This window comes from Macaca nemestrina, chromosome X, assembly GCF_043159975.1.
Source record: "Macaca nemestrina isolate mMacNem1 chromosome X, mMacNem.hap1, whole genome shotgun sequence".
Classification (NCBI taxonomy): domain Eukaryota; kingdom Metazoa; phylum Chordata; class Mammalia; order Primates; family Cercopithecidae; genus Macaca; species Macaca nemestrina.
This window is the reverse complement of record NC_092145.1, coordinates 56,733,664-56,805,752: the sequence shown is the minus strand read 5'-3', so window position 1 is coordinate 56,805,752 and position 72,089 is coordinate 56,733,664. Positions and strand designations below refer to the sequence as shown.

At 37.5% G+C, this 72,089-nt stretch overlaps 2 pseudogenes; both read left to right on the top strand.

Annotated features, from left to right (window-relative positions):
- Window positions 1-43,728: 43,728 nt before the first annotated feature.
- Window positions 43,729-54,515, top strand: LOC105497500 (elongation factor 1-alpha 1-like; annotated as a pseudogene).
- Window positions 54,516-67,237: 12,722 nt separating this feature from the next.
- LOC139360673 (high mobility group protein B1 pseudogene) lies at window positions 67,238-71,166 on the top strand (annotated as a pseudogene).
- The last annotated feature ends 923 nt before the right edge of the window (window positions 71,167-72,089 follow it).

Here is a 72,089-nt window from a genome sequence, read left to right as displayed (position 1 = left end):
ATAACCATTAATGCAAAAATAAAAGAAAATGAATAATTAGGGAAAAATTAAATGAAATTCATATGTGCTAATAGCTATAAGCACAATTGCTTCAGAGAAAAAGGGGGATCACTGGGCTAGAGTGGCCAGAGAAGCCTTTATGGTAGAGGTCGAATTAAATTTGGCCTTGAAATCAGAAATACAAGCTTCAAAAATATTCACATCCTTGGTCTCAGTAAATCCAATAAGAATCCAGTCAAAGAAATGAAAAACGCAGCCAAATACATCTTAGCACACCTTGTGAAAAATCCTGAATGCCTCTCAAATGGAGGAATGGTCAAATAAATTATAGTAGAGGAATACATGGGAATAGTATACGGCTATTGAAATGATGTTTTTGAAGAATTACTCATGATTGAAAAATGCTTATGTTATATTGTTAAGCCAATAAAAAGGATAATACACAACTTTCTACTGTATTTGTAAAGATTTATTATTTCAACAAAGACTCTTTAAAAGTCAATAAAATGTATTATATTTCTAGTAGAAAGAGAGTAATACAGACACTTGCCTCAGAGACCAGAAAAGTTACAGCAGAGGTTGTCTTATTTCCAAGAAAGCATATACAGAAGCTGCTGGCTCTCCGAGTTCCTCCATCCTCTCCTTAGGACTCCTTAAATCAAAGAGAGCCTGTAGGAAGATACCTTAAGAGTCTTATCACCACCCACTCCATGAAATGGCAAGCTCAGCTAATCTAAGATAGATAATGTTGAGTCAAGGCAGGAAAAATATCAAATAGGTGAAAATGCAACTGACTAAAATAAGTGCAAGGTGAGATTCTGGAGAACTCTTACTTGGATGCCCAGGGGAAACAAAGTAGGAAAAAAGAGAAACTGTAGAAGGGATATAGACAGGTGGAGGGGGAGGTAACTGAGAACCTGATATGGATGAGAAAGCATCAATCTATTATTTGAACCATTTTCTGAGATCAGTCTGAAGCTATTATTGGTCCTAGTCAGATAGGCATAAAAGCAGCCTCAGGCCCAACAAATGAAATCCTAGTTATCTACCCAACAGAAACAAAAAGATGTGCCCGCATAAAAGCTTGCACACCACTGTTCATAGTGGCTTTATTCATAAAAGCCAAAAAGTCAAAAAAAAAAATCACAGATATTCGACTTCTGAGTGAATTTTAAAAATGCAATATAGCCATAAAATGGAATATTATTCAGCAATAAAAAGAAGCAATGATACATGCTACAGCATGCATGAACCTGTACAACATTATGGTAAGTGAAAGAAGCCACACGCAATAGGTTTTAATGGATAAATCCATTTATATGATATGTCCATAATAGACTAATCTATAGAGACAGAAAATGATTACTTAGAGGTGGGGATGGGATGGTGGTTTTAGTGGGTGGTATCAGGAATGTGAATAACTGCTTATGGGTATGGGGTTTCTATTTGAGGTGATGGAATGTTCTAAAATTAGATCATAGTAATGGCTATACAACTCTGTACATTTTCTAAAAATTATTGAATTGCACACTTAAAATGAGTAAATTATTCAGTCGGTAAATTATACTTTTATAAAGCCATGAAAAAATAAAAACAGCTTATTAAGATCTCTCCCTGAGTCTGCATAAGCTCATGTCTATATGTCCACTTGGCCTTCCACAAAGAAAATTTGAACCCTGATAATAAGTTTTTATGTCTAGTAGAATCCTCTTTGTTCCAGAAAGCCTCAGAATACAAGGGTCCCATTGGAGTGGAATTTTCCCGGGATATGACATATTTTCTGATGGTGTGGAAGGAAATTGGCTCTGGCCTTTGGCATCATTGTAGCGTTGAGCCAGAATACCTGTACGAGGTGACCTAGGCCCAACTCAAAAGGGCACGAGGAAGGAGAGAGAATATGATCATTTAAGGCCCACTAGCCACAAAAGGCTTGTGGGTTACTTGGGGAGATCATCCCAAGCCAGCTACTGTTAGGATGGCTCTTTCTGAAGCTAGCTCTGGCCAGGTGTCCTCCATGCATAGGTCTCTGTGTGGGTGGTGGTGAGCAGGAGGCAGTGATGTGCTAAAGCTGGCTCCTACTTCCTTGCAATAACCTATTCAGCACAAATCTCTTCCCAACTCCATGTTCAGTAACACCATGGTAGTAGCTTAAAATCAACCATGGTGAGAATATTTATATCATGAAATCTGGCAGATGCTACAAATAAAATCAAGTATTTACGAATTTTTGTTTTAATAGAGTCATTCGTTAAACATTGAACCACCAATGAAGGCCAGGCATGCATTTTATGTATGTGTTCATCTGTTGGCAATGTGCCACTGGCTCCTGTATTTGAGGTTAGTGGTCTCTCCAGCTTTATGACTGTTGGATTGCCCATTGAAAGTCTTAAAGATGTGGGTGTAGGAAAGCTATTGGCCCATGGTATCTTTAAGATTCTGGATCTAAGATTAAAGAACATGGCATTGACTAGCAGTCTGCACCCTAAGGAAAGAAAGACACACTAGGCATAGTGCAGGACTTTGAGCATCAGCAACAGCCTTGTGTAAAACCCCTGGAATATCTCATCCTCCATTTACCTGCTGTTCCCAAACCAAAGCAAATGGAGAAAAACTGGTTCAGTGTTCTCAATTTCCTGAATGCCTTTGATGGCCTTTATGTAGAAGCTCAGCTGCAGTTTCATAAAGAAGCATGTGGGAATGCCACTGATGTGTGGCTATAGAAGAACAAGGAGTATTCTTCTTTGTTAGGATAGAGCACAAGGACTAAGTTTGCATTGCAGAAATATTGCTGAAAGTTTAAAAAGAGCACAATGAGTTGGCAGGTGTCAACTTTCTGAAATCAAGGCCAAAGTCAAGGGTGGAATCTTCATTTGGTAGGTGGGTAGAACCGTTGGCAAATTCGATATTGAGAGCTATGGAATATTAGGTGAAAATGCCTCCAAACTTCTTTGACAATTAATAGTGTCAAAAGATAAAATTTTAATAAAATTAGTTAAATGAGCTAATTTGTTTTTATTTGTAATTCATGAATTGGCTAGCATCTCAGCTAAAAGTAGAGAGGCACAATGCTGGGCATGAAATAACAGTCAGTTTTCATAAGGTAGCTCGAGCAGGAGCAAGGAAACAGCAAAATACAAAAAGGGGATTGGTTAACAAGATTACTTCAGGTTACTTTTCTTGTAAGGGTTAAAGCAGAGAGGACTCCCTTTTCATGCTGGCTAAAACAGATCTGTTCGGGATTTGGCCATTCTCTCTCCAGATTTCTTGGAATGTAAACAGATAAACAATTTAGTTTCAGTTTGGTGACCTGGAATTTTAGCATGAGTGACTTCATTTTGGTCTGTTGGAGACTAGTGTAGGAGCTCAGTCCAAATCTATGGTCTCCTATAAATTTTATTTAACAATCGTTTTGGTGTATCTCCTCCTCCAGATGTGGTAGAATTATTAATCATTTTCATTGTCTTTAAATGTTTTTCTGTATTTTGCTAAATTCCCGAATGTGTGAAATTATTGATTTTATAATCAAATTAAAGTTAGCTAAAAATAGGATTTTAAAAATTGGAAGTCAGAAAAGAGAACATGATAAATCAAGGGAATGGCATAAAGTAAACAACTTCAGGACAGGCTTGAAAGTCAAGCACAGAAGTTCGAATCTAATAGCAATAGGGAGTTATTATATACTCTTCATTAGTGTAGGGAAAAGTTTGTGCTTTAGTGAAAACGATGCATTGTTTAGAGCACACCCTTTTAGGTTATCTGGTTCTAACCTTTTATTGCCCTTGAGTCATTGTATATAACTCTAAATTTTAAGGAACTGATGGCAATAATGCAAATGATTCTTGTCTATGGATGTGGAAGTGAATTCTGTCCAGAAGAGGGAGGCCACCTCTGCTCCCCTACCAAACAAACAAACAAAAAAAAAAACAGTTTACCCCCATTTGCAAGTTCATTTCAATATTCAAGATCTATAAATGTGTCTTTGTACCCACTGTAAAACTGTAAAAGTTGTCAGATTCTCTCATTAATAATGACTTGAAATCACTAACACATGGTCACTTTATATCTGTGAAAGAGTCATAGTTTTTATTTTTGAAAATTATCTTTTAACAGTAGGCAAGTGTACTGGATGAGAATAATGTTTTTAATGCAGATATATCATACAGGCAAATTTCCCCAACTGTGCTGCCTGATAATTAAAAGGAAGATAACACAAACAGAAGTCAGAAAAAAGATTTAAATTATATAAGTAGTTCTATGGTAAAAGCAGTCTGAATTTGGCTAAGAACAATAGCAACCTGTTTTCATCAGCAGTCTGGTTGCTGCGACCTTTCTGCTTTTGCACTGACAGAGTTTTTCTCATTTTCTTTTTTTCATTGCTAAACTGTATAAGATACAAACAAATCTTCTGTTAGACAAGAATCCCATCTTACTTTTTTGCTTCGGGCCTTTTGTGTTCTATTATGATAATTTACAAAAGTTAATAAATGAACTCAATTATCTGTACTGACTTAAGGTTGAGTATCAGCACACAAAAGCATTGCTAACCAGCCCAGAACTTTCTCTTCTACCACAACAGTAGTTAACAGGGGATGTAGGAGGCAGGCACCAGTGAGTTCCTAAATGTCTGCCCATGGACAATCAAGTCTACCTGGAACACTTTGAAAAGAATCAGATACATAAGGCACCACTTTATAGATTCTGATTCTGGGGTTATTAATATGCTTCTGAATGATTCTCATCCCAACCCAAGCCCAGTTTGGGAATAGTGCGGGTGAAAGAGTGAATTCAAATGGATCTTTCTTTGATGACTGCCCTCTAAATGGACCTCTTTAAAATGCTTTCTGTTGTTTCAGCCTGCAACAAGATAGTGCTAGAAAGGCAAACACATACTATTCTAACTTGTCCATAAAGAAGGGAGAGAGAGCAGGGATTTCCAATGAGGCTATTACTGGTAAAACTAGTCAGGGGTTGGGTGGGGAGGGGGTTAGAGAAAGGCTTAAGAAAAAATCTTTGTGTTCCCTGTCCTTTACATTCCCAATTAACTTGCTTCTTCAGTAATTGGCTTGGACAAAGGAGGTGTTAAAGGCTTTAGCAGAGAAAGCAATAAAATGTGGGCTTTGTGATGGCACAGAAGGGAGGCATTAAAAAGTAGCAGGGAAAGCCCATGCAAAGAGTGAGGTGGGTGGAAAAGGGGACTATAAGATCAGCCAAGTGATGAGTGGGAGGTGACTCCCAGAGAACATGCAAAACCAAGATCTTTAGTCATGGCTCGACAGGAGATGAGAAATGTTTGAAACAAAGCAGTCTTTTATATATCTCACAAAATGGTTTCTTGGGAGGCTATTCAGAACACGCTACTTTGAATTACCTGATCTTTAAATGTATTTTGATTGTGAGGGTTTAATTATTTTTAAATTACTAAATTACAATCTACTCTATAACATGGTTATTTTCCTTTGGTTTTTGATCTGTTTTACTGGAAGCCCAGTGGACTTATCCAATCCAGGCTCAAAGAACTTGACTCTTTACAAAGGTTTACCCGTCAAAACCATAACAACACATGATCCTTCTTCCTAGTCAGATATGCTACTGTGTAAATTTATATACTCTAGAGTGAAAAATACACATCCTGTCAAAAATCACTGACCTCAACAAGAAATGATGGCCATAACACACAAGTACAAGATGAACTACTAGCTGGAGGCTTGGAAAACAAGTCAAAGAATGACCATACTGAAAATGTAATCCTTGTCAGAAACACTGAAATTTCTGGTAGATACTCAAACCAAGAAAGTGACATTTAGTCCAAAGTCCTACCTGTCAGGGGTCATCAGTGGACTGAATCTAAAAAGAAAAAAAAATATTTTTGTCATTTCATATTTAGATATTTACTGTAAATAGAGCAGTCTGTTAAATTTTTTTTCCAAAATAGACAACTAGAAATAGACATAGTTTTACTTTTTTGAATACTTGTGAATTCCTTCAGAGTCTCAAGGCCTGATCCATTCCTAGGTCTTCAGTTTTTGCAAGTTCTTTGAGGATTTAGGTTGACTGAACTGGAGAATAAAGAGCACAGGACAAAACTGGGTTTTTCAGGCAGTTCCTGCTATGTCAGAAACATCTCAGATCCCAGGCACTCTAAGTGAGTCTATTAAATATGATGGAACATGGTAGAATATAATTTGAAACAACACAATACAAACAGACGGACTAAAATGTTAGCAAGTCCAGTTCTATTCCCAGGTGCGTGAATAACTCTGTGATGTTGTTGATTATAATATTAACAAACCGATGGCTAAAATTCATTAAGCCTTTGTATAGGTAGCAGTGTTCCAAGTGATTTTATCATATCTTATTTCATCCACACAACACTCCAATAAAGTGGTAACCATTATTGTTCCTATTTTGTAGGTAGAGAAACTGAGGCACCAAACTGTTACATTAGAGGCTTTTGTTTCATTTACTAATTTATTATAGAAAGAAGGAAAGGATACCAGTTCTTTGTACCAAAGTTCTTCTGAGCTATAAATGCTGAGCACTTTCTGAAGTTCTATAATATCTTTTAATATAACATATGAATTCAATAACACATTTCCTGCCTTCTACTAAATTTATCCTAAGAAAATATCACCAGCTGAAATTTATTACTTGACTTGGAATTTATCAATTCTATTTGCACCCTCTACAGAAAGTACACGGTTGCTTATGCAATCTTTGAGGTGTGCTTCTAAAGTAATAAAACTGATTTTCATTTGTGGTCAATGAAAACCCCTCTTTTCATTTAATAGTCATACCTATAAGGCAGAAGCATAAAGTTATTATTTATATGATAAAGGTTAACATTGAGAGAGATAAGACTTTTTACTTCTCAGCACAGTGGCTCTCTATGGCGCCTATAGCAACAAATAAACTAATATTACAGAAACTTACCTCTCTGGTGGGGACTACAACAAGGGCTTCAAGGCCCTCTCTCTGAGAAGAGTCCTTTTGTAATTAAACTGTTGTTTCCCGATATTGCCTGTTATTAAAATCACTGCATGGTTGTTGAATAGAACATTCCAAGATGATGGAAACACATTATAATCTGTGCTATCTAGTATAGTACCCACTAGCCACATGTGACTATTGAGCACTTGAAATGTGACTAATGCCACAGAGAAACAGAATTTAATTTTAATTAACTTAAATTTAAATAGCCACAAGTAGTGACTACTACCGTATAGACAGTGCAGAATGTTTGCCAAAAATTCACATCCCTGGGCCCTATATATATATAGATGTAATGACCTATAGAATCAGAATAACTAGTGCAGTGTCGTTTCAATCTGTATTATTAACATTGTTAGTCAATGCTGACTGAACACTCAGTTTATTTAGACTTCTTCAAATTGCTATTATTCTTCAAGCTCATAATTCTAGGCCACTTCTGTTTCCAAACATAACACTGCATATAAGATATATTCAGTTATTTATGCTCAGCATCTTCTTTAATTATAGAAAAATGAGCTACATTGTTACCAAGAGCCACAAGTATACTATGCTTCCCACACAGGCCTAGAATTGGTACTTAACTTTAAGAAAGTGCCACATATAAAACTTTGCATTTTCAAAAAAGATAAATTAGGGAGTAATTATTCATTTCACAAAAGAATTCACCAAAGGGCTACTTTAAATATATAGCTCTCCTAAATGAATTCTAAATCAGATTCAATTAAAAAAATTCAATTTGCACACAAATGTTCAAGAACACATCTGTTTCCTCAAACCATCTTCACCTGTGGATCATTTGCAAAACCTCTGGAGACTGCAAGAGGTTTTGCCATAAAAGCTATCACGCTGAAGTTGAAAGCACCCTATTCTACACTTTCAGGAGCTAACCTTCACTGTGTAGGCACATAATCTATGCTTTCTGGTGGGTTTTCTTTCCTTGGATGCTAAGTGCTAGCTACAATATCTAGCTCAATTAGGTACATTGCCAAACGGATCAAACAAAAGATTCTATTTGGAAGTTTTTTGAAAATGAAAACAAAAAGTAACACCCAGACTTCCGGTTTCTGGTCTGGCATGTAGGGAACTTAGAGGTCGCCATTTCAGTAGCCATGCCATTCTAACAACAAATAAAAAGAATGAACAAACTAATAAATCAACAACTCTTCTTAGATCCTTCAGAGAAGTGAGGTCACAGAGCAAACCTGGTGTCCCCAAAATTGGAAAGACAGACAAGCAGATATAGACAATAATAATTTAACAGAGGAAAAAAACCATGAACAGAAATCTCTTCAGGAGCCAATGCCTGGGTAGGAAAACCTGAACTGTAATTGATGAATTGCTTGAGACTCAGTGTGTACAAGTCAGAATTTAAAACTCCAGAAGGGCCCAGTCATAGGGAACTCCTACACAATGGAATTTACCTAAAAATCGATTACAAAAAAATAAAATAAAAAGCAAGAAAATCCAAACATATTTGGAGATTAGACAACATACTTATAAAAAAGAAATGGTTCAAAGGAGAAATCTCAAGATATATATATATATATATATATATATATATATATATTTTTTTTTTTTTTTTTTTTTTTGAGACGGAGTCCCGCTCTGTCGCCCAGGCTGGAGTGCAGTGACCGGATCTCAGCTCACTGCAAGCTCCGCCTCCCGGGTTCCCGCCATTCTCCTGCCTCAGCCTCTCGAGTAGCTGGGACTACAGGCGCCCGCCACCTCGCCTGGCTAGTTTTTTTTTGTATTTTTTAGTAGAGACGGGGTTTCACCGTGTTAGCCAGGATGGTCTCGATCTCCTGACCTCATGATCCGCCCGTCTCGGCCTCCCAAAGTGCTGGGATTACAGGCTTGAGCCACCGCGCCCGGCCTAAGATATATTTAAAAGTTGTCTGAACTAAATGAAAAATAAAAATAAAACTTACCAACATTTGTGAGGTGTGGCAAAAGCAGTACTTAGAGGGAAACTGATAGCATTGCATGCCTTTATTAGAAAAGGAGAATAATTAAAATCAATAACCTAGGCTTCCACCTTAGGAAACTAGAAAAATTAAAATTAAAAACTTCTGCTCTACGAAAGACAGTATCAAAAGAATGAGAAGACAAGCCACAGACTGTGAGAAAATATTTGTAAAAAAAATCAGATGAAGGATTGTTATCCAAAATATGCAAAGAATCCTTAAAACTCAACAACAACGAAATTGTTAAACAACCTGATTAAAAAATAGGCAAAAGGTTTGAACAGACATCTCATTAAAGAAAATATACAAATGGTAAGTAAGCATATGTAAAGATGTTCAATATCATATGTCATTAGGGAAATACAAATTAAAACAACAAGACACCACTACACACTTATTAGAAAGGCCAAAATCCAGAACACTGACACCACCAAATACTGATGAGGATGTGAAGCAGCAGGAATTCTTATTCATTGCTGGTAGGAATACAAAATGGTGCAGTCACTTTGGAAGACAGTTTGGCAGTTTCTTACAAAGCTAAACATCTCCTTACCATACAATCCAGCAATCATGCTTCTTGCAATTTACCCACATGAAATGATAACTTATGTCCACAAAAAAACCTATACATGGATGTTTATAGCAGCTTTCTTCATAATTTCTAGAATTTGGAAGCAACTAAAATGTCCTTCTGCAGGTAAACTGATAAACTGTGGTATATATAGACAATAGAATATTACTCGGTGCTAAAAAGATGTGAATGATTAAGTCATAAAAACACAGAACAAACTTAAATGTATATTGCTAAGTGAAAGGAGACAATCTGAAAAGACTACATAGTGTATGGTTTCAATTATATGACATTCTAGAAAAGGCAAAACTATAGAAACAGTAAAAAGATTAGTGATTTCAAGGGTTAGGGAAAAGGGAGAAATGAATGAGTGGAGCACAGAGGATTTTTTATATGATACTATAATGGTGGACATTGTCATTACGTCCAAACCCATAGAATGTATAACACCAAGAGTGAAACCTAATGTAAACTATGGACTTTGGGTGATACAGATAAGTCAGTGTAGGTTCATCGGTTGTAACAAATGTACTACTCTAATGAGAACTGCTGATAGGGAGGTTGAACATGCGTGGGGACAGGGGTCGATGGGAACTCTTTGTACTTTCCAGTCAATTTTGTTTTGAACCTAAAACTGGGCTAAAAAATAAAGTTTATTTTTAAAAAAGTAATATACAACCGTAAAGGTAATATTAGATTGACAAATGATCCCATTTTGCCCAGAACAATCCCATTTATACCTATTTTTCCGGCATAATTGTTAATAGTGTCCCTTTTCTCTCTCGGTGTCCTAGATGGGACAATGAGTTGCATACTTTTCCTCCTCCAATATCACACAGTCTTTTCATGGCACAATCTCATTCGTGCTGTAACAGTGTTTCTGAAACATATTGCTTAAAAATCGAAAAGTTCAGATCCCTTCCTTGGATATTCTGATTTAGTAGGTCTGGGATAAGGCTTGGAAATCTGTAATTTTAACAGCATCCCAGTGGATTTGCATAACAGGGCATTAAACCAAAGATGTGATTTAGGCAATCTTGAATTTCATGCCAAACTAGCATACTTTATTTTTCTGTATTAAGATTGGCTCAGGTCATAGAGGGTTTCTTGCTGCAGTCTATCAACGATTATGAATTATCTTGACAAATTCACATTTTATCTTAATAATTTGGTTTGGAGATGGTTTCCATAAAATTGAGTATGTTTTAGGACCTAAGAATGTGCCATTACTTTAGCAAAGATAACACAGTGGAGGCTCAGAATAACAGTCCACACATCTATAGTTTTCTTTTCCCATTGTGGCAAAAAGACAAGCTGCATTTTCTGAGGTATGTTAACTCTGCTCCCAAGAATATTGATGAAATGTACACACAAGAAATTGCGGAAAGGAATACAGAGTTCTAAGCGGGGGCGAAAAATCTGTTACTAATTTGCAGATTTGGAGGTTGCCATCACAACTGCAAATCAAAATTATTGTTTTCTTTTTTTAAAACAAATAATTTTGCTTGTTATAGTTTTGAATATATTCTTATTCATTGCTGGTAGGAATGCAAAATGGTATAAATGGGAATAAAATACCATAGGAGTTATATTTGAGCAAACCAATTCCTTCAATTCTCTCAAGCTTCTGACAGGACCTAGGTACCTTACCCTATTTTTATGAACCCAAACACAAATGCAAAGCAAAGCTAAACCTTTGGAATACAAACCCTTTCATGGATTTGTGTGCAAAAGCCTTTGTCTGGAGGTGTCTCTGTTAAAAAGCATACACTATATAAAGACATCTCTTTTTCATGTCTACTTCTCTGGGTGGCCAAGCTGAAACAAAGATCACATTTCAAACATGCCATGCTAGCTGTGACATGCTGAGAGCTGTGTACAATTTCATCATTTCCATCCCTTTAACTTAATTCAAAAATGCAAAGAATATAGATCAAAAGCTTTTCATTCTGTTTTAAATTATCTCTTTCTTACCTAAATTGTTATTTTGACATGTTTAGTACTGTTTCCTGTCCAGTAGGAAAAAAAAAAAAAAAAACTATTTGCCAAAAAATTCTACATAATTGTGCTCTGTTATGCAATTTGAATTCAAAGAATAGATAAACCTGGTTAGTAACAGATGCTGCTGCAGTGGTTGGCATTTGGCCAATGCAAAGCAACCTTGAACATGTTCACATGACCAAGTGAGAACTCTAAAAATTCTGTGCACCTTTTGTAGTTAATTACTCTATTATGTTTCAAGTAATCACAATGATGTGTATTTTCTTTCGAGCAGGAGAGAAAATTGAATATGCCTTGTTAGAGTAAATAAAGAAACTAACAACCACCATACTAGGAAAAAAAAAACTGTTAAAGTATGAACAATCTTTATAAATGTTCAATGATCATTTTTCATATCTTGCTTATAAACAAGCAAGTTTACTGGATTCTCTATAAATTATCAAAATATAATTTGATTCTCCAGTTGAATTTGAAAGTGTATATTCCTGACAGAGAAGATAGCTGTTAAATAGAGAAAACCAGAATTATTTGAGGGAGTACTACCGCTACAGTGAGTGTGTGTGTGTCTTTGTCTGTATATGTGTATGAGGAAAGTAAGGGGGAACAATATTAGCCTCTAAGTCATTTCTTAAAAATTATACCTTATTTAATTATTAAAACATTTCAAAATCTTAAATCAAGTTGCTAATTAGAACTGTGAAATTTGGAGCTTAAGTATTATATAATTTGTTTTTGGTATTAAAAAAGCACATTGTAAGATTTAATTTGGTAAATTAGATAGCTTTTAATATAAGTAAAGGTTTTCAATGACCCAAATGCAAATATGTGGCCAGTAATAGAAGCATTTATTCTAGGCCTTTGTCTTATAATTAAGAATGAATTGGCAATGGAAAATATCAGAAATAAAATTATCTACAGTTGACCAGTCTAAAATTGACTTAGCATTCATGCTAAAAACTGGACACTGCACACACCAGTAGTTAAATATGGCCTGCAACATGTTTTGTTTGTTCTATGAAGTATTAAAATTCTCTTAAAATTAATGACAAATTAATCAAGAAATCTTACATAAAAGTCCTGATTTTCAGCAATTGAAAATTAAGGAGACAAGCCATGATGGGCCTGTATCCTGTAGGATAACAATTAACAAGAGCTGAGGGGCAGCTATCTATTCCAGACAGCATACACCACAATCCCCAATATCCCCCCATTGTCTCCATGGCAATGCAGCCAAATGTTGGTTTCTGATGGGCTTCACTCATTTCTGTTACTTGCCTTGACCTTGGAGGCATTTGAGTTTACAATTTGGGCATATCAAGTTTTCAAAAATGTACTCTAATATCTTCAGGTTCTATGGCAGTTTGCTAAGATTGAGAGGAAGTTGAATGACCGGGCTCTGGGAGGCTCCCTATCGCCATAAAAGCTGTATTTTCATCTCTTTTAGATATTAGGGATTCTGTTCATGGTTTTGTTTTTAATATTTCTGTGGCTATAAAAAGACAATTTGAAAAGCCACTGCCTTTGATCAGCGTTTCCAACATTTTGATTCATTTATGTATAATTGAAGCCTTTTCATAGTAATTGATAATTTAAAGTCTTAAGAATATAAAAAATACCACTTTGTGATCTTTGCATATACAGAAATTGTGATAGGCTCGGTGCCATGGCTCATGCCTGTAATCCCAGCACTTTGGTAGTCTAAGGATTGCTTCAGACTGTGAGCTCGAGACCAGCCTAGGCAATGTAGCAAGACCCCATCTTGAGAGAAAAAAAAATTAGCCAAGCATGGTGTTGAGTACTGTAGTCTCCAGCTTCTTGTAAGGCTGAGGCAGGAGGACTGTTAGAGCCCAGAGGTTCCAGGTGAGGTTGCAGTGAGCTGTGATTGCACCACTGCACTCCAGTCTGGGTGAGAGTGAAACCTTCTCTCTTTAAAAAAAAAAAAAAAAAAAAAAAAAAAGTGGTGACAGCTAGTTTTATATGCCAGCTTGCCTAGGCTGTAGCACCCAGATTATTATTGTTTCAACTTTTAAGTTCACGGGTACATTGCAGGATGTGCAGGTTACATAAGTAAACACGTGCCATTGTGGTTTGCTGCACGGATCATCCCATCACATAGGTATTAAGTCCAGCATCCATTAGCTATTCTTCCTGATTCTCTCCCTCCCCCGACCACCCGACAGGCCCCAGTGTGTGTTGTTTCCTTCCATGTGTCAATCTGTTCACATCATTCAGCTCCCACTTATAAGTGAGAACATGAGGTATTGCGGTTTTTGTTCCTGCATTAGTTTTCTGAGGATAATGTCTTCCAACTCCATCCATGTCCCTGCAAAGGACATGATCTCATTCCTTTTTATGGCTGCATAGTATCCCATGGTGTATACGTATCACATTTTCTTCATCTAGTCTATCATTGATGGGCATTTAGGTTGACTCCATGTCTTTCCTATTGCGCATAATGCTGCAATGAACATACATGTGCATGTATCTTTATAATAAAATAATTTATACTCATTTGGGTATATACCCAGTAATGGGATTGATAGGTCAAATGGTATTTCTGGTTCTAGGTCTTTGAAGAATCACCACACTGTCTTCCACAATGTTTGAATTAATTTACACTCCCATCAACAGTGTAAAATCATTTCTTTTTCTCCACAGCCTCACAAGCATGTTGTTTTTTGACCTATTAATAATCGCCATTCTGACTTGTATGAGATGGTATCTCATTGTGCTTTTGACTTGCATTTCGCTAATGAACAGAGGTGTAGAGCTTTTTTTTATATGTTAGCTGCATTAATGTCTCTTTTAAGAAGTGTTTGTTCATGTCTTTTGCCCACTTTTTAATGGGGCTTTTTTTCTTGTAAATTTAAGTTCCTTGTAGACTCTGGATATTAGACCTTTGTCAGACAAATACACTGCAAAAATTTTCTACTCTTCTTTTTTTTTTTTTTTTTTTTTTTTTTGAGACGGAGTCTCACGCTGTTGCCCAGGCTGGAGTGCAGTGGCGCGATCTCGGCTCACTGCAAGCTCCGCCTCCCGGGTTCCCGCCATTCTCCTGCCTCAGCCTCCCGAGTAGCTGGGACTACAGGCGCCCGCCACCGCGCCCGGCTAGTTTTTTGTATTTTTAGTAGAGACGGGGTTTCACCGTGTTAGCCAGGATGGTCTCGATCTCCTGACCTTGTGATCCGCCCGCCTCGGCCTCCCAAAGTGCTGGGATTACAGGCTTGAGCCACCGCGCCCGGCCTTCTACTCTTCTTTATGTTGTTTGTTCACTCTGATAATTTCTTTTGCTGTGCAGAGGTTCTTCAGTTTAATGAGATCCCATTTGTCAATTTTTGCTTTTGTTGCAACTGCTTTTGGTGTTTTCGTTATGAAATCTTTATCCATGTCTGTGTCCTGAATATGGTATCAACTAGATTTTCTTCTAGGGATTTTATAGTTTTGGGTTTTACATTTAAGTTTTTCATTCATCTTGAGGTAATTTTTGTATAAGGTATAAGGAAGGGGTCCAATTTTGATTTTCTGCATATGGCTAGCCAGTTCTCCCAGCACCATTTATTATATAGGGAATCCTTTCCCCATTGCTTTTGTCAGGTTTGTCAAAGATCTCATGGTTGCAGGTGTGCAGCCTTATTCCTGAGTTTTCAATTCTGTTCCATTTGTCTGTGTGTCTCTTCGTGTACCAGCACATGCTGTTTTGGTTACTGTAGCCTTGTAGTATAATCTAAAGTCAGGTAGCATGGTGCCTCCAGCTTTGTTCTTTTTGCTTAGGATTGTCTTGGCTATTCAGGCTCCTTAGATTTTCCAAGTACCCAGTTTCTTAATGAAACACTAACGTAGGTGTTTGTGTGAAGGTATTTTGTAGATGTGATAAGTATCTGTAACCAGTTGACTTTAAGTAAAAGAGATGACCTCAATAATATGAGTTGGTCTAATCCAATCCATTGTAAGTCTTAAGAACAAAAACTGAGGTTCCCTGGAGAAAAAGATATTTTGCCTGAAGACTATCCCCATCAACTCTTGCCTGAGTCTCCAGTCTGCCCACCTGCCTTATGGATTTCAGACTTGCCAGTCCCACAATGGTGTTAGCCAGTTCCTTACAAAAATGTAAAATGTTTCTCTCTTTTTGTGTGTGTGTGTGTGTGTGTGTGTGTGTGACTGTATTCTCTTACTGGTTCTATTTCTCCAGAGAATGCTGACTGATATAGTATGTAATAATAATTTTAAGCAAAAATTATTTTAGATACCTATGTTAAATATTGCATTATACAGTTTATTTTAAATACATTCTATTGTGTATCTTAGCTATTTGTAACATATAGGCCTTTATTTTTACCACTTGAAATGCTAATTTTAATGAGGAAAAAGTATGATTTTCCAATAAATAAAATGGAATATATAATATTTGAATTTGAGGAATAAATGTATATTAAAATGGAAATGTAACTATTATAGAATCAAAACAGATAAAAATGTTTTCATAAAATCAGAGTTTCTGTGTTTTGTTTATAGAAATCAAAGTTTGCTTTTTATAATTATTCCCCAACCATTAAAATATTCAATGGTTTCCATTTGTAAGCACTATTCTCTAAAAGATATATTGTTACTCTATATATTTATTCAAAATAAATAAGAGAAAGTGAATATATCTGTCCCTAAATTTTTTTATACATTGGTTTTTGAAGTACTTGTGATAGCCTCAGCAGATACATAAAATTCTTAAAAGGTTTTAAGATATAATTTGTATACCATAAAATATGCCTGCTGTAATTGTTAAATTATTTTTAATAAACGTATATAATTGTGCAACCTCATCACAATTCCATTTTGAAGCACTTTTATCATCCCAAAAAGTTTTCTCATGTCCATTTGCAGTCACTCCTCACTCCCATCCCCAGCCCCAAACAGCCACTAGTCTTGTTTTTGTCTCTACAGAATACAAACTTTAGTTTTAGCAACTTCTCTACGGAGCTGAGATCATATTGAGGCAAATATATAGAATTATATTTATATCTTTTATTGACTCATCCATTTATTCAACAAATATATACTGATCACCTATTAGATGGCTTATACTGTGGTTGATATACTTTATATATATCATGATATAAACAGTTGACAGAAGAATGCATGAGTTGAAACTACAAATTCCATGAGGCAGGGGAACAAAGTAGATAAGCTCCTTGCCTTATGGAATTTTCATCACGAGTATAAAATGATACATAGCTGAGAGTATAAGCAATATAAATTAGTAAAGTAGTCAAAATCACCACAGCATTGTCTAAACTCAGTGAATGAATCATGCACATGCTCAGATATCTACCAACTCTTACATTTATGAACACAATATGTCATCAGATGTCCTTAAATTATACCATTTTATGAAGAATAATTAAATAATTTCTTTTAAAAAACTTTTTTGGAGAGATAGGGTCTCACTTTGTTGCCCAGCTTGTCTTGAACTCCTGTCCTCAAGCAATCTTCCCACCTCAGCCTCCCAAAGCACTGGGATTTTAGGAGTGAGCCACCATACCCAGCAAATATTTTTTAATTTTTGATTTAAAAACCAGAAAAGGCAACATATACTCAATTACTTAATGACTGCTGTACATAAATCTCTGTAGCACTTCTAACTCTAAGGTTTTGACCCTTAACAGTATATTTGTTAGTCCTGTTACTCATGTTAAACATCATTCATTTATTGGTTAATTCAACAGACATTCTTTTTGCTTTTGCTAAATACAAGGCACTATTCTGGATGCTAGGAAATTATCAGTGAACATAAACAGAGTTTCTGCTACTCTGGAGTTTACACTCTAGTGGGAGAGACAGACAATAACAAACTAGAATAAAAAAATACATGAAGAGAAAAATAAAGCAGGATAAGTGAATAGTGATGGAAGATGAGAAGGTGGCTTATTTAAGTAGGATGGTCAGGAAAATTATTTGTGAGAAGGTAACACTGGAGCAAAATCTGAATGAAATGGTGGTGTCTGAAGGAAGAACAATCTAGGCAAAAGATTTTCTACAAAGTCCCTGAAGCAAGAACTTACCTGACCAGTTTGAGGGACAGCAGGAAGCCAATAAGTCTGACACTGAGTGAGAAAGGAAGGGAATATTAGATATGAGATAAGACAGGAAGCCAAGGACTAGCTCGAGTCCCTTGTATACCATGCCAAGAAATTGGGTTTTATTCTGAGTGACATGAGAAACCACTGAAGTGTTTGGAGGAGGAGAGTGACATGATCTAATTTACGTGTTAAAAGATTCACTCTATTGTGTAGAGAATTAACGGCTCTAGAGGAGGGAGCAAGGATGGAAACCAGGAGGCTAGTTAAAAATATATTGCTTGGATGATGACTTCAGGCTGGGGTGGTAGTAGTGGAGGTGGTATGAAATGGCTGGATTCTGGATAATCTGTATTTTGAATATAAAGCCAACAGAATTTGCTGATATATGAGACTGGAGTTGTAATTGAAAATCAGATTAACACCCAACATTTTGTCCTAAGCAACAAAAAGGATGGCGTTGCCATTAACTGAGATGAAGAAATCTGTGGGGCAAGTTGGTTACGGGGTGTTAAGAGTCAATAGTTCAGTTGAGGATGTTTAGTTTGAGGTGTCTGCTACATACCTAAGTGAAGATGTTGAGCAGGCTATTAGATTGAGTCTGGAATTCATGGCAAAGGTCAAGGCTGGAGTTTTAAGACTTGTCTATGTAGAGATGGTATTTTAAAGCCATCAGCCTGAATGAGTTCACTCAAGACACAAATGTAAGTAGAAGAAAAGAAAGAGGTCTTGGGATTTAGACTTGGATAACTATAATGTGTAGAGGTCTGGGAGATGAGAAAGATCCAACCAAGGTGATTAAGCAAGAGTTCACTCAAGACACAAATGTAAGTAGAAGAAAAGAAAGAGGTCTTGGGATTTAGACTTGGATAACTATAATGTGTAGAGGTCTGGGAGATGAGAAAGATCCAACCAAGGTGATTAAGCAAGAACAGTCAGAAAGGTTGATAAAGAATAAAGAATGGTATTCCTGAAGCCAAGTGAGGATAATACATCTCAACATATGATTGCTATTACAGAAGAGAGACGATGAATGAAAATAACTGTCAAAAATAGTTACTAATATTTTTTAAACTGGACATTTCTCAGGATTTATCAGCTGTTGAGAACAAATTAGATCAAGATAACACTAGTACATACATTTTATTAGCTCTCTACTTTTATTTTCTGATGTTAGACCCTTATGTAGCCCCCTACAGATGTGAATAGCACAGGCTGTGCTGTATTCAAAAACCTTGTTTCTCTTTGGAAATTATTTGTGTATTAGGAAGTTATATGTTTATCGTGCCTTTTGTTTTGTTTTTTTGGAGATGGGGTCTCACTATGTTGCCCAGGCTGAAGTGCAGTGGCTATTAAAACCACCACTGCAAAATTATAACTGAGACAGCAAGAGATCTGACCTAACCAACTCCATCTTGCTTCTAACATTCAAGCTGTCCTTGTTCATTCCTGGGCATAGGCTTAACTAACTTTGGGAGGAACTTATAGTTTCTAGTTTGAAACAAAAATGATAACCCTTTCCCAAAACAAATCCCCTTCCTGCCTGGGGATTAGACTTCCTTTGTAAGACTAACAAATTAGCCACAAGATTAGAAATTATGGTTTGCAGCTGGAGGCTGCAATGGTCTCTCTCCCCAAATTGCTCCTGATAACATCATTATTGTAAAACCTAAGATTAGGGCTTAAGGTATTTTGCAGACCCTGCACTCAATGGGTCAGCTGGCACCACCTAGATGGATAAACTGGCTCATTTGGTCTTGTGGCCCCTACCAAGGAAATGACTTAGCACAAGAGGACATCTTCAACTTTCTACGATCGCATCTCCAACCCAACCAATCAGAACTACTGACTCGCTGGCTCCCTAACCACCAAATTATCCTTAAAAACTCAGATCCCTGAATGCTCGGGGAGACTTACTTCAATAATAATAAAACTCCGGTCTCCTGGACAGTGGGCTGCGTGTGAATTACTGTTTCTCTATTGCATTTCCCTCGTCTTGATAAATTGGCTCTGTCGAGTCAGCAGGCAAGGTGAACCCGCTGAGTGGTTACACTGTTCACAAGTACGATCATAATATACTAAAAACCTTGAACTCATGGGGCTAAGCGATACTCCTTCCTCAGCCTCCTGAGTAGCTGAGACTCCAGGTGCTTCTATTTCTTTATTAAAGGTCAATTCTCTTATGAAGTTTCTTTCTTTTTTTTTCTTTTTGAGACAGAGTTTCACTCTTATTGCCCAGGCTGGAGTGCAATGGCATGATCTAGGCTCACCGCAACCTCCACCTCCTGGGTTCAAGCAATTCTCCTGCCTCAGCCTCCCGAGTAGCTGGGATTACAGACATGCGCCACCACACCCTGCTAATTTTGTATTTTCAGAGACAGGGTTTCTCCATGTTGGTCAGGCTGGTCTCAAACTCTCGACCTCAGGTGATCCGCCCTCCTCGGCCTCCCAAAATGCGGAATTACAGGCATGAACCACTGCGCCCAGCCTCTCATTCTTTTTTCTAAATAGACTTCTGTTTGGTCCATCTTTAGGCTTGCTTGACATGCGCAGATATTTTTGAACTGCAGCAGTGGATGCAGCTGGACTTATTTTTCAGATGATTCCTCAGCAAATAGACTTCAATTGAGCCTTTCTTATCAGTTTGTCAGAACATGTCCAAACATATTTGAACCACTAGCTGTTTCTGGCTATGCACCAACCACAATCTGGATTACATTTTCTACAAGGGTATGTACAAAATACAATGGAAAAAGTGCTGTAAGAAAGCAGAGAGGGCAGAGGAACTAATTTTTCCTGGGAGTAATTGGGAGAGCTGGAAAGTCAAGCAATAGAAAAGTTTTTATGTAAAAGCTCTGACCTTGAATTTACCTTTTATGTAAAAGTAGACCTTCAAAGATATGTGTGATTTTGGCAAATGAAGAAAACAGGCAAAGCATTGTCGGTATAAGATACATGAACAAAAGCATGGAAGTATAAAACTATAAATGTTCGAGAATAAGCAAATAGACTTATTCCTAGAGTACAGAGTTCACCAATGTGATGAAAATAGAAAAATGGACCTAGTCAGATTGTGAAGTTTTTTGCATTGTGCTAAGAAGTTCAAGTTTTATTCAAAAGGTAATGAGAGCACTGAAGTTTATTTTTTTAAGGTTTTTGAGCTGGATAGTTGCATTATTTATAGAATCTCCATTTTAAGAAAAATAACTGGTTACTGTGTAGATAATAGAAAGATAAGAACTATTAAAATAGTTGAGAGAAAATGAAGAACAAAAGTAAGGGAGTATAGCACTGGGTTGGTGAAGGGCTAAATGTGATCGAGACTTCTTAGACATAGAATTGACAAGATTTACTAACTGTATATAGTTAGTGAAAGAAAATTGATTCTGGGGTTGCAGTGTTGAGAACTGTGTAGATGGTGGGGCTACAGGAAATAAAAAAGTAGATACAGATGTGTAGAAAGAGATAGTGAGTTAAATTTTGAACTAGTTGTATTTAAAGTATGTATACTACCTTCAACTACTGGTCTTTAAAAGATAACTGGAAATATGGACCTGGAACTCAGAAGTGAGGCAAAACCTACACATATAGATGCGAGAATTATCAATATAAATATTAGTTGAAGTCATGAGCATAACTGGGTTACCTGGGGAGAAAGAAGATAATGAATATTTGTTAATTCATTAAACACATTTCTAACAAAGAGGTACTATGCTCTAAGGATTGTGACAGGAACTGAGAATATTATGAAAAAGAGACCATTTCTTTTTTATTAATGTGAAGCTTTATTACAATCATGTGAGGATATAATTGTCAAACAACAAAGTACCTAATAAGTGAATTACATATTCAATAATTGCCTGTGAAGGAACTGTACATGGAGCTTAAAAAAAAAAAAAATCTTACAGCAGGACCCACAATAATTTTCAAGGATCAAGAGAAGATTCCTGAGGAAATATGTTTTGCGATTTGGAGGATGAACAGAAGTTAAGCAAGCAAAAGCAAATAGGCATTAGAGGGAGAATTCCAGGCAGAAAAAAGGTTTCTGCAAAGTCCCAGAAAGCAGAAGCAATGTAGAACTTAGCAGAACTGAAAACAGGCCAGTGTGCTTACAGCACAGAGAGGAGCATGTTTATTTTCTGAAATATGATGAATTTGATAAAGGGAAAACCTCATCCTACAAAATATCTAGTAATTCTGAATAAAATATAGCAAACATCCTTTTATAAGCATATCAGGACTTGCAGTAAATTCTTGGAGTCTATCAATCTATGATTTATTAAAAATTATAAACATGATTCTCACATAAATGTGAAGTTAGGATGTGTTAAAGATTTATTTAATTCATTAATAAGAGAATGAGCAGAATGGTAGGGCTTGGTCAAAGAATTAGAGGAATAGGGGTTTTATAGGCCACCAGGAAATGTATGCTTAAATAAATTTGTCAGATTAAACACAGAATTAGTTAATGTCCTGTAAACCAATAAAACCATAATCTTGGGAGTTATCTTTTCTTTGAAATAGAAATAATTTGCACATCTTCTATACAAATGCCAATAAGTTAATATGTAACTTTATAGGTTCTGGGTCTTAATAAATAACATGTCAAACAAAGTATCTTCCCCTAAAGAATAAAATAATCATTGGATAGACCCTTTACACAATGCCCCAGTATTGTACTGAATGGTCATATAGATCCTATCACCTAATTTTTAAGTTTTTGATATATTTTTTCTTGACAGGCCCCAAACATGAACCTCAAAGCAGGAGTAGTAAACATAAATTCCATGATAACAAGTACTTTGTTTTATTTTCTGCTCTATCTCCAGTGCCTCTAAAGTGGTTGGTATAGTAGACATTTAATAAATATTTGTTGAATAAATGAATTTATATTTTAGTTTATCCGAGCATATTTGCTGTTTTTCATAAATGGGACTTAAATTTCATGGCCACATAGGAACAGGGGGCTAGGACTTGGGCCTGTGATAAGTAGGAATTTAAAACTGAGACTCTCTTAAAAAGCCAAAATACTTTTATTGTCTATACCCAAAGAATAAAGACCAATTAGAAAATATAAAGCTACCAGCAAAGATAGTCTGTTTATATTGTCCTGGACCCTAGATTATAAAAATGTTTTTTCCCCTGAAAATTCATTACTACAGATTTTCCCTCATATGAATTTTATACTACTTTCATATTCTAGGAACACCAAAGCCAATAAATTGACATAATAAATGATCTTATTATGGTGACATTTCTAAGGAACCTGTCAGAAGCAAACATAAATACCAAATGTCTCCAGAAGGATACACCCTTATCCCAAGATTGCCACAATAAAAACCCCACCAAACACAAACTCACAATCAAAAATTACAAAGCATACCAATACACAAACTGCCATGAGCAAAAGCTGACAGAAATAATAGTAATAAACAGCAGATCTAAAGAAATAATTCATAATACTATTTTAAAAAGCAGAGATCAATAATAGGAAAAGTTCAGGATAGAACACTCAATGTATGTTTAATAATAATTCTAGCAGGAAAGAGTAATGGGTATGGGAAGAGGAATATTCAAAGCAATAATGTTAAAGACTTTTACACAAGTGATGGAAGACATAAATCCTCATATTTAAGAAACAGTGAAAGCAAAGGAAATAAGGGTTTGAGATGAAACCAGAGATTCAAAAGGAGTAAACTATACTGAAAATAAATAAATAAAAGAAACAAGAGAGTGAGACAAAGCCTAGATCATGGAAAGCTTTTCTAGCTATTTTTAAAAGTTTGGTTTATATCAGCAAGTGAGAAACCACTCATTTAAAAGGAGTCTTAAGTGGAGAAGTAAGGTGATCCAATTTTACCTGAAAAATAGCCATTTGACAATTATATTAAAATGGATTTTAAAAGAGCAAGATTAGTTACAGGGAAACCAGTTAGGAAGTGATTATGGGGAGAAATTATGGCAGACTGAACTTGGATGGTAATGGTGAAAACAGAGATAAACGGACATTTAGGGAGTATAATTAGCAGGATTTGATGGTGGAGTGCATGTAAAAGTGAAGAAGAGAAACGAATCAAAAATGACTTCCAATTTTCTGGCTTGTAAAACTAGATAAGCAGTGATAACATTTTCTGAGTTGAAGAATACTGTATGGAGATTATGAGTTTAATTTTCAACAAGAGGAGTTTGAGGCGCCTTTGAGACAAAGGAGCGAAACCATGGGATTGCTATAAGAAAAGAGTGGATTGAAAAATAGAAGGAAGTAAAGATGACAAAGAAGGAAAAATCAAAGACGACGGAGAAAAATGAGTAGAACCTGATGACATGAAACACAAGGGAAGAAAGATATAAGAGAGTTTCAAATACTATATGAAAGCAAAGAAGCATACACACTGCAAAGATGGCAGTGGAATTAGCAAGTAGCAAGTCACTGATTATGTTAATGAAGACCACTTGCTCCCATTTATAATAAAACCTCATCAGCATGAATAAAAAGAGGAGCGTTACTTTCAAGTGAAATACCACTGTGGTGATATCATTTTAATAAATGTCACAGGTCTTAATTTATGCTGGGAACAATACAAACATTGCCATGTTTTAAACATTCATACTAATAGAAAAAACCTTGAATACCACCAGTGGTTATCAGAGTAGTTGACAAAAACAAAAAATCTCAATAAACAACAAAAAACCAGTCTGCTGGGAATCGAACTGTTAAATTATTTACTAGACTGCATATGTAGGGATTAAAAATGATCACAAAACATCTAAACAGAGAAGTAGAGAAAAATACCTTAAGAAGCTACTTATAATAAGATCCAAGTTAAAGGAAAGTGACTTCACTTTGAAATGATGAGAAAACCATAGCAAATGTACAAAACAATGTAGAGACTAGCTTACATTCTATTAGCTCATTAACAAATACTTATTAGACGTCGACTGAGAAAGGCATGAAGAAAATAGAGTACAATGTGCTTGAGTGGATATGGGAGGGAAGTGGAAATAGGTTGGGGATCACAGATGTTACATGTCATATTTGGTCATTTAAAAAAAAAGCCGGCAGATAATGGTTTGTGTTTTAGAATCTGTCAAATGAGATATTAAGTGTGTTAAAATGATCTTGCCCAAGCAACATCATTAAAAGATCTTAACATCAAAATGACTGTGTTAAAATGACTACCTCAAAATGGCTGCATCAAATTGTTTGTTTCATGTTATGTACCTTAATGGGAGATAAATTCAACTAAGTAAATGTTACTTGATTAAGAAGAATATTAAAAGTCAGGTAGAAGAGTTTGGACTAACTCTAACTTAGGCAAGAAGAAACTACTGCAGATTCTGAGTACAGAAATGGCATGCTATACATTGTACTTAAGGAATAATCATTCAGGTAAATTCAGATGGATGCATCAGGCTGTGATGTCTGGATGACACTAGCTATTAGGACTATCCTCTAATTCCTCTTGCTTAGATTCAAGGCTCTTCAAAGTGATCCTGTATTTCTAATTTGGCTTCCCTTACAAATTTGCCTATAGAGAGAGAGGGTACTGCTCAGTGGACACAAGCACCTGGACAGTTGACAGCTATATATCTTATTATAAATTAATAAATTGAATCTCTGGTTTATATATGTAAAAAGAAATATTAGCCTGGCAGCAATAGTTGGATTGCAAACTTATCTTTAAATAATCTTTAAATCACAAGGAAAGGAACAAAGATATTTTCATCATGAATATTAAAATAACCTGAACTGAAAAATCTTATAAAGGAATTTTAAAAATTAGACTTTGAAATGTGCAATAAATACAAATACACATTATGCTAAGTGAAATAAGCTAGACACAGAAAGAAAAATACTGCATGCATGATCTCACTTATATGTGGAATCTAAAAAAGTCAAATACACAGAAACAGAGTAGAATGGTGGTTTTCAGAGCAGGGAGGGGAAAGAAACAGGGAGACATAGGCCAAACGATACAAAGTTGCATTTATATAGGATGAATTAGAGATCTAATATACAGCAGAAGGACTATGGCTAATAATATTGTATTACAGACTGAAAATTTCCCAAGAGCACTGTAGGTTTTAGGTCCTCTTACCACATACACAAAAAAGTTGAATACGTTAACTGACTGTAGTAATCATATCACTACGGAGATGTATTTCAAATTATGATGGCGTACACCTTAAATATACACAATTAAAAAAAAAAAAAAAAGCCAGGTGCGGTGGTTCACGCCTATAATCGCAGCACTTTGAGAGGCTGAGGTGGGAGGATCAGTTCAGGCCAGCAGATAGAGACTAGCCTGAGAATCATAGCAAGATCCCATCTCTACAAATAATAATAATAATAATAAATTAGCCAGGCATGGTGGTTTGGACCCATAGTCTCAGCCACTTGAGAGGCTACGGCTCAGTGAGCTGGGGTCCTGCCACTACACTCCATCCAGCCTTGGCAAAGGAATGAGATCTTGTCTCTAAACCCTGAAAAAAAAAATAATAATCCCCAAAATACTATACTCATAGTGTCACACATTGGTCCACAACTTGCCACCTCAGTACCTTTTGCTCTTGTTCTACTGAGAGGCTTCTTCTACTCCTCTCCCCTTCTCTCTCACTCCCTGTCAATTTCTATTTTCTCATTACCCTTCTTGAAAACCCAGCTTCTATACCACCTGCAACAATAAGCCCTTCCCAAATCCCCTGAGTCAGAATTACTTTCTCTCTTTGGTCTCATAATTAGAACACTTAGCACTTTTGCCCTGTGTTACAGTTTGTGGTTGTACACATATCTGTCTCAGGAAAATGTTAGCTCCTAGAGAGTAGGAATCATCATTTGCCCAGAGTGGATGTTTGGTAAATGTGTACTGAATAGAATTATCTCAATATAGCAACATAACTTCATCATCCATACTAGTGCAGTCCAATAGATCTGTGATGATGGAAATGTTCTATATCTGCACTTTTCAATATACAGCAGTCATTAGCTACTGACACTTGAAATTGGGCTAGTGTTGACTGAGGGGCTGAATTTTTGGAAATTATTTAACTTTAAAATAATCACAAGTGGCTAATGGCCACAGTTTGGGATAGTACTATGACTGTGTAACAAATTTAGCAGGTGTGCAGCTCAGTCAATTCTATAAAGTATCAATTAATTCTTTATTGTCAAGTACAGTCTAAACAATCAGTTGATTGGCAGGTTTTTCTTGCTTTACCTCACTGGTTTTATGCTGTACAGACAGATTTTTCATTAACCCTGTATGAGCAGTCTGTTTATACTAAGTAAAATTTGTAGAACAACAACAAAAGCAGCAGCCCTTGACCCTGGCTCCAAACAGATTGGTATTTTAAGGAGGAAACAATAATCTAAGGGCATTAGAACATTTAAGGCTTTTTAAAAAATATTAACTCCACATGCTAGGAAGTAAATTACAATTTAAAATGCAGCACTGGTTGTAATTCTCTGATTTGGGGAAAACAGGTTTAGAATTCAGTTAGTATGGTAGTGGTCATTTCTCCAGTGCTTGTTACAGAGACAGCTAGAGTTTATTTTGCCTGTTGTCCATCTCTCAGAAGTGTACTCCTTAGCCCTAGGGAGCCCAAGTGAAAAAGCAGGGGTTGCTCAGCACATATCAGTCCTCACAATCAGAGAAACAATTCAAAAGCCACAACAGAGGGAGTGGAGCCCAGTGGTTCCTTTGAATGTGGAGACAGCTCACCTGCCAGCAAGCACTTGTGTGGTGACTTGCTGAGAATCCCTGTTGCCAGGAACATCCCATACTCAGCCCATACTCAGATAAAGTCCCTAATTCTGCTGCCTTAGTGCTCTAACCCTTTCATTTTACAACTTATTTATAACCAAAGAGATTTCCTTTGGGTAAGAGGAGTCCTCTTTGGGCCAAGTTGATTATCATTATTTTGTTAAAAGATATAGCAACTTTGCAGGCACCAACCTCAAAGGTATTTCACTATGTGATTATCCTTGGTAAGTTCCTTTTTCTGACTGGTATAATAGCATTTTTGGCCTACTGAGTTTTTCATAGATGCTGTTAGTACACAGAATACCTCCTCTCTGCCTAATTTATCTTATTTTTATACCTATTTTTATACATAAACTACTAGCAAGGGGTGGGGAACAGGCCTCAGAAAAGGACATTGAATTGGTGCAAAGGGGTCAATGGAAGAGTGATGTAGGTGAGGAGGGTGGTAGGTCTGACCTCCATAAACTGTCTACCCTTGCGGACTAGTTTTGTGGGAGGCTATTAGACAGGCCAGAGTTTATAATTTTGATTCTGTTCCAGCTAGCAATATGAACCTAGGCAAGTAATGTGTCTAGTACTATAAAATAAATAATAGTCCTTACCCAGCAGAGTAATGGTAAGAAAAATATGCCTACAAAGTACGCAGCATTATTTGAACTATCTTCATCACTAAACTCCACAAAACCAAGGACTGTTTTTTTTTTTTTTTTTTCACCATTGTAACCCTAGCAACTAGCACAGTGCTGGGCACATGGCAGATTGAGTGAAAAATTGGATGGTTAGAGGAGAGAGGGCTAGAAAAGGACAGACCTGTTTAAAAGAGACAATGTAACATTCTGAAGCAAAAGGAGTAATTTATGGTGAAAACTGACAGAAAGGGGAAGGAGAAAAGTGCTCGCAGCCCCTGCAGTTGGTTTTGGCTTATGGCAGGTGTTGGGAGGCTCTGGAATCAGCTGCTGTGGTATGTACATAGGCTTGCCTGTGATGCATAGTTGCTGCAGTAGAATTATATCAAGTGGATTAATGGGAACAGTGTTTTAATAGTGGATGTGAGAGAACAGGAGGGATTAGAGCTGATAGGTTCATTTACAGGCGGGCATGGAACCTCCTAAGATGACTGGGGAAATTTTTGAGAAGGGCTATATTTCAGCAACCTGGTTGGAGCTCCATAACTCAGTTCTTCAAAGTAAACTTGACCTTATTTTAGACCCTCTTCTACTTCTAGAAAGAAGACCTAGAACAGGTACTGACACTATTCTCAAGGTGTTCTATCATAGCAAAGTCACCTTCCAACATTTACCAAATTGTTTTAAAATTCAACATAAAGGCACTGGGACTTCCTCAGTGTGAATACTGGTATTCCCAACCACCTGTATTTTGAAACTCCCCATGATAAGTGCTTTAATGATTTCTACTTTTTGTTCCTTCTTTATTTTTCCTTTATCTTTTCTCCTAAATTCTTACATTTTTCTTCATTTCTCCATGTCTTTCTATGCCACAAGACTTCCAATGTAGTATCTAGTAAAGCCCTTAGGAAGTTGTAGTTCCTCTACCCATCCTGTACATTTGGAACGAAAGATATTGCCAATCTCTATTTTAGATACTACTGTATGGTAAGTAAGTTCAGAAAAAAATTTATACTTACTCAATTTCATTGTGGAGAGCGCAATTAGCAGCTACTTAAATGTGTTAAATGAAGCTACGTGGCCTGAGAGGAATAACAAATACTCGTCTAGATTTTCACTGATGCAAAGCTTGGTTTCATAGCTTATACATTAGTCTTCATGAATTTTAAAGAGGTAAGAACAAAGAGGAACAAAAATAGAGAAGGTTAAAATTGGAGTGAAATGATACAGGGAAGGCTGGGACTAAAAGAGAAGAAAACCAACGTGTCACAGTTTGAAACTGAAGAGCACATTCACTCCAGGGCTTTAAATATCATGTTTATGCTGTTGATTTTCCAATATATGTCTTTCCCCCCAAACCTCAAAATTACATATATAGCTCGAGCTGAATGTCTCCCTGTCACCTCAAATTCAGCATGTTCAGAATGAATGTAACATCACCTCCTCCCTCCCCAATCTCTCTCTCTCCTGTGCCCCACCAACATCACGAAGGCCAAGGCAGAAATCTCTTCTCCTCCCTTAGGCCTGATTTTTCATAAAGCAAATCTGATCTTGTCACTCTGTTTTAGAAAACCTTCAGTGGTTTGCCATCGCCTTGGGATAGAATCCAGGGCTTTCTATGATTTGTCCCATGCCTATCTCTCTAGCCACTGGCAAATAGAAAAACAAATCTGGACGTAGTAAAGAGAGACTTTATTCAGAAGGATTATTGCAAAGGGAGAGAGGTACTATTGGAAAAGGGTGAATCTGTGACCAAACATCAACAAATTCCAAGAATTGGGGAAAAAACAGTTTTCTTTAATACAAAGTAAAAAGGGCTATACAGAAGCAGGTACCAGGAAGTGGAATGAAAGTGCAGGGTGGCATGATGGGATAGTAAATAAGAGAATGTTATTCTGAGGCCAGCCTATTCTCAGGAATGGCTATCTGCTGGTGTTATAGAAAACAAATGGGTTCTTGTCACACTACCAGGAAGTTAGGCATGCGACACTTTGAAGGATGAAGGAGAATGGAATTTATTGGGCAAAAAGAAAAAAAAAAAGGTAAACAGGAACCCTCAGCAAAGCAAGCAAGAGTCCTGCTAGGTTTCCTGCCTCCTAGATTGAATACCAGGTTACCACACGGGAATAGGAGAATCCAGGCTCCTCTCCCCTGCAAAGGGAGCAAACTTCCCAAGGCCCCATCCCAACCTCCCAATGCACAGGTGGGCGTTATTCAGAAATAGTCAGAAAAAGAGCAGGCTTCATCTGGGACTGGCAGTCTGGTTTTTCAGCCTTCAGGCTGTTTTAGGCTTGAAGGCAGGGTTTTGGGGGTGGGGGGCGTTGCCTGCCTCCTGTCTCTATTATTTCCCACTCTAAAGAAGTACATTTAACTGCCAGCCAGTCGTGGTGGTTCACGCCTGTAATTCCAGCACATTGCAAGGCCGAGGCGGGCGGACCACCTGAGGTTGGGGAGTTCGAGACCAGCCTGATCAACATGGAGAAACCTGGTCTCTACTAAAAATACAAAATTAGCCAGACATGGTGGCAAATGCCTGTAATCCCAGCTACTCAAGAGGCTGTAGCAGGAGAATTGCTTGAACCTGGGAAGCGGAGGTTGCAGTGAGCCAAGATCACGCCATCGCACTCCAGCCTGGGCAACAAGAGCGAAACTCCATCTCAAAAAAAAAAAAAAAAAAAGTACATCTAACTGCTATTAGAATAAGGATAAGGATAAGGATGAAGACTGATCTTAAGTGCTTCCTGCTGACACGGGGTGCTGTTTTGGGAAAACAGTAGTCAGATCTCCCTCAGAGGCTTAGCTAAGGGTTCCCGGCAAAAGGGGCCATAATCCAAGACTCCAGTTACATGACTGGAGTTTGATGGCCTGAGGGCAAGAAGAGACAAACCAGGTTATTGGAAAATATGTATCAAAGTGAAACAAGCAGGGGTAAGGACAACTAAAAAATCCTGAGCCCTTTTACTGGTTTGCACAGGGAGAGGGAGGCCAAAAGCCCAACCTTTCACCCTTTTGCTGGCATGTCAGGCTTCTTGGTTCCTTTCCCCGAGACCAATCCTAAGCCAACAAGTTTAAGATTTGAAAAATTAACGTTTCCCAATTTGGAGGATGCATCCGAGGGGAGTGTCCTGTAGTACAGAGACACAATTACCTATCAGTGAAGAGAGGACAGAGGAGGAAAAAAGAAGGTGGTTTTTTCAAAGGAGTCCTGGGGGTTCAGGGTACACTCCAAAGGGGTACAGACTGAAGATGAATGGCTACTCATCTAGAAAGAGGGAAGCAAGGCATCCCAGGTTCTCTTCCCTTCCTAGCAAATACCTGTGGTACATGAGGGAGAGAAAGCAAAGCATTGCTCTTACTTTCTTCTGTCTTTGTATCCCTGAGTTCTGGTGACCATGACAGGGTGCCACCCATGGGTGTTAAACTGGCTTTCACCCATGTTAACAGGGGCGTCTAGGGGGTAGAAGTATCCACTCTTTCCCACGTACACCCTATCTCCCCTGTTGTCCGTAGTCTTTGAATTCCCTAGACCTCATTTATGCCATGGACATTAGCATGACCTTTATCCATGAAACGGGAAGCTTAGTTTAATTGGCAGAAATCAGTCATGCTCACCTATGCTGTGCCTTTTAACTTCTGTTATCATCTGCCTTTGAATCTCTCAGATCCAGTTTTCTTTCCTAGGGCTCTGACCTGAAGCTTAGAATTGAGTTTGGGACAAAAATGTGTCTTGCAGGGGGAGGTACATGGACTCCTTATAAGCCAAATAATAAGGTGAAGCTGTGGAATTGAGTCCTCCAACAAGGGAGAGAAAAGGATGTCTTATGACACACCCAGATAGTTGGTAGCTATGGTTATGCTTGCCAGGATTTGGGTGCATGATGCTTGGCTTTGGTTAGCTCCCTTGGTCTTACTTTCCCAAAAAGGAACTCTCTGGGTGATTGGCATCCTATTTATTTCCATTACCTGGCAGGATTTGCAGGATAATTGCTCAGAACTAGGATGTTGATCCAGGTTTTTACATTACCCATCCCTTTTGTTCTTTCTGAGCTGCAGCCAGAGACTGCTGGTTGGTTCACAGGAATAAGCAGGGTATGTCTAAAATGTAGGCAAAAGCTTAAAAACAATTAAGGAGTTTAGAATTTAATGAGAAATGTATAAGTTTTGAAGCGTAATTTCTCTCCAGTCCTTATTTTTGGTTAAAATAAACAATCATGACAGGACTGAGTTGTTTGCAAAATAGACCTTATACTTGGCCTGATTATTTGCATAAAGTACAGCAAAAATAACTGTTTCTACATAGGCCTTTTAGATTGGCTTTGATAGACCTCTGTTCCACAAGGAATCTCAGATAAGACCTTTTAAAGCTGAGCCCAGCCATTGGTTTGTATCCTCAAATACCTGTAAGTTGGGTGATCCTTTCCTCTTAAGGTCCCAAGATAAACTTGGAGCTTCTGGGCCTGTTAGAAAATGACATTCTTTACTGACCACAGGTCCAAAACCCTGTATAGGGGCAGCATTGGGAAGGGTATGAGGACAGTCTCCCCATGGGGTTTTATCAGCTCTGCAAGTTGAGCTTGACTCCTTAAAGAAAAGCATACCCTTCCAGTCAAAGCCTTGGTAAAACAACCAGTTTCTCCAACTGCATCCTGTTGCAAAAGAAAATGGATTCTTATTGCACAGATGAAAATAACTATATTGCCATAAGTTAAGAATACTCACAGATAGTTTCCAAATTCTAGAGGAAATAGGCAGAGAGAAACAAACATGCTCCAAATTTTGTTCAGAGGAGTATACCTTACTCAATTATTAAAGGCTGTAAATAGTTCAAAATAAGTTTCATTGACTCTAAAAAAACAAACAAGAATCAGCAACACTCCAAGCAAAAGTCAAAAAGATTGCTTCAGTTTTCTGCATTCAGTTCATTTAGTTAACTCTGGTTTTGTTTGATATTCATGAACATTTTAGGTCTTTAGGAGTCCTGTATGTTTCTCCTTTACTCCAATGTCACAATCTCCAAAGTTATCAGAAACTTGTATTTGAGAGCACCCATCAGAGTCCTATAGCTTATTATAAACCATCTTTTGAGAAGGATTAAAAACAAGACATCAATTGTCTATGAATAACAAAATATCCAGGGTAGTTACAGTTAGAAACACAATTGACAAAGAAGTTTGGTTATTTCCATGGTTTACAATAAGTTAACATACCAACCTTAGTTATGATTGATAGCATATACTCAGACATTAGAATTTTAGAAATGCTATACAATTTTGGAACATATATTAATATTATTCACCAAAATATAGCCTAAAGAAGATTGAACACTATGTTAGCAATCCCATGTACCTAAACATGTCAAATAATCCTGTTTATCTCTCTTTTGGATACTCCATGGACCCTCTGAAGCCTCCAAAAGCCAGGTGTCAGGAAAGAAAATTTTGAAGCTGAAGTTTGATTTTGAAAAGTCTGTTAAATATGTTAGAGGTTAAAAACACTTGATGTTATAAAATAGAATTCCAGATTACCATAAATTATTTTGCCAAAATGACTCAGAAATTTTAAAAAAGCAAAAACCTTTTATAATCCTTTACAAATTTTGCTAAAGAGCAGATTCATGCCTTAAGAGTACCTTGCTGTGCTTTTATTTCAATGTTTAATTTACAGAAAAACTATATAACTTTTTTAATGTAGTCAATATGTTCACACATGGAATTTTTGCAAGATTAATTTTTACAGTCCTTCCATCACTTGTTTGAACTGTTAGCTTTATTTTATCTAATCCAAAACAATACTTTAACCCTAGGCAAGAATTTACATTTCCATGCCTTCTTATAATCTTTTATTAAAAATATATTTTATTGTTCCCATGCATCTCACATGTAAATTTATTCCCAGTAGTTTCAATTACATGCTATAATGGTAACTACTAGCAATTTTTAACTTTAGTGTAAAACCTGGTAAGTTTTTTTTTTATTATGTGCTAGGTGCAGCCAAGGTTTCATGCTTTCCAGCATAACTAAGGGCACGGTTAGTTCTAAATGTCCCCAGGCCTTTCCAGTTGTGAAGTAGGCAAGTGAAATAGTTCTCAAAACCCAAAAAGTGGTATGTAACCTTAAAACATTTAGCAAACCTAGCACCTGACCTGCATAATTTAGTCCACCTATTTATATTTTGACAACATCTGCTTTTTGCCAATAATCTTTAAGGCTATTTTTCTCAAAGATTAAAGTCATGTGAACTGAAAGGTACCACAGCTTTTATCTTCCTTTTAAAAAATATCTGATCTGTGCACTTATCTTCCTTTAGGCCAATTAACCAGAGCTCTTTTTATAGACATCACACTCACAACACATATGTTAACTACACAGGCATAAGAAAACCCAGTCTCCATAAGATCTTTCATTTCCCAATCTCCTAATTGGATTATTGGCTTCCAGGTGGAGCCCTTTAAGAGGCAGCACGAGGAAAATATGCAGTTCCTAAGGCCTAATAAACAGGCACAGGTGGGGCAAAAACAGATTTTGAGGGGGGATCAATCCACTGTTAATTCCTGGGGTTCCATGAGGAAAACAGAGGTCTCTCCCCTCATGTGTGCATTAAAAGTGGCAAGTCAAAATGGAGAAAAATAATTTAGTCAACTGAAAAACAATTTTTTTTCTAGCAAAACAAAGTCCAAGAAAGGAAAAACGTAAAGTTCTTTTAAATATACCTATAATTTGGATATCCATTTTTAATTAAGCTGAGCACTCCTTAAAAAAATCCTTTTAACTCCCTTACTATCTGAATCTAGCTGTGCCAAGTGGCCAATATTTACGGCTTTCAAACTTTGTTAAAGGCTCAGAGAAGGGTAAAATCCAAGGTGGTTCGTGGAGGGGAAGAGAATTAACAAATAGCAGAGGTCGCACAGATATCAAACCAGAAAGGACTCATTCCCTAAGCTGGGACTGAACCCAGGGCCACCATTGTAAAATGACAGAGCCTAGAATAAAGAATTGCCTGGTGGTTGTAGGTCTTGGTTTCAAGGACTTAAAAATGGAGGCCTGCAGCAAAGTCTGACCATACAGAAAATCAGGCAAAGCACACCAGATTGGCTACAGCTTAAGGCCAACCTCACAAATCCTTTCTTACAATTAAAACTCTACAGAAAATATAAACAGTAATCCCCATCATTTCCGGCCCAGCGAAACGTCTTCCAAAAGGGAAGAAAAAAAAAAAAAAAAAAAGCCTCTCTTAAAAGTCAACTACTGACAGGGTAGAGAAAAGAAAAGACGCCTGGGGAAGACCCTCTTATTCTTATGCAAATGGTTCCTCTTGGCGAGGGGAAGGGATGGCTCTGTGGACTTGGGGCCGGGAGCACAGGTCAGCCTGCTGCTGGGCACCCTGGGGCCATGCATTCCAGTTCTGGCCGGGAGGGGAGCTGAGGAGCCGACATTTCCCAATTCACCCCGCTCCTGCCTGCAGCCGTTGGGGTGGGGTGGTGTGCAGTTTCCTCTAACCTCAGAAGAGGTCCCAGGAGAAAATGACATAGAAACCAACGGAAAAAAAAAAGGTTTGCATAGTACTCACCCTTCTTCAAGCCCCACGTCCGGACGCCAAAAATGTTGTAGAAAACACTGGGTTCTTGTCATACAACCAGTAAAAGTTAGGCACACAGACACTTTGACGGGTGAGGGGGAATGGAATTTATTGGATGCAAAGGAAAAAATATAAGAAAAAGGTAAACAGGAACCCACAGCAAAGAGAGAGAGAGCCCTGCTAGCAGGTTTCCTGCCTCACAGATTGAATCTCAGGTTACCACACAGGAACTGGAGAGGCCAGGCTCCTCCCCCCTGCAAAGGGCGCAAACTTCGAGAGGCTCCAGCCTGTCCTCGCTAGTGCGCATGTGGGCATTATTCAGAAAGAATCAGTCGGGAAAAGGGTGGGCTTCATCTGGGACCGGCAGTTTGGTTTTTCAGCCTTCAAGCTGTTTTAGGCTTGAAGGCGGGGTTTCTCCGGGGACCCTTGGCTGCCTCCTGTCTCTATCACTCACACAGGCTGAGGGTAGGCCAAAGTTCAGGCACCTGGGGAAGGGAGAGAATCTTAATCAAACTTTGGTTAACAGGCATTTTGCTCCCATTGATCAGTAGGAACAAAATAGATAACCAATTATGGGGCAAAAAACAAATTTTTTTGAAGGTTCTGTGTCTGGCTTTGTCATAGATAAACAAGGGGGCATTAGTGAGCCTTAACTAAGTTACAAGGAGAAGGGTGGTTCTTTGTAGTAAGTAAACACTTTCTTGGAACACAAAGGGTAGAGGAATACTTTAACCTTCTCTGTTTTCCAGGAGAACAAGAAAAATGTACCATTGTCACTACATTACTTGGTTCTCTCAGTTTTTTGTTGCAAGAAGACTGAACTTGAAATTCCTCACACAGGTGTTAATCTGTATTGCCACAGGCTAATATTTTCTACCTAACTATTTATCCTGCTTGTTCCAACCCATCATTCAGCAAACAACTTACATCTCTGAACTCGGTGCTGTTTCCTAATCCCCGAACACAGATAGGTGATTTGCCATGTATTTCCATTGACAATGTTGAATTTTACCGGAGCCCTGTGCTCCTGGAAAATAGTAACAATTAAGAAATCCTCCCTCACATTTGTGTTCCTGGAATTTGCTTATTGCAAGGAACCACCCTTCCCGTCAGAAATTAGAAGTGACTCATAGATGCTCCCGTTGTTTTCTTATGGCAAGACAAAAGCCATCTGTGTTAATCAGGGTTCTCCAGAGAAACAGAACCAATAGGAAGGATAGATAGACAGATGATAGATAGATAGAGATATGAGGAGATTTATTATGTGAGACAACTCACATAATTATGGAGACTGAGAAGTCCTAAAATGTGCCATCCACAGGCTAGAGAACCAGGGAAGCCTGTGACATAATTCAGTCTGATTACAAAAGGCCTAGGAAACTAAGAGGGCTGCTAGTGTAAGTCCCAGAGTCCAAAGACCTGAGAACCTGGAATCCTAATGTCAGAAGACAGGAAAAGATGAATGTCGCACCTTCGAGAGAGAGAGAGAATTGGCCTTTCCTCTGCCCATTTTTCTACCTGCTACCTGGGCTCTCAATGGATTGACAGATGCCTGCGCACATTGGTGAGGGTAGATCTTGCTTAGCCTATTTTTTAAAAATATTTTTACTTGTACCTCAGTACTTACTCAGATTATTGATTCAAATGCCAGTCTCTTCTGAATATACTCTCATGAACATATCCAGAAATAATGCTTTACCAGCTACCTGAACATCCCTTAACCCAGTCAAGTCGACATCTAAAATTAACTATCATAGCCTCCAGATTCCCATTCTTTGTTTCATGAATAGTGGAACTGTTTGTCCCCATTGGTCAACAGGAACAAAATGCCCATCAATCTGACTTGAGAAAACTTTAGTTGAGCTTCTCTCCTTTCCACAGGCCCCTCAGCTTTGAGCTCATGTTATACTGGAGTAGTACTGGTTACAGTAGGTAGCTAGTCAGGCATAAGCAGGGCAGGAGAGGGCTCCCCCACGCACACCACTAGGAAAGTCAGGTGACCATCAGATGATGGTCAGGCGGTTGTTAACTGTTTCTCTAAAATAATAATTTGTCACAGCTGGGACCAGGGACAGGCAGTCTTCCTATATTGATAGGAAACACTTAAAACTGGGGATCAGCAGCTTCCTGATAAGATCTCAGGAGGTGGGTGAATGGGCTCAAGCATGCACATTATGAGGCAAAATGGCAGAGTATGGCCTTCCAAGGACATTCCATGGGTAAAGAGACAACGCCTCAAGTCAGTATGCCTACAACTCCAGTAAACACATTGCACATGCAGGCGGCCCACCCCAAGGGAAGAATAAAGGGAAAAGGGATGCAAGACACTGGAAGTAGGCCAGCATATAAAACCCTAAGTCAAAAGGTCAAACCACGCACTTGTCCTTCAAGTTGCCTGCTTGGGCCTCTTCCTTTTATTGTTGCTCTAAAGCTTTTTAATACACTTTCACTCCTACTCTGAAACTTGCCTCAGTCTTTCCTTCAGTCTTATGCCCCTCAGTCCAATTCTTTCTTCCAACAAGGCAAGATTTGAGGTTGCTGCAGACCCAGATGGACTTGCCACCAGTAACAGTATTATTAAGTAAATTCTATCTTTGCCACCTTTAATTAGTATCCAACTTCATTTTTCTTTAACTATCAGAGACTGCTTTACCCGGAGGTCAGTCTATCTTAGGAAGGGCCACTAAGAGGGGGTTGTGTGCTGGCTCTGGCTGAGGGTGGACCAAAGTTGAGGACATTTCAAAGGGAGAACAAAGGAGTAGTAAGGGGAAATGACTTGGGCAGGGGATGGGATGGGGATGGAGTTGAAAGGGCTTGAACAAAGTTAGAGATGTGAAAAATTACAAAAAGCAGGTAAGGGTGTTGGTCAATGTCAATGCAGTTAGGCCATCTGTGTTTGCTAATTGACACATACCTAAATTAGGCCTATCTTCCCACAGACACTAGGAGACAGGGGCTCTCTCCTTCCCGATGATTATATTTCAAAGGAATGGCTCTCAGATCATTGAGAAAGATGTTCCTGGGTTGTAGAAGATACATATATGTCTCAAAGGGACAGAAAAAGGGTTTGCAGTGTACGTTATTTTTAAAGTAAATCCTTCTAAGAAAAGGGAGGTCAGGGGCCTGTAGTTAGTTTTGGGTTGGAACATTCAGGAAAATTTTTTGGCAGCATTGAGCTTTCTCATGAGGGAACTTAAGGGTGCTGGGGTCATCATCCTAAAGACATGGCCTTGAGCTGTTAGACACTATGCTAGTGTTTGTTCAAGTCTCTTGGTATGGAGGGGGAGAGATACATAAAATTGTTTGTGCTGAGAGTGTACAGCTTTCACAGAACAAGGTTGAGGCCCAGTTAAGAATGGTCAGAGTAGCCTGAGTAAATTTTGGTCAAGAAGATAGTCTTTGTTATGATGTACTGTCAGATCATACCACATCCACACACTCATCCTACTCCCCAGTACTGTTTTTTTTCTAGACTTGTTCACTTCTCCCTACAAAAGTAAAGCCCTTTTCTGCCTGGCTTTTGAGATGCTTGCAGAGGTCAGCATATTCCCCATTGTAATAGCCATCCACTTCTTCTGTCATAGTTCTTGTCCACCATCTTGCAATAATCCTTTGCAATAAACTCTCTTCTTACCTAAGCCTGGGTTTATTTTTTATTTGACATCATAGCACTCGATAATTATCATCTTGTATTGTAACTACTTGTTTCATGTCTGTCTTCCTGTAAACTCCGTAAGAACAAGGACCATGTCTGTTACCCAGTGTTTAGTGCAGCATGTAGTATCAAATAGGTGTTCAATAAATATTTATTGACTGAAACACTTATGAAAAGATTCTGTATCGAGAATGTATTTATAATTATAATACTATATACAGAGTTACGTCATTCTCCTCTGTATATTGACCACATTATCAAATATGAAGGTTTTTAAGGGTAAGGGGGAAAATAATGGTGCTAGTAATTTCCTTTGCTACAGTTTACCTCCTTCAGTCACTGAAGAAGAAAAGAGACTGACAGTATTACCTTTCTTTTTTTTTTTTGTAGAAATATGAACCTTCCCTTTATAAATTGTAGAGAAGAAAAAACTTTTCTGCTATCCTCTTACGTTCAGGCCCCGGGACCTGTAAATTAAGCTGACAAAAGCCATATGAGCAAAAGAAAAGGTATGTGGTTGTGAAGCCCGAGTGTCTGAGATAGGTCTTGGGTTAATTCAGAAAGTTTATTTTGCCGAGGTTGAGGACACATGCCTGTGACACAGCCTCAGGCGATCCTGACGACATGTGCCCAAGGTGGTCAGAGCACAGTTTGGCTTCATACATTTTAGAGAGACATGAGACATCAATCAATGTATGTAAGATGAACATTGGTTAGGTCTGGAAAGGCAGGACAACTGGAATCGGGGAGGGGCCTTCCAGGTCACAGGTAGATAAGAGACAAGTAGATGCATTCCTTTGAGTTTCTGATTAGCCTCTCTCTCCAAAGGAGGCAATCAGATATGCATTTATCTCAGTGAGCGGAGGGGTGACTGAATGGAATGGGAGGCAGGTTTGCCCTGAGCAGTTCCCAGCTTGACTTTTTTCCTTTAGTTTAGTAATTTGAGGGCTCCAAGATTTATTTTCCTTTCACAGTTTTTTTTTTAAAGCTTATATTTTTGTGTGGGTGAAGGCCTCACAGAAAACAAGTAAAAACTCAAAGAAGCAATTAGACTTGGGGGCTTATACCATTTTAACAAAAGGAAATACATTGTAGACAACTGACTAGACAAAGAAAAGAGAGTTTCATTTTCTAGGAGTGATAAATTGTGGGAAAGTGACTAGGAAATAGAGTAACTAATGGAAGATAAAGCTTGTCTTAGTAAGATTGGTTTATGCAGACTTAGCATTAACTCTTACGTGATGATAAGTGTTGCTCTCCCCTTCCTCGTTGAGGGAGGGCACCTTTTTAATGGAAAATTTATTCCTTGCTTTTAGGCAGATAGGGGAGGACAGAAAGCTCTTCCTGCATCTACTGTTTCTCAGTTTCCTTTAGCTCAAAATAATCTCTATGCCAAAGTGGCTTATTTTAAAGTGGAATATTCTGATCTTCTTCAAGATCCTTGGCCATTTATAACAGAAAGAATTTGAGGATTTTTGTTTTGAGATCTAGTTTGTTGTTATTTCTTTTGATCAACCTGAAGATATTTTTCATTTGTTCCTATATTTCAAAAGTAAGTTAAAAAGGATAAAATTTATGTTTTATTTTCCATTGTTTCCCACTGGAATAGACTACACACTTAACTGTACTCTTTGGTAAACTGTTCAAATTAATCCCAATGATTATATTTAAGGTAAAGACCTATTTGCTGCGTATTTAGCAGCCCACTAAAATCATCGATCTCATTGATATCATGGCTCAGTTTCCAGAGTGAGACTGATAATTAACAATGTAGATTAGTTGCTACAGGCGAGATCTTTGTGTGTTGATATGCTGGCTTTCAGCTCTCTTTTTAAGAGTACTAATCACATTTGCATACTTTTTTCATTGTGAAGACTTTTATTGCTGTCTATAAACTTTGAAAATATCTTGAGCATAGCAGCAACTGTGCTCAATTGTTCATAGTCTTAGTTCCTTCGCACTTTAATTGTTAAATGAAAGCAGTATTGCTGAACAGAAAAGACATACCTCAATTTGAAGAAAAAGAAAGACACTTCTATTTTGAAAATAGCCAAATCTGAAATAATGTAAAAGATTTATAAGCAAATGGAATGAAGCTGCTTTGTGATTTAAGCTTTACAAAGGATAGCAACTAGAATTATTCAATATGAAGGTCAAGCTCAAGAAGCAGTGTTCACTTTTTAAAACAAATTTCTAGTTAACATGGCAAATATAAATACAGCACAATACAAGGGCAGAAGGAGGGGAGTGTCACAAGGAGGCCTACACTGTGTTTATAATCACAGCTGGCAATATTTACCTAACTTCTAATCCAGTTAGTCAACCACTGTATTTCTATGTGAGCAAGATGATGTAGATGATTGAAAATATTCTATATGCCAAAATAAAGCCAACAGGCTCATGAGAAATAGTTTTGACTAGGTTTATTTGATTTGGCAGAAAACAAAGAAAATGACAGCAGGATTTGAGTGGTAGTTTGAGACTTAGTTTTCCTACAAAAATATGGCAATTAGTGTATTTTATTAGTATATTACAATGATTCCAGTATAATTTTTCATGACATAGCCAAGTATGGCTCAAGTATCTATAGTGGCTTAGGACAGACTGCAAAATGCATAGACCCTGTGGTGACTGAGACAGCTTCAGGTTCTGCAGGCAGAGATATAGCTACAGAATGCGTTATTGTATGCCCAGAGAAGGAATCAGTAACAGAGAAAGAGAGAGAATAATGGGATATCCCTGCAGATGGTCAAAGCACATTGATTCGAGTGATATTGTATGATCAAAGCTAGGAGGTGTGCAGCATTCCAGGAAGTCTACCGTAACATAAGAGGGTTCATGGGCTATAGGCAAATCCCACGGATGAACATTACTGGTAAGACAAAGAAGTCCCCAGTCCTATAGAGATCTGAGTAACGGGCTATAGAAGAGGAAAAACCTTTTTCCCCCTACCCGTTTTAGGTTCTTTGGCTGGGACCTGTGAATTAGACTGACAAAAGATAAATTAGCAGGAGAAAAGCAAACGATTTGATTAACATGTGCCCCATATATACACATTGAGCAACGGACACTAATGATGTGAAACTCAAAGGAATGGTTAAAATGTGGGCTTACATAACATCTTAACAAAATAAAAATAAATATTTAGAGAAGTGGCAAAACAGAGGAAAAGGACTTCGAGTTTCTAGGAAAGTAAATTTGGGGAAGGTAAACACACGGGGGAAACTAATGGAAGATAAGGGCTAGCTAGTAACATTTGTTATGAAGATTCATCTTGGGGTGTCCCTAGGCTGCTGAGGGTCTAGAGTTGTCTGTGATGATTAATTTCAATTTTTCTTTTTTTTTTTTTTGAGACGGAGTCTCGCTCTGTCACCCAGGCTGGAGTGCAGTGGCCGGATCTCAGCTCACTGCAAGCTCCGCCTCCCGGGTTCACGCCATTCTCCTGCCTCAGCCTCCCGAGTAGCTGGGACTACAGGCGCCTGCCACCTCGCCCGGCTAAGTTTTTGTATTTTTAGTAGAGACGGGGTTTCACTGTGTTAGCCAGGATGGTCTCGATCTCCTGACCTCGTGATCCGCCCGTCTCGGCCTCCCAAAGTGCTGGGATTACAGGCTTGAGCCACCTCGCCCGGCCTAATTTCAATTTTTCTTGGTTGAGTGGTGAGGGGAGACACCTTTACAAATTCATACCCTGCTTTTAGGCAAATAGGGGCAGGGCAGAGAGCTTTTGTATCTTGTTATCTGCTTCTTCCCAACGGCTTTTGCCTCAAGAAAATCCTTAAGTCAAAGTGGCACATTTTGGGGTGGTATATTCTGCTACTCTTCAAGGTTTATTAACAAGACTCAAGGAAATAGCAGAAGCCAATTTTCAGAATAGAGGCATCTGGTTTACACTGGACTAGCAGAAATGTCACTCACAGCTGAGAGATGGGCTAGAAAGACTTCATTACCTCCTGATTAAGGATAGGATTAAGGACAGGATTGGTCCTTCACTGTAAATTGAGGTTAATCAGTGCAGTTGTGGTGTGATTAAAGACAAAAAAAGTGAGACAAGGTCAGTGACATTCAGAGCCAGGAAACAAACTTCAAGAATTCAGAGTAAAGTCAAGCAAAGGATGCCTTTAATTTGTTGGAATTCATTATCTGGTATTTCATGAAAAAGATGTGAATGCTTTGAACATAGGTAGAGGGCAGCCTTTTCACCTGCACACTCAATTGCATTGCCACTTACTGGCTCATGGACAATTAAGGTGTCATTTTTCTCCCTTTTTTAAATCTGTTTTTTTCCATCATTACTAGATCATTTCCATCATTATGAATTTGTATGTAAATTCACTACGTTTTATCCCTGTGATGCTTGAATTTAATTGTTTCATATGACAAGTTTGCTCATCTCAGGAAAGCTCCTTCAGGATTCTGGTTGCTCTCTGTGGTATTATAAAAAATGTATTTGGCCTTTTAGCAATGGGTTTGCCACCAAAACACAGGTGTCATGAAAAGCACACCTAAAAGCCAAAATGGGAAAGGAAAAGGCTCATGTCAGCATCATCGTCGTTGGACATCAAGATTCGGGCAAGCCCACCACTACTGGCCATCTGGTGGACAAAAGAACCACTGAAAACTTTGAGGAGGCTGCTGAGATGGGAAAGGGCTTTTTCAAGTATGCCTGGGTATTAGATAAACGGAAATCTGAGTGTGAATGTGGTGTCACTATTGATATCTCCCCGTGGAAATTTGAAATCAGCAAGTACTACATGACTTACTGATGCCCCAAGACACAGAAACTTTACCAAAAACATGATTACAGGCACATCTTAGGCTGACTATTCTGTCCTGATGCTTGCTGCTGGTGTTGGTGAATTTGAAGCTAGTATCTCCAAGAATAGGCAAACCTGTAAGCATGCCCTTCTGGCTTATACACTGGGTGTGAAACAATTAATTATTTGTGTTAACAAAATGGATTCCACTAAGCCACCCTGCAGTTAGAAGAAATATGAAGAATTTATTAAGGAAGTCTGCACTTACATTAAGAAAATTGGCTGCATTCTTGGAAGAAGTGGCATAGGTACAAAAAACAAAAAAGAAAACAAAATTGGCTAGAACTCCAACACAGAAGCATGTGTGCCAAGTTCTGGTTGGAATGATGACAATATGCTGGAACCAAGTGCTTAGCATGCCTTGGATCTAGCAATGAAAAGTCACCTGTAAAGATGGCAATGCTAATAGAATCATGCTGCTTGAAGCTCTGGACTGCATCCTATCACCAACTCATCCAACTGCCAAGTCCTTTTGTCTGCCTCTCCAGAATGTCTATAAAATCGATGGTGTTGTTACTGTCCCTGGTGGCCAAATGGAGGCTGGTATTCTCAAACCTGGCATGGTGGTCACCTTTGCTCCAGTCAATGTTACAACTGAAGTGAAGTCTGTTGAAATGCACCATGAAGCTTTGAGTGAAGTTCTTTCTGGTGACAATTTGGGCTTCAGTATCTAGAATTTGTCTGTTAAGATGTTCATGACAGCAACATTGCTGGTGACAGCAAACATAATCAATCAATTGGCTTCAGTGCTCCGGTGATTATCCTGAACCATCCAGGTTAAGTCAGTGCTGGCTATGACCCTGTACTAAATTGTCACACAGCTCACATTGCTTGCAAGTTTGCCGAGCTGAAGGAACTGATTGATTGCTGTTCTGATAAGAAGCTGGAAGATGGCCCTATATTCTAGAAGTCTGGCGATGCTGCCATCATGGATATGATTCCTGGCAAGCCCACGTGTGTTGAGAGTCTCTCTGACTATCCTCCTCTGGATTGTTTTGCTGTTTGTGGTATGAGGCAGACAGTTGCTGTGGATGTCATCAAAGCAGTGGACCAGATTGCTGTTGGAGCTGGCAAGGTCACCAAATATTCCCAGAAAGCTCAGAAGGCTAAACGCATATTATCTCTAATACCTGCCACCCCAGTCTTAATCAGTGGTAGAAGAATGGTCCCAGAACTGTTTGTTTCAATTGACCATTTAATAGTAAAAGACTGGTTAATAATAACAATGCATCATAAAACCTTCAAAATAAAAGGAGAATGTTTTGTGGACCATTTTGGGTTTGCTTATTTTTATTTTTATTTTTTTGCATGTGGCAGTTTTAAGTTATTAGTTTTTAAAATCAGTACTTTTTATTTTCTTTTTTCTGACTTTTATTTTTTAAGTTCAGAAAGTGTATGTGTGGATTTGTTACATGGGTGAATTGTGTGCCATGGGGATTTGATGTCCAGATTATTTTGTCCCCCAGGCAATGAGCATAGTACCACATAGGTAGTTTTTGATGCTCATCTTCCTCCCACCCTCCACCTTAAGTAGGCCCAAGTGTCTATTGTCTATTGTCCCCTTCTTTGTGTCCATGTGTACTCAATGTTTAGCTTCCACTTATAAGTCAGAACACGCAGTATTTGGTTTTCTGTTCTTTTGTTAGTTCATTTAGAATAATGGCCTCCAGCTCTATTGATATCAATGCAAAGGACATGATTTCATTCTTCTTTATGGCAATGTAGAATTCTGTGGTGTACATGTATCACATTTTCTTTATCCAGTCCACCACTGATGGTTATATAGGTTGCTTTCATGTCTTTGCTATTGTGAATAGTGCTGGGATGAATATATGCATGCATGTGTCTTTGTGATAGAACAATTTAATATTCTTTTGGGTTTATACCCAGCAATAGGATTGCTGGATCAAATGGTATTTCTGTATTAAATTATTTGAGAAATTTCCAACTGCTTTCCACAGTGGCTAAACTAATTTACATTCCCACCAGTGGTGTATAAATGTTCCCTTTTCTCTGCAACCTTGCCAGTATCTGTTATTTTTTGTTTTTAATAATAGCCATTCTGACTGGTGTGAAATGGTATCACATTGTGGTTTTGATTTGCATTGCTCTAATGATTAGCAATGTTGAGCATGTTTTCATATGCTTGTTGGCTGCATCTATTTTGTCTTTTGAGAAGTATCTGTTCATGTCCTTTGCCCATTTTTTAATTTTTTTTTTTTTTTTTGCTGTTAAGTTCCTTATAGATTCTGAATATTAGACCTTCGTCAGATGCATAGTTTGCAAATATTTTATCCCATTCTGTAGGTTGTATGTTTATTCTGCTGATAATTTCTTTTGTTGTTCAGAAGCTCTTTAGTTTAATTAGGTCCCACTTGTCAAATTTTTTTTTTTTTATATTGCTTTTGTTGTCTGCATCATGAAATCTTTGCCAGGGCCTATGTCCAAAATGGTACTTCCTAGATTTTCTTCTAGGTTTTTCGTGGTTTTAGGTGTTACATTTAAGTGTTTCATCCATCTCAAGTTGATTTTTATATATGTTGAAAGGAAGGAATCCAGGTTCAATCTTCTGCATGAGGCTAGCCAGTTATCCCAGTACCATTTATTGAATAGGGAATTCTTTCCCCATTGCTTGTTTTTGTCAGCTTTGTTGAAGATCAGATGATTGTCGGTGTGTGGTTTTATTTCAGGGTTCTCTAACCTGTTCCATTGGTCTATGTGTCTATTTTTGTGCCAATACCATACTATTTTGTTTGCTGTATCCTTGTAGTATAGTTTGAAGTCTGGTTGGGTGATGTCTCCAGCTTTGTTCCTTTTGCTTAGGATCGCATTGGCTAGTCAGGCTCTTTTTTCATTCCTTATACTTTTTTTTTTTTTTTTTCTGATTCTGTGAAAAATGTCGCTGGTAGTTTGATAGGAATAGCATTGAATCTGTGAATTGTTTTGGGCACTATGACCATTTTAACAATATCAATTGTTCCTATCCATGATCATGGAATGTTTTTCCATTTGTTCATGTCATGTCTGATTTATTTCAGCATTGTTTTATAATTCTTGTTGTAGAAATATTTCACCTTCCTGGTTAGCTGTATTCATAGGTATTTTATTCTTTTTGTGGCTATTGTGAATGGGATTACTTTCTTGATTTTTCTCTCAGCTTGGTGCATTGATTTTGTATCCTGAAACTTTGCTGAAGTTGTTTATCAGATTGAGGTGTCTTTGAGCAGAGACTGTGGGGTTTCCAGGTATAGAATCATATGATCTGGGAAGAGAGATAGTATGACTTCCTTTCTTTCTTCCTATTTGGTTGCCTTTTATTTCTTTTTCTTGCCTGATGGCTCTGACTGGGACTTTCAGCACTATCTTGAATAGGCGTGGTAAGAGTGGGCATCCTTGTCTTGTTCTGTTTTTCCAGAGAAATGCTTTCAGCTTTTGCCCATTCAGTATGATGTTGGCTGTGGGTTTGTTATAGATGGCTCTTATTCTGAGGTATACACTTTGATGTCTAGCTTGTTGAGGGTTTCTAACATGAAGGGATGTTGAATTTATTAGTATTGAAAGCCTTTATGGCATCTATTGAGATGATTATGTGCTTTTGTTTTTAGTTCTATTTATGTAAAATCAGTACTTTTAATGGAAACAACTTGCCCAAAAAAATATGTTATAGAATTTTGAGACCCATAAAACAAACTTCAATGAGAAAAAAATACATATTATCGATATTTGCTTAATATATAAATATATTTCATATATTTATATAATATATTTAGCTAATATAAATATATAATAAATGTATATATAAATAAATGTGTTTATAAATATTTATATGTAAATATTAATATCTATTTATATTAACTAAATATATATTTATATTATATAATATATATTTGAAATAAATATATTTCTAAAAATATATTTATTTCAAATATATTTAGTTTATATAAATATATATTTAGTTTATATAAATACATTTTATTTTATATACTTGTATTTATTTTATATATAGATACATTTTTTATAATAAACATTAATTTTATATAAATATGTAAAAGTTTTAGATAATAAATATGCATACTAATTTTATATTATATACATAAAGATTAACAAAGTAGATAGACAGCTAGCCAGACTAATAATAAAGAAAAGAGAAAAGAATCAAATAGACACAATAAAAATAAAAAAGGGAATATCACCACTGATCCCACAGAAATACAAACTGCCATCAGAGAATACCATAAACACCTCTATGCAAATAAATTGGAAAATCTGGAAGAAATGGATAAATTCCTGGACACATACACCCTCCCAAGACTAAACCAGGAAGAAGTCAAATCCCTGAATAGACCAATAACAAGCTCTGAAATTGAGGCAGTAATTAATAGCCTACAAACCAAAAAAAGCCCAGGACCAGACAGATTCATAGCCAACTTGTACCAGAGGTACAAAGAAGAGCTGGTACCATTCCTTCTGAAACTATTCCAAACAACAGAAAAAGAGAGACTCCTCCCTAACTCATTTTATGAGGCCAGCATTATCCTGATACTAAAACCTGGCAGAGATACAACAAAAATAGAAAATTTCAGGCCAGTATCCCTGATGAACATCAATGCGAAAATCCTCAATAAAATACTGGCCAACTGAATCCAGCAGCACATTAAAAAACTTATCCATCATGATCAAGTCGGCTTCGTCCCTGGGATGCAAGGCTGGTTTAATATACACAAATCAATAAATGTAATTGATCACATAAACAGAACCAATGACAAAAAGCACATGATTATCTCAATAGATGCAGAAAAGGCCTTCGATATAATTCAATGCCCCTTCATGCTAAAAACACTCAATAAGCTAGGTATTGATGGAACATATCTAAAAATACTAAGAGCTTTTATAACAAACCTACAGCCAATGTCATACTGAATGGGCAAAAGCTGGAAGCATTCCCTTTGAAAACTGGCACAAGAAAAGGATGCCCTTTCTCTCCATGCCCTCTCTCTCCACTCTGATTCAACATATTATTGGATGTTCTATTCAGCACAATCAGGCAAGAGAAAAAATTAAAGGTATTCAAATAAGAAGAGAGGAAGTCAAATTGTCTCTGTTTGCAGATGACATGATTGTATATTTAGAAAACCCCATCATCTCAGCCCAAAATCTCCTTAAGCTGATAAGCAACTTCAGCAAAGTCTCAGGATACAAAATCAATGTGCAAAAATCACAAGCATTCCTATACATCAATAATAGACAAACAGAGAGCCAAATCATGAGTGAACTCCCATTCACAACTGCTACAAAGAGAATAAAATACCTAGAAATCCAACTTACAAGGGATGCAAAGGACCTCTTCAAAAAGAACTAGAAACCACCGCTCAAGGAAATCAGAGAGGATACAAACAAATGCAAAAACGTTCCATGCACATGGATAGAAAGAATCACTATCGTGAAAATGGCCATACTACCCAAAGTAATTCATAAATTCAATGCTATTCCCATCAAGCTACCATTGACTTTCTTCATAAAATTAGAAAAAACTACTTTAAATTTCATATGGAAACAAAAAAGAGCCCGTATAGCCAAGACAATCCTAAGCCAGAAGAACAAAGCTGGAGGAATCACACTATCTGACTTCAAACTATACTACAAGGCTACAGTAACCAAAACAGCATGGTACTGGTACCAAAACAGATATATAGACCAATGGTACAGAACAGAGGGCTCAGAGATAACAACACACATCTACAAACATCTGATCTTTGACAAACCTGACAAAAACAAGCAATGGGGAAAGGATTCCCTATTTAATAAATTGTGTTGGGAAAACTGGCTAGCCACAAGCAGAAAACTGAAACTGGACCCCTCCCTTACACCTTATACAAAAATTAACTGAAGACAGGTTAAAGAATTAAACGTAAGACCTATAAACCATATTAACCCTAAAAGAAAACCTAGGCAATACCATTCAGGACATAGGCCTGGGCAAAGACTTCATGACTAAAACACCAAAAGCAATGGCAACGAAAGCCAAAATAGACAAATGGGATCTAATTAAACTAAAGAACTTCTTCACAGCAAAAGAAACTATCATCAGAGTGAACAGGCAACCTACAGAATGGGAGAAAATGTTTGCAATCTATCCATCTGATAAAGGGCTAATATCCAGAATCTACAAGGAACTTAAATTTACAAAAAAAAAAAAAAAACCCACAAATAACCCCATGAAAAGGATATGAACAGACACTTCTCAAAAGAAGATATGTATGCAGCTGACAAACATATGAAAAAAAGCTCATCACTCGTCATTAGAGAAATGCAAATCAAAACCACAATGAGATACCATCTCACGCCAGTTAGAATGGTGATCATTAAAAAGTCAGGAAACAACAGATGCTGGAGAGGATATGGAGAAATAGTAATGCTTTTACACTGTTGGTGGGAGTGTAAATTAGTTCAACCATTGTGGAAGACAGTGTGGCGATTCCTCAGGGATCTAGAACCAGAAATACCATTTGGCCCAACAATCCCATTACTGGGTATACACCCAAAGGATTATAAGTCATTCTACTATAAAGACACATGCACACATATGTTTATTACAGCACTATTCACAATAGCAAAGACTTGGAACCAACCCAAATGCCCATCAATGATAGGCTGGATAAAGAAAATGTGGCACATACACACCATGGAATACTATGCAGCCATGAAAAAGAATGAGTTCATTTCCTTTGCAGGAACATAGATGAAGCTGGAAACCATCATTCTCAGCAAAATAGCACAGGAACAGAAAACCAAACACCTCATGTTCTCACTCATAACTGGGAGTTGAACAATGAGAACACATGGGCACAGGGAGGGGAATATCACACACCATGGCCTGTCAGTGGGTGGGGGGCAATGGGAGGAAAAGCATTAGGAGAAATACCTAAGGTAGATGACGGGTTGATGGGTGCAGCAAACCACCATGGCACATATATACCTATGTAACAAACCTGCATGTTCTGCACGTGTATCCCAGAACTTAAAGTATAAATACACACACACACACACACACACACACACACATATATATATTTATAAACTGATTCAAAGACAAGAACAAGATAAAGGAATTGGAGATGGATTAGCATAGAGAAGAGATGCGTAAGGAACTTGTACATTACTGCTTTCAGATTTTTGATAATGAAGTTGTTAACCAATTGGACAAAAAACAGAAGGGAGTTAAAATTAAAATTGCAAAGATTTCACTTTGGTCAAAGGGTGTATTTTTATTTTTATGTTTTAAATAACATTCTTCTATTCATTCACCAATCATTTTTGTAGCCTCCATTTTAATTTGGGCTATTCCAAGGTGCTGAAGTTTTTCAATGATGACCAATCAGAATCTCAGATTCTACTGGGCTTAAAGCTGGATGGAGCTGGATGTCAAGGTTATAAAATGCCAAGAAAAGGCCATTGAAACTCATTAAAGAGTCTCTTTGCATTGTTAAAATAAATAAATAAATAAGTTTTATTTAAATAAATATACATATTAACTTTATATAAATATATATTTAGGAAAAATATTTTAAATAAATATCATATACATGAATTGATGTAAATAAATATATATCATACAATATATATTTTTATATAATACATCATTTAATATGTTTGATCTTTGTACTCAGTTCTTGGCGCAGATCATTGGCAATTCCTGAGTGATAGTAGTGCCTTTTGTTGTTCTTAATGAGTCTCTTTTAACATCATCTGAGCTTATGCTAATGAAGTGACTAAGCATTGGGCCCCTAGATAGCTTTAGGTAGGGGGTTAGTCACTAGAAAGACAAAACTCATGATTAGAGGGTTAGAACTTTCAGTCCCATCTCCTAACATCTGGCGAGGGAATGGAAGCTGTTTGAGTTATCTGAAAACTCTTGGACAATGGGATTCAGAGAGCTTTGGAGCTGTTGAACACAATGAAATGCTAGGAGAATGGTGCATTCATAATGGGAATGGAAGCTCCATATCCCCCCCACCATAACTTGCCCTATGTATTTCTTCCAGTTGGCTATTTCCATTTTGTAGTCTTCATAATAAACCAGTACACCTAACTAAACTATTCTCTTGAGTTCTGTGGGTTGTTCTGCTCAATTATCAAACCTGAGGAGGTATTTGGGATTGTGGAAACGCCTGAATTTATAGCCAATTGGTCAGGAGTATAGGTGGTTCTTAGGACTTGTAACTGGTATCTGAAGTTGGGGAAGTCTTGTGGGACTAAGCCCTTAACCTGTTGTTTATGTGCTAACTCTGGGAGTTAGTTTCAGAGTTAACCTGAATTACTGGACACCCAGTTGGTGTCAGAGAATTGGTTATTGGTGTCAGAATAAAACATGTACACAATTGGTTTCAGAAGTGGTGTCAGAGAAAACACCACAAAGGTCTTGTCCTTTTTTCTTAGAAAACATAAAAAAAAGAAGGTTAGTGGTATGAGTTCTTGTTGCTATAGCTGTCTTGAGGCTAAAACTGATACTCCTAATCCATCTTTTTTCATATTTGCTAGATTACCTTTACCATCAGTTAGTACCCCTATTGATCCAGGGGGCTTACCTGGTGAGATGACCCATGATCTCTTCAATGGACTGAATTGTGATCCTCCAAAATTCGTAAGTTGAAGTCCCAACCCCAGTCACTTGTGTGACTGTATTTGAACGTAGGGCCTTCAGGAGGTAATTAAAATTAAATGAAGTCATAAGCATAGGGACTGATATGGTTTGGCTATGTGTCCCTACCCAAATCTCATGTCTAATTGTAATCCCCACATGTCAGGGGAGGGGCCTGGTGGGAGGTGATTGAATCATGGGGCAGACGTCCTTCTTGCTGTTCTTGTGATCTGTTCTCATGAGATCTGTTTGACTGAAACAGTTCTCACGAGATCTGTTTGATTGAAAGTGTGTAGCACTTCCCCCTTCACACTCTCTCTCTCCTGCTTGGACATGTGAAGACGTGCTCACTTCCTTTTTGCCTTCTGCCATGATTGTAAGTTTCAGAGGCCTCCTGGTCATACTTCCTGCTAAGCCTGTGAAACTGTGAGTCAAACCTCTTTTCTTCATAAATTACCCAGTCCCGGGTAGTTCCTTATAGTAGCAATGTGAGAACAGACTAATACAGGGCCCTAATCTGATAAGATTGCTGGCCCTATAAGAAGAGGAAGAGAGGAGATTTCTTTCACTTTTCATGCAATTACACCAACGAAAAGATATGTGAGAACAAAGAGGCTGTCTGCAAGCCAGGAAGGAAGCCCCTACCAGAAACTAAACTTTTCCAGATCTTGATCTGGGAGTTCTAGCCTCAAGAATTATAGAATTAATTTTTGTTGTTTAAGCCATCTAGACTGTGATATTTTGTTAATACAGCTCTAGAAGACTAAAACACTCTCGTTCTAGGTCCCATGTTACTGTCTTAGTCCATTTGTGCTAGTATAACAAAATACAAGAGACTGGGTAATTTATAATAAACAGAAATTTATTTTTTTACAGTTTTGGAGGCTAGGGAGTCCAAAGATCAAGGTGGTGGCATACAGTGTCTGCTGAGGGCCTTCTTGCTGATCCTCCCATGGTGGGAGGTGGAAGGGCAAAAAAGGGGATGAATGCTGTGTCCTCACATATTAGAATAGGAGAAGAGCCAAACTGGGCCTAAGCTAGTTCCCTCCAACCCTTTTATAATCCATTTGTGAGAGCAAAGCTCTCATAACTTAATCACTTCTCCAAAGGCCCCATCTCAATACCATGACAGTGGGGATTAAATTTCAACGTGAATTTTGGAGGAGACACATTTAAACCATAGTAGTCACTATGCCTTTTTCGGGTCATGGCTTCTGCCCTTGTCCATTTACTACAATATTGGGCAGGAGAGTACAAATAGACAATGGATAAATAGAATCCCAAATGTATTCTTCCCTGTTCCCATTATGTAATAGCTATCCTATCTCCTCCAGGTTATCAAAGTCAAATACCCCTGCCAATATGATAACTAATGTTTTTGCTTGTTGGTCTCTTGGTTCTAGGAGCCTAAAGTTACCAGATGGCAGCTGTAACTTAAAGTTAATAAGGATTTTACTATATCCCTAGTTTAAGCATACTCTCCCTTGGAACCAGGTTTTCTAGACCCCTGAAAATTTCTATGTCCTAATCCCTAGTCACTGTGACTATGTTACATTACATGGCAAATGGAACTTTACAGATGTAATTAAGGTTATTAATCAGCTGACCTTAAGAGAGAGAAATTATTCTGTATATCCAGGTGGGCCCAAACTAATCACATGGATTCTTAAAAGCAGTAAAGTGTTCTCTAAATAGAGAAAGGTGCATTAGAAGAGAGACATTAGAAGAAAAAGTCAGAGATTTAAAGCATGAGAAGGACCTGATATGCTGTTGCTGATTTTAAGATGGAAGAGGCAACATGATGAGGAATGCAGGTGACCTTAATGAGTTGAAACAGGTTTCCAGCTGAGAGCCAGCAAAGAAATGAGGACCCCAGGCCTACATCCATAAAGAACTAAATTCGTCCAACAACCTCAAAATCTTGGTAGCAGATTGTATTCCAGAACCTTGAGATAAGATGCCACATCAATCAATACCTTGATATCAGCTTTATGAGACCCTTGATAGAAAGAGCCAACCATAACTTCTTAGCTACAGAACTATGGGTTAACATTTGTGTCATTTTTAGCTGCTAAGTTTGTGGAAATTTGTTACAGCAGCAATAGGAAATGAATGCATCCACAGAGTCTGAAGTTGCAGAGATAAGAAGCACGCATTGCCAAGTGGGTCACTGAGGGTGATTATAAGCAGGGCCATTCCTACTTTTACCTTTTGGCTCTCAGAGACATGTATGATACCTACTAGGGACATGGCATTATATAAAGGTCATTATATAAAGGTCATTATATAAAGGCCATATCCTTGTGGGTTGTACCCCATCCTTTTAAGATATGGTCTCAAGCTGGCTACTCAATTGGTTCTTTATTATTACATCAATTTATAGGTGAGCAGCATCTAAATTATGCAGTATGTCATAGGCTCAGAGAATTTCATGGATATAAGCCCACTACTAAAATCCCTTTTCTGTCAAGCAGGTCCTTGATCTCCAACAAAATCATGTGGTATCCTATTGAGGCAGCAAGCACTCTGTAAGTTCCCAGATAGTCATGCTGGCCAAGGGAAGAAAGGAAATCTCATAGCTAGGATATATGCCAGTTCCAATAATGAAGAGAATTGCCTCCACAGTCTGGGATGGAAGGCATCTGATGTAATTCCCTTGCCACCAAGGGGTTGATTGGTCTCCTTGAAGGAAAGTGCCATGATAGTGACTCAGATAAAGTCTCGTTTATAGCTGGGGTTCTACATTTGGCAGCAGCAGTAGCTAGATCAGTCTTGGTTAGTAAGACTCAACGATGTTTAGCCCCTGCTTAGCCTCCATACTTGTGACCAGGACTTTTTCATTCATGTGTCCATTGTACCAGACTGGAGTAGCCTAATTGGCCTAATTATGTTTTCTTTTGTTATTTACTGCCTCTTTCATGCCCTCTGGTAAGTGTTAAAATGCAAAACAAATATCTTCACATTGCATGCCAATTCCCATAGGTCAGTCCACTACGTTTCTTACACTGACCTCTTTATCTTTGATTTTTCAATCTTTTTTCTTCTAGGTTCCTGACCAAACAGCCAAGCCATTTTCCACTGCCTGTAAATTCACATACATTCTAACTTCTGGCCAATTTTTTTTCTCACGAATTGGATAATCTTTGGGAGGTGATTAGGCTCCACTCTTATAAATGGGATTAATGGGATTAGTGCTCTTATTAGAGAGACTCAAAAGAGAACAACCTTCCCTGATTCTGCCATATAAAGTTGAAATGACCATCTAGGAAGGGAGCCCTCACCAGACACTGAATAAACCAGCACCTCAATCTAGGACTTGCCAGCCTCCAGAACTGTGAGAAATAAGTTTCTGTTACTTATATGCCATCTGTTTATGGTATTTTGTTATAATAACCTGAGCTAAGACAAAAAAACATGTCAAATTATGTCACTTTTCTGGTCTAGACCCTTAAGTGGCTTCTTACGTCACTCAAAATAAAACCCAAAGTGATTGCAATGACCTACAAGGCCCCATATGATCAAGTACTTTCATATATCTTTGCCTTAATTTAAAACCACTATTGGTCAGGCACAGCGGCTCATGCCTGTAATCCCAGCACTTTAGGAGGCTGAAGCGAGTGGATCACTTGAGGTCAGGATGGATCCTGGGATAAACCTCCTGTAGCAAGAAGAAACTCAATGCAGACGCAAAGGGTTCTGGAACACAGTTATGTTTATTTTGGCAAGTCATCATTTTCTCTTTGAGAAACAGCTCCTAACTTGCTGATCTTGGCTCCACATCAAGTACTAATATGACCTGAGCTAGTCATGAGACAGGTGTAATTTGATTCACTAAGTCATAAACTTCGACATACAACAGCATTTCATAATTCAGGAGAAGTGGTATGCACAAGATTAGACTTGAAGAGATCCTGAAGGCCTAAGTAATTTGTATGGGTAGATGACTCATACTCCCAATATGCCTATTTCAGCTGCACTGGCATTCTTCTTGCAAATGACACCTTTGACTTCCTGGAGATTTTTTGATGACCAGCTAACAAAGGAGAAAAAAATTTAGCCTGGTTTATAGATGGCTCTGAATAATGTGCTGACACTAGTAAAAAGTGGACTACTGCAGTATTACAGGCTCACTTAGAGGTTACCCTGAAAGACATTGATGAAGAGAAATCCTTCCAATTGGCTAAAATTCAAGCTGTATATCTCATTGTTCACTTTGCCTGGGAGGATATATGGCCTCAGGTGTGGATCATTAGTTATTCATGGGTAGTGGCTAATGGTTTGGCTGGGTGATCAGAAAGTTTGAAAGAATAAAATGGGAGGATTGGTGATAAGAAAGTTTAAGTAAAAGGCTTCTGCATGGATCACTTAGAATTGGCACCAACTGGGAGAATGTTTGTATCTCATGTAAACATTCACCCAAAGTCATTCTTGGCAGAACAGGCTTTCAATAATCATACAAAAAATGTCATTTTCTTATAATAACAGTTGGAGTCCTTTCCTCAGTCTTCCAGTGCTCATTCAGTGGGTTAATGAAAAATATGGCCATGATGGCAGGAATGAACTTTCTGCCTGGCATCAATAACAGGAAATCTCTCTCACCAAGGTTGGCCTTACTAAGTGCCCAATTTGCCTACAGTAACACCTGATTCTGAGCCTTATACACCCGGGGACCAGTCAGCCACCTAGTAACAGGTGACAACAGTGCAGTTTGTCATGAAGAGGGCTGCATTATTATTCTTTTTAATTTTATTTATTTATTTCTTTGAGATAGAGTCTCACTCTGTCACCCAGGTTGGAGTGCATTGGCATGATCTCCGCTCACTGCAACCTCTGCCTCTGGTGTTCAAGCAATTCTCCTGCCTCAGCCTCCCGAGTAGCTGGGACTACAAGTGTGCACCACCACACTCTGCTAATTTTTGTATTTTTAGTAGAGACGGGGTTTCACTATGTTGGCCAGGCTGATCTCGAACTCCTGACCTCAGGTGATCCACCTGCCTCGGCCTCCCAAAGTGGCTACATTATTATTATTATTATTATTATTATTATTGCTGGGATAAAATATTTTGATTTTCTTTCTTGCTTCTGTTAGCACCATCATTCATGTATTGAATGCCATAAACACAGTCATAATATCCCACACAATATTACCTTTAACAAAAGATTTATCTTTTAGCAAAAGAAAAGAAGTAAGGCAATGAGTTGGCTGATTTCCATGTGATTCACTGCTCTTGTGAAAAACTGCCACCTAGAAGCAAATTGGTTTTTGGAATGATACACTGTACTAAAGACACAATGATTATGCCAATTAGGAGACAGATATGTGAGGTTGGGGTACCCTTCTATGGGATGTAGTATTTCATCTAAACCAGTGATCAATGTATGGTCCAGCTTCTTCCATAATTATAGGTCCCATAGGTCTGGGAACCAATGGGAGAAAGTGGGAATGGCATCTCTTTCTCATTATTACACCTAATAAAACACTCATGATTTTCACTTCCCATTTCTTCAATTCTAAGGTTTGTTGATTGAAAGATCTTAGTACTCAAAGGGGTACTATTTCCACCTGGAGAAACAATAACGGTTACACTGAATTGAAAACTGAAATATCAACCATTCACTTCAGGTGCCTTATTTACATGGGTTAAACAAGCAAAACATGGAATTACATTAGTAACTTGGATAAGATTGCTGTTACACAATTTAAGTAGAGAGAAGTAGCATCCATGAGGGTGCTCTTAGTATAGCTACATCCAATGGTCAGTGATAAAAGGAAATAATATTAAAACTCTAATCAAGTAGAAAACACTACCCACAAATATGATACCTTGGAATTCAAAAAAAAAGAGCAGAAGCAGGAAAGTTTTTCTGACCTTCTCCTGCCCCCTTTCTTCTGAAACAGGCCACTGCTTATTCCCTGGAGCAGGCCGTAAAAGCTACGAAAGTCATCCTCTGACCTTCTGCCTCCCTTCTTTCCGGAAGACTCTCATGTGATAGGTGTCCTGCCCCATACCCAGAGGGAAGGAATGTCAGACAAAGACACCAAGAAAAATCTGAACAGGCCTTGCTCAGTATCCCCCACCCATTAGTTTATTACCATGATATCATACCCTTTTGTCCTTCAATCATACTTCTGCAAGACTGTCCATAAAAATATATACACCTCTCTGTTTCTTTGGGTCTTCATTTCTGAAGGCTCCCTTATCAGGTGAAACTTACATTAAATAAATTTGTATGCTTTTGTCTTGTTCATCTGTCTTCTTTTATTGGGACCTCCGCCATTAATCTTATAATAAGTGAGGACAATATTTGTTTTTATCTCCCCTACAAGGCAGAACCACTGAGGGCTTAGATCCTTCAGGAATAAACATTTGGTCACTCACAGGTAAAGAACCCTAGCAAGTAAAGATGCTGGCCGAGAGAAAAGAAAAAGTGAAATGGGAAGCAGAGGAAGAAAGCCATTAACCCCAATTGTGGCCTTGTGACCACGTACAGAAAAGAGGACTGTAGCCTCCATCTATGTGATTCTCCTTGCTGCTGTATGCATTTGCATATTTTAACAAATTTTATCCTACCTTCCTAAGCATTAAACAGGTGTATTGTTAATCATTAAAATTATGGGATATTTGTTATCATTAAACTTACCAGTTAGAATATTGAGAAGGAATAATTTTATGTTGTAAAAAGGGGAACAATGGCCATTACTGAGACACCATGGTTTTAGAACTACATAAAGCAAGGAAAAGAACTTTTGGTTGATAACTTTTGCAGCGATAGCACAGTTTTGTTCAACTTAATGAATGATATTTTAGAATCAATAATGTATTTTTCTTTTTAGTAAACCTGATTGAAAAAGACATTGTTTAAAAAGATATTTTTCTTTATTAAATTATAAAGTTTTTTTTCTCATGTTAGAGAAAATTTGGATTTGATTGATTACTGGCTAAATATGTGTCCAATAAGTAAGTTTGTGATTTTCTTAACTGTATTCTTAAAATGTATATATTGTATAAAATTATTTTTAGAACTAGAGACACATTGCCATAGTGTGATATACCAGAAGATGTTTCAGAATGTATTTAAGAGAAAATTATTTTTTATGCCAAGATTTTCATAGTGGTGCTTGTGAATTTGGCTTTTGTCCAATTTTATTTCGATAAAGAAAATATTCTCCATGGTACAACTGATCTTCCTCTATTCCATTCTATAGTGAAATCACGTCCAGAAACTGAGACACTGAAAGAAAGTGACTATAATGGGATAAGTGGAGAGTTATTTTGACCTTATTGTAGAATCTAGAAGAAAGGGAATGTTGCTAAGAAAGAAACATCAGAACAACAGAAAATTGTTGGTTAATTAATAGTTTCATTTAAAAATATTCTTTGTTTTCCATTTTTCCTCATGTGAAAATCTCCTATTAAAATTTTACTAAAATGTACATACCTCCTGCTGTGAAAATCTGTTTTAAACCATCCTTAATGATTCTAATATGAGAGCTTCTAATATATCTTGAAGCAATTCAAGGAAAGGATGGCTGCAAAGGATACATTTAACTTACTTTAAAATTTTCTTTTTATTTATTAAGCTAGTTTAATTAACATTTGACTCTTACATGCTTGGAAAATCGAGATAAAATACCAAATGCTTGTTCTTACCAATGCTATTCAATTTTCCACTTTTTACTAATGACTTTTTATAGAAGGTAAATTTATGAAAGAATATGGTATAGTTTTTCAATGATAAAATATTATATTAACCTTAACTTTGAAAGGAGCACATTTTTGCAGAAGGGAAATGTATAAGCATGTGAATTATTTTTCTTTGGTTATAACTAGCAACTTGTTTCTGTGAAATTTGTGTTGCTGGTGGAGTATTCAGTGCACCTATGTTCATCTATTTTTAGCACTGGCACATGGTCATAGACTGAACTATATATGGAAAACACGCTCATACACTCTTATTTTCTAAAATACAGTGTTTAGTGCCTTGTTTTCCATCAACTCAATATAAGGGATTTTTCATGTGGAAATATAATTCCCCTGCCCTCTTTCTTTGAGCTGTGCTCCAATCTTAAAGCCAGTAAAATTCATGTTTACTATTCTCTAGTAAAAATAGCACAATGGTGAGAAAAATTATAATTGCACACCATTCACTTTAATACCATCATTACAATAAGAGTTTAATTTACCATCATCTGATATTTAGTAGCAAAATGAATGTAGTTCACTTTGACACTGCCCTGATTGCAGATATCCTAATGAATAGTTCTATGATTGATTGGGTAGATGACATCAGCACAATTATAGGCCTGTGTGAGCATTAAATAGCCAAATTGTTGGGGGGAGAAACACATGAAAGCCTGGAGTGGAATGTAGATAGAGTTGGAATATAAGCAGGGTTCGAGTAGAATAGAACCCTTCTTTATGGAAATGTGCTTGGAACAATTTCACAGGAAGCAGTTGCTGTTAGGCACTATTGCTATAGCTGGAAGAACAATTTTCTCTTTTGTAACAACAACAACAACAAAATGCACTGCCCCAGCATCACACCCTCTTTCTTAGCTTAGGTTGCCAAGACAGGATTTTCCCAACGAGATCTTCAATTCAATTCTATAACATGATTCTTTCTTTCTGATATTGTAAATTAAAAATCAATGAATTGAGAATCACAACCTTTTTAAAACAAAAATTCAAAAGCATGGGTTATGTGTGCCTAACTGAATTAAATAAAACCATTTCACCAATCAATTATGCTGTTCTTCATTCATCCTTATTCAGGATGTTGGTTTGAAGAAAATTTTACAGTGCTCCATTCTCAGTCGCTCCTTGCTCTCTTTTTATGCCCACCCCCCCTCAGTACACAGGCACACACACCCTACACAATTAGTTAAAACCAAACTAAATTATTTGGGTCAGAGTTTTCTTAAGCTTTTTGAAGCTCTCCCAGGATCGTGCTTAAATATTCCTGTTGTAGCCTGGATATGTAACAGTCCGAGGTATGGAATGGTGGACACACACGGAAGACTAGGTCATCAGTTTCACAATTTCGGCCCTTAATGGGTTTATAATTCAGCTGTGCTAAGGCACAGTATGTGCTGATTTACATGTCTTCAGTCGACATGGACATTTCCTGAAAATAAAACACTGGGATTAGTATTACAAGGCAGCTTCCAATGCAAAAGATTAACCTTTGTTAAAAAATAGGATCCACTCTTCAAAAGGCTACATATAACTCATGCTGTACATTATATATCTTAAAATAATTATGTGAAGGATTAAGAAAAATACGATAGTGCTGTTCAATTATTTCTGGTCTCTCAGAGATTGGTACTATATGCTATGAGTTTGAGATATTGGAGACGACATAGTTGGGACTGAGTAGGAAAATAGCATAGCACCATCCCTCCTCATTGTATTTTAGTTGATACCAATGATATACTATATACATGGTTTCCCAAACTTGGATGCTAATCAGAATTAATATAGGAGCTCATTAAAAACAAGAATTTCTGGGCTTTAACCTCAGACTTACTTAGTCAGAATCTGTATTTTCTCCAGCACCCCAATCACTAATGATTTTGACATAGCCAGGAAGAAACTACGCTTGAAACCTCTCTGTATTAGATTGAACAGCTAAGCTCAGATCCTATTCTTGGCAGCAAAACTGGTTTGGTGTCCATGCTCACAACACTATTTCACTTCTCCAAACCTGTTGCACCACCCTAGATGTGAGGAGATATTGCTAAATACAAATAAACAAATTATTACTCTGGGCCTCAAACATCAAACAGGATCTTAAAATTATACTACACATAGGCTCTGCTTATACAAAATGAAATTAACTTTCATTTTGTAGGGACAATATAGGAACATGATTGCAACTTTTAACATTATGAAACATACAGGTTGGTTAATTTGGGCTTGTTTAAACAAATCACAGAAAAACTAGAGCCAAGGGACAATATTGCAGTTGAAGATGGTTAATTTAAGAGCAAATTAAGATCTTTTCATGAAGCAGGTAGTAAATCTATGAAAGTAATTAGAATGATAAATGACCAACTCCAAAACATAAATAGGTTCAAGAAGCATTTTAATCAGTTGTGGAGGATAAGTCCATAATGGATTTTTATGGAAGATAAGAAACCTTTGATATGACCCAGTATTCAAGCAAAAATGGGAAACAATGGAAGTGCAAATACAAGTTTTTCCATCTGATAAAAATTCTTGAAGACCCAACCACAGGTGGCTAAGATATAGTTTGCTTTTACATCAATGGATTTAAAGAATTTTGAGATTACTGAATATTATTTTCTTTCTTCCACTACAGAGTAGGTTGCTACACAAATCAAATAGTCTCACTGATTTTTAGAACTTTTAAAATGATTTCAGTGTGGAAACTGGAGCTAGTGCTTACAGATTTCAGAGGTACAAATGTAATCTTAAACAAAGCAGCTCATTTTTACTTCTCATATAATGATGCGTCATCAAAATTAGACATACTAATGGATCATTAAGTTATTAAAGTTGTCTCTTTTAATTTGTTCTGGTACCTGGTATTCTGGTTAATTTATGGTGATTGGCAAATGTGCTGATAAGGTGCCCTGGGTCATCTGTATAAAACTCGAGGGTAGATGCTATTTAAATTAGCAGTTTTCTAAGCACACTTAAGCAATCAGTGTGGCTTCCACTTAAATTTTGGACAAGATGTAGAAGAATTTTCTATTAATTTCAAGCAGTTCAGTAATGCAAGTTGAGATTACTATTAGGTTGGTGCAAAATGAATTGCGGTTTAAATGTTTATGTTCAATGGCAAAAACTGCAATTACTTTTGCACCAAGCTTAATAGTATTTATAGTTGATCCATGGTATAATTTCTTTATCTCCCCCACCCCAGCCCTCAGCATTTCTCTTCATTTATAATTCAAGGAAACAGTGGAATTGTGTGAATGCATCTCAAATCAATGAATCACCTTTTATCTTTCAACTTCCTGGAGTGAAATAAACTTGACTTCAGTTCTCTTGGTTCCCAACCTGCTTCAGAATTTGAGTCAATTTTCTTTTTCAGTATTCTTTAATACTGATGTCAACTTTTAATTCTAGGATTATGAAAATCATCTAAAGTGAATAGAAAGAATTTCTAATTGGGACAAAATGAATTCTCTGCGATTCCCTACCTTATGCTTTTACCAAGCTTTTTCTTCTGAGGATTAGGAAAGTATATTTCGAATCTTGACTATTGGTTATTTTTCTCCTTTGCTGTGTCCTGAGAGTTAGAGCAAACTGAAAACATGACAAAGTATTAAGACATTTTTCTAAACTAAAGCCTAGTTTTCCTTGATGTCCTGTTATCACTGCCAAGGTCAAGGTTATAAGTACCAGCAGAGTTAATCTGCCTCTGCAACTATGCTGTAATATTCAACACAGAAAGCTTCTGTGCCTAGTGTATCTCTGACTCTACCAGTTGCTGGGAAATGGCAGATTGAAGGACATTCAGAGTGGTTCATAACTTTGAAAAATCAATTATCAGTTAATAGAGCCTTTAGGACACCCTAGTTTTCAAGCATGGCCTTCTGCCACAAAAACACTCAAAAACTTTTTGCTGTTACAGTTACATTGTAGACAAAAATCCATTCCGTTTCTAGCTCCTTTCGTTAAACAATGCTGGGACAACACCTAAGGATTTGTTCACTTAGAAGCAGGCACATTTGATCTGGAAATGCCTTAGTGTAGTCCAGGTATGTACCAAATTTCTGATTTTGACTAAGTCTTCCACTTTCTCTAGTGGACAGCTTCCTACATTTTATTTTACCCCATGTAAATGTAAGGAAGTTGACACTACATATATATAGAAGACAGCTAAACAAATTGATAAAGGTGAATAGAGCTGTTAAGAAAACAAATTGTCAGAGTTAGATGACCTCTCTGCCTCCTGCCATCGCACTAAATCTAGCAAACACAATTATAAGACAAAGTGGTCCTAACCTGTGGAACCCTATCTCACATCCTGATGGAAGTTTTTGGCAAAATAAGATTAAGTGAAGTCTAGTGTGACTGAGTGATCTGTTTAGCCTGGGGTTGGAAGGGTTCCCAGATAGTAGTACTTGCACTGCTAAAACTGGGACAGTCCTGGGCATTCTCGCACTGTCAGTCACTCTAGGCCTGATGACATTACTTTGTTTCTAAGCAGGAACACATCTCAATGAGCCTACAGACGCCCCGATATGTTGAAGACCAGGGCATATGTCGAAGACCAGGCCCTACTCCATATAACATACTATCATTCTTTGAGGTCTTAATGATCCTTCCTTCTCTCTCAACCTCTGACTTTCCTGGGAGATAAATGAAAAGGAGCAAGAAAAGGCCATGATTTGGAGCCACATGATATAGTACTTATGGGAAATGATTATATCATGTAAAAATGGCAATGTAGTTGTAAGGAATCCTTGCCATCTTCGTATGCACCTTATTCGATGTGGGTTTATCACAGGGCTGAAGTACTTGCTTGGTTAAAAGTACTGACAACTATTCAGTTCAAAATAATTTTTCAACATTTTCAGAGATATCAATGTCAATTAAAAAGCCTGGTTGCAGCCGGGCGCGGTGGCTCACGCCTGTAATCCCAGCACTTTGGGAGGCCGAGGCGGGCGGATCACAAGGTCAGGAGATCAAGACCACGGTGAAACCCCGTCTCTACTAAAAATACAAAAAAACTTAGCCGGGCGTGGTGGCGGGCGCCTGTAGTCCCAGCTACTCGGGAGGCTGAGGCAGGAGAATGGCGTGAACCCGGGAGGCGGAGCTTGCAGTGAGCCGAGATCGCGCCACTGCACTCCAGCCTGGGCGACAGAGCGAGACTCCGTCTCAAAAAAAAAAAAAAAAAAAGAAAAGAAAAAAAAGCCTGGTTGCTATCTTAGAGGTGGAAAATAAAAATACTTATTTTTGTTTGTGTTCTGAGCTTTTAGTGCCTAATAAACTAGAAGTAATGCTGCGTACAGATATTAGCAGAGTAATACAACATCTAACACCACAGACAAAGAGAATAACAAATGAAGACAAATTCGACTACTAATAGATACCTCTGGATCCGCAGCACCTAGAATAATGCTTGGTGTGTAGTAAACTGTCCCCTAATATATGTGGAATGAATGAATGATTAGCAGCTATGGCATCAAAACACATGCATTAAATCTATCAGCAAATGTTTATTGAATTTCTGCTAAGCACAAAGCACAAATCTGAAAGTTCAGTTGTTTTGCTTCTCCATTTCTCTCTGTTATTGTTTGAGTATTTTGTTTATCCATGTCAAAGTTCTGACCTATTAAGAAGTGCAGGGATAATAATAGTTTAATTTCTAGCTCAACTGATAGAAACGTTGTTAAGAGTCTCAGAAGTTGTTTTCTAAAATTCTGGGACTGGACACTTTGGATCCCTAATTATTATGTTACCTAGATTGATACCACTTTTTTCTTTTTCTTTTCCTTCCTTCCCTCCCTCCTTCCCTCCCTCCCTTCCTTCCTTCCTTCTTTCTTTCTCTCTCTCTCTCTTTCTTTCTTTCTTTTTTGCCTTTAAGATAGGGTCTTGCTCTTTTGCCCAGGCTGAAATTCAGTGGTGTGATCATAACTCACTGCCGTCTTGACTTCCTGGGATCAAGCGATCCTCCCACCTCAGTCTCCCAAATAGCTGGGATCACAGGTATGTGCCACAAAGCCCAGCTAATTTTTTTATTTTTTTATTTTTTTATTTTTTAGGAGGTAGAGATTCCCTGTGTTACCCAGGTTGGTCTTTAACTCCTGGGCTCAAGCGATCCCCCTCCCTCAGCCTCCCAAAGCTCTGGAATTACAGGCATGAGCCACCATGCCTGCCAAGATGACACTTTCTAAATATAATGTTCCAACTAACTGTGGTCAGGTTTAATAGCTATGTGGTTCATATCACACTTTTCCATTTCATTGATGGTTGTGTCAGCAGGAGAGAGTTGACAGCCTCAAAAAAGTTCCTTTTTCAGTCTATCTGGTCTACTGTATAAAGAGATAAATTTATTCTGATAGGATTTGGTTTTCACAAACCTATTACTTAATTTCTTTTTCCATTCAAATGGCCTGAATATAGATTTGGGGCAATTTTTCCAAACTTGTTTTATACAGGAAAATAAGGTAAGCTTAGATGTCTATTATTTCTAGAATCATTTTCCTCTTAGGGAAAATAAATATAAATATATAAATATACCCTAACCATAACCCTACAAAAACTTTGACCTTATTTTTATAGAATTTTGGAATAAAAATCATCAGGATCTGCAGATTTTAACGCTATTTTTATACCTGAAAATTATCACGCAGTCAGCACAGTCTTTTGTTTCCTCTGACAATTAATAGAATTCTACAACATGATTTTTTTGTAGAAAAGGAATACAATACAGTCATGTATCCCTTAATGATGGGTGTGTTAGTCCATTCTCATACTGCTATAAAGAGCCACCCGAGACTGGGTAATTTATGAATAAAAGAGGTTTAATTGACTCACAGTTTCTCAGGCTTAACAAGAAGCATGACGGGGAGACCTCAGGAAATTTACAATCATGGCTGAAGGCGAAGGGGAAGCAAGCACATCTTACCATGGTGGAGCAGGAGAGACAGTGAGTGAGCAGGGAAGTGCTACATACTTTTAAACCATCAGATATCACATGCAGCTTTGTCAAATGTGAAAAACCATTCACAGTCTATTTTGCTGTGTCTCATTGACCCAGTTCCAGAACAGGCAGAAACCAAAACATTAACTTGTATGTTTATCTTCGTATCTCATGGCAGGTTAGAATGATCATGTGTTCTATACAGGTTTGAGTCTCCCTTATACAGCCAGGAAACAAAAGAAGACAGGTTACGTGGAAAGACATTATAAAGCATTGAGAACTAAGGCTTTATAATTATAGGAACCTGGGTTTGCCTCCTTTCTCTTCCATCTTCTAACTGAACAACTTTAGCGTGTGTAAGTCACAACATCTGCAGTTTTCTGAGGCTTGATCACACAACGAACATTACCAACTCATCTTTTGTCACAGTTTACTACTACAACAGGAACAGAGGCAAAAGAGTGGGGACATAGACAGATCTAGGGTAATTTCTAGTCTATGCATGAAAGGAGTCCTTTAGTTTGTTATATGAGTTTTGACTCAGATATATTGCTTCCCTCTGATTGAGTTGCACAAGGGAAAAGCCAACTGAAAACACTAGCAATTAATTATTAAGTCATGTTTATATATTTATATCTTTCATACATATTCATCTATTTATTTAATATTTAGTGCTTTAATTATTAAACTGTTTTTGAACATTGTTTATGGGAGAATATTTTTGGCAGCCAAAATATATTTTCAAGTATAAACAGCTGAGTAAGAATCAGAGCATCATAGAAACAAGATAGAGCCTCCATCTCCTGAGTCCCTTATGGTGTTTTTGAAGTCAAAGTACTTAAAACAGGTAAAAGGATAGACTACTTTTCCCTATTTAAAAATATCAGCATGCAATCCATTCCCTGAGAAATTTAGGAAGTGATTCTACGCAAGAAAGTTCTTTATTTTAGAATTGTAAGAAAAAATAGCAAAAGTGCTCCTGTTATTTGGAAAGGTACAGAGAAGGTATCAAAACTTTTTGGTATTTGAGGTTAATTTTATATGAAGAGTAAAATGAAGAACTAGAAGAATTAAAATGATTTGAAACTCAAAACTTTTAGAAAATGTTGTTATTGAACTGCCAGCAAATGTAAGGATATTCAGCAGGTTTAGTGCTTGATTGCACGATGAAGAGGGTAAGAAGTAATTATTGTCAAATTAAAATGGATTGACTTTGGTCTCATGTCATTTCTTATCTAATTATTTAATATAACATATAGTTGTAAAGGAAAGCAGCTTTATGTCATTCACATTTTGCAAAATTGAACTGTCCCTAGGTTACTTTGGAAGGGACAACTGCCTAAAGTTTCCTTTTTTCACACAAGATTGTCCACCACCCCATCAGCAAATTATTTTAAATTAATTTGTTTAGCATGAAAGGAAATAAGAAGACACTGAAACCACTCAAGGAATATGAAATTCAATCCAATTTCCCATTTAATGAGCACCTATGATGCTGCATCTATAAGCAACTATGAGCTGTTATGGTGGCAATGTATTGAGAATCCAAAGTAAAGAAGACATAATTCCTGCCCACAAAAATCTTATAATCTCAAACTGAAAAGAGAAAGGAGAACTACAGAGTACACAATAATTAAAATACTCATATTTAACTAGATAAGCAGTGGGCGAGTGGGGAGAGAAAGAGACAGAGAGAAAATGTAGCCTTTCCACTATTTAGTGTGCAATGCCCTATGATTAGCATGATAATGGAGGATAGAAAATTGAAATTCTATAGTCACAGTCCCCGCTTAACTGTCACAGGGTGAACAACTCTCTGTGCTGAGTGTGATTCTTGGGTTTAAGGTTTATATTTTTTGTACAATCTGGTTCCTACATGCAAGTTAATTACTTTATCTACTGTTCAACCTAAGGGATAAACTTCCTGAGACATTTCTTTTCAAGATTAATTTGAAACTATATGAGTTTTTTATTTTCTTCTTGTATCTTTAGAACCCCACTCCCAAGTGAGGTTTGATTCTTCTGTTTAACTAACTAGGAATATGATCATAATGGAGTACAAGAGGGATTAAATTCTTCCCAAGGGTGGTAAAGTGAAGGTTTCAAAAAGGATATGGCCTATGAAGAGTAAGATTTCAAGAGATAGATTAAAAAAATGCTATTATAGGCAAAGTGAGTAGTCAACCACTATGCAAAGGTATAAAAGCATCCAATGTGTGACAAGTATGGACAATGTAAGTAGACTGGAGTAGGTAGTGAATGAGGCATTTGAGGGCAGTCATGAGTGGTAAGGCTAAAAAGCTAGGTAAAGTTAGATAGTGGTAGTTCTAAGAAGTACAGCCTTTGCTCTGTAGGTGGTGACAGTCAGTGAAGGTTGTTAGTGAAGTGATATCATACTTGTGTTTTAGAAAGGTAATTCTTAGCTGCTACCTCATGCCTCTGACCTGGCAGAAGTTTCTTTTTGTTTTCCAGAAAACCACAAGAAGAGAGTATAGACAGCCGTTGCAGTACATTGAGCTCCATAGAGATAGCAGTGAGGCAAGCAAGAGAGAACCAGATGGGCAATGGGTGACTCTGTGTCTTGCTGAGCAAAAATAACTAAATGTGGGCAAAGGAGGTCCTAAGAAGCTGAGAGGCACACTGTCATCATATGCATTCTTTTTGCAAACTTGTTGGGAGGAGCACAAGAAGAAGTACCCAGATACTTCAGTCAACTTTTCAGTTTTCTTTTTTTTTTTTTGCTTTTTGTTTTTTGAGAGACAGATATCGCTCTGTCACCGAGACTGGAGTGCAATGGCGTGCTCTTGGCCCACTGCAACTTCTCAGAGTTTCCAAAAAAGTGCTCTGAGAGGCGGAAGACCATGTCTGTGAAAGAGAAAGGAAAAGTTGATGACAGAAAAGACAGACAAGGCCCATTATGAATGAGAAGTAAAAATACATATTCATCCTAAAAGGGAACCAAAAAGAAACACAAGGATCCCAATGTACTCATGAAGCATCTTTCAGCCTTTTTCTTGTTCTCTTCTGAATATTGCCACAAAATCAAAAGAGAACACCCCAGCCTATCTGTTGATGTTGCAACAAAACTGGAAGAGGTATGGAATGACACTGCTGCAGATGACAAGCGCCCTTATGAAAAGAAGGCCATGAAGCTGAAGAAAAAATACTAAAGGAAAAATGCTAAAGAAAAACCTGATTCAGCAAAAAAGGGAGTCACCAAGGCTGAAAAAAAAAAACAAGAAAAAGAAGGAAGAGGAGGATGATAAAGATGAAGATGATAATGAATAAGTCGGTTCAAACAGTTTTTTTCTTCTCTATAAAGCATTTAACACCCCTGCACATAATTTACTCCTTGTAAAGAAAAAATGGAAATTTCAGGCTGTCTAGGATTTGTTTATAAAATGTACAGTGTCTCTTATGTGTATAGTTAACACACTACCAAATGTGTCTTTAGATAGCCCTGTCCTGGTGGTATTTTCAATAGCCACTGACCTTGCCTGGTACAGTATAGGGGCTGTATATTGGCATGGAAGTTTAAAGCATGTTCTTGTTGATATACGGAACAAATTTGTTATACATGATGAAATGGTTTGGCTCTGTGTCCCCATGCAAATCATCTCGAATTGTAATCCCCACGTGTCGAGGGAGGGACCTGGTGGGAGGTGATTGAATCATGGGGGAAGATTTCCCCTTTGGTGCTGTTCTCTTGATAGTGAGGGAGTTATCATGAGATTTGGTTGTTTAAAAGAGTGTGGCACCTTTCCCCTCTCTCTCTTCCTCCTTCTGGGGCCATGTAAAACATTCCTTTTTCCCTTTCACCTTCCACCATGATTGAAAGTTTCCTGAGGCCTCCCCAGCCATGCCTCCTCTACAGCCTGCAGAACTGTGAGTCAATTAAACCTCTTTTTTATAATAAATTACCCAGTTTCAGGTATTTATTTTTAACAGTATGAGAATGAACTAATATATCTTCCTTATTATTTTCTTAATAACATCTTCTTTTCTAGCTTACTTTATTTTTGTAAGAAAACAGTTTATGATACATATAAAAACTATATTTTTGTAAAAAACTGTATTTATTACAAAACACTATTTTTATAAGCATACAGTTTATGATGCATATAACATACAAACTACGTATCAATAAACTGTTTACGTTTATTATAGCAGACAAGGCGTCTGGTAGACTAAGCTATTAGTAGTTACGTTTTTGCCGTGTCAAAAGTTATACACAAATTTTCAACTGCGTGGGAGGTCAGCATATCTAACTCCCATGTTGTTAAAGGGTTAGGTGTATTTTGTGGGAACAGTTAAACTACAGATACCCAGGTAGTCAAGGGCCAGAAAGGATACAGGCGAGCATGGTACCATTTATATATTTTTGCCACGCTTCTTGGGACAGGAGATAATAGTGACATTGGCATTTGAGCACTTCTGTGAAAGAATGAGTCCTTCTTGAACAGAGGCAGTAGGAGCTATGCCTGCTAAAACAGAAACCTAACATAGCTTTAAGGGGTCCTAGTGACCATGTAGTCCAAGGGTATACAAATTATAACCTGCAGGCCAGATCTGGCTATTTCTTATACAGCCCTAAGAGTGATTTTTACATTTTAAGAGGGTCGTAAGTGTGTGTGTTGGGGAAGGGGGGTGGATATATAACTATACATGTGGCCTGCAAAGCCCAACTTAGTTTTCATCTGCTCTTTTAAAGAAAAATTACCATAGACTAATTTTACCCTTTTCATATTATAGGTAAAAGCTAAGGCTTATTTATTCAACATATACCTACCTATATACATAT